We start from the raw sequence: 72,089 nt of genomic DNA, 5'->3' as shown, positions 1-72,089 counted from the left end.
TCTGTATGGTCTGGGAGATGACGGTTTGGTGATGGGAGGTGGGTCATGGCAGAGGGGGTGGTAGGAGGAGGTGTCTTTGTGTTGGCATCATGGCTTCAGCGGTGTAGAGATCAATGCACCAGACTACCACTGCAGCCCCTTTATCTGCTGGTTTGATGGTGAGGTCGGTATTGGAGCAGAGGAAGTGGAGGGCTGCACGTTGTGAGGGAGAGAGGTTGGAGTGGGGGAGGAGGTAGATAGGTTGAGGCGGTTAATGTCTTGGTGGAAGTTGGAAATGAATAAATCGAAGGCAGGGTGTCCAGGTGGATGGAGAGTATTGGAGGGTGGCAAAGGGGTCCTCAGAAAATAGGTGGGAGTCTTCGTTGTAAAAGTAAGCTCTGAGGCGGAGGTGGTGGAAGAAGTGTTCGATGTCACGACATGTATTAAATTAATTGATGTGTGGGCGGAGGGGGATAAAGGTGAGGCCTTTGCTGAGGACTGATCATTCGTCCTCAGTGAGGGGGAGGTCAGGGGGAATGGTTAAAACTCGGCAGCACTGGGAGCTGGGACCACGCGTAGGTGTAGAGCTGGGGAAGGCGACGGAGCCTGTAACTGGAGTGGGTGTGGTGTTGGGGGAAGGGGGATGGAGCCATGACCAGGGGTGGTGTTCCCCTCAGTGTTCTGAGGGCAGGGATGGTGACGGTGGGACCTGGGGGGGGGGGGTTTAGCAGAACGCAGATGAGTGGCGTTAGTGGGGGTAGCAAACACAGCAGTGGGGGGGGGGGCGTTGAGGTCACTGAGTGTGTGACATCAGCGATGATGTGAAGGGCGGAAGTGATGTCACTTGTGGTGTATGAGGAATTGTGAGGGGCGGAAATGGCATTTACTTTATTGTAACCAATAATTTCCTGTCACAAATCTGTTTGACAATGTCGTATTTTAATTAAACTCAGTCCCTTACAGTTTCTTTCTTTTGGTCTTCATTCACATCTCCATGGTGTTCCAATATTTCAACCTTTCTCTTTGGACTTGGGAATTTCCATTCACCTCAGACCTGTCCCCCTCCTCATCTGTGTCCATTTATAGCACACTGCATAATCCTGGTTCCAGAGGACCCTATCCCAATAATATAGCACAGTCCTCCCTGAGTACTGGTAGCAGTGCTCACTGGTCAGAACCACTTCTGATGATACCATTGTGTGATCCTGGTACATTCCTGAACTCTGCTGATATCACTCAGTCTCTCTCCATGTGATATCCCTCACTGTGTTGGTCTAATTGCTGCCTCTGTCAGTGTCTCTCACTCTTGCAGCTACTCCAGATCCTGAGCCAACAGCATTCTCCACTCCAGAGGTAAGCAACTGCACCGGCCATGGATGGAGATTGGGAATTTCCAGATCTCTGTGGGACTCAGTACCTTTCTCCATGTGTAACCTTCATTGCATTAGTCTAATTTCTCATTCTGTCTACTTCTCTGTCTCCTGTAGGTATTCCTGATGTCCCTGACTCAGCAGAATTCCCAATTTGTGTCTCGGTCGATCACCACATTGAAGACAGTTGGTTAGCCAGAGAGAGATGGGGAGTGAGATATGAAGCCTTCAGTAAATCCTGCAGCCGGTAATATCACTCACAGTAAACAGCACAGGGAGGAGTTAGTGGACTTTAATTCAGACCCTGAGGGCATGATGTAGGAATAATGCTGGGCAAGGAACATGAGAAAATTCTCAGGCTTCATTAGCATCATCTTGTCTGTAAATTCATCTGTTCCACAGAACCCTCCCTATGTCTGTCAGTTTCTCCATTGTCTGTTTCATCTATGCCACTTCCCCTATCTCTATCAGCCCCTACAATCCTGCCTATCCCTGTAAGCTCCTCCTTCAACTAAACTCTCCAAGTTTCTGCCTTTGCCTTTATTCCCGGGTTCTGTCACATCTCTCCTTAACTGAAGAAAAACAACTCCTCAGTTCCTTAAGCCATCCTGGTCAGTGTAGTCCTTTCCAGACCTGAAAAATCTCCCTGTCTTTGTGACTTTTTTGAACTCCTACTACCTTCATGTTCTCTGTAACCTTCCCGTCACGACAACAAAAATGCTCTGTACCTTAGTAACCTCCTCCAGCTGTTAGACTCCTTGTCTCTGGGCACAAAGAAGAGTTACCCTGCTTCTCTCATAAATTAGTTTCTGCATTTTTAATGATGACTGTGAACTCTTCCTGTCTCTAAAATGCACTCAGTCTCTGTAAACTCTGCTATCCCGAATGATGCAATTTCCCTCAGTAACTAAAAACCGTAATACCTTTATTCTCCTCCAGCCGTGACCACACAGTTTATTTCTATAACCTCTATGAGGGATAGAGTCATAGAGATGTACAGCACGGAAACAGACCCTTCGGTCAAACACGTCATCGCCAACCAGATATCCCAATCCAATCTTGTCCCACCTACCAGCACCAGGCCCACATTCCTCCAAACACTTCCCATTCATATACCCATCGAAATGTCTCTTAAATGTTGCAATTGTACCATCCTCCACCACATCCTCTGGCAGCTTGTTCTATACACATACCAACCTCTGCGTGGAAAAGTTGCCCCTTACGTCTCTTTTATATCTTTCCCCTCTCGCCCTAAACCTATGCCCTCGAGTTCTGGACTCCCTGACCCCAGTGAAAATACTTTGTCTATTTATCCTATCCTATCCATGCCCCTCATAATTTTGTAAATCTCTGAAGGTCACCCCTCAGCCTCCGAAGCTCCACGGAAAACCGCCCCAGCCTGTTAAGCCTCTCCCTGTAGCTCTAAACCTCCAATCCTGGCAACATCCTTGTAAATCTTGTCTGAACCCTTTCAAATTTCACAAGAATTCTTCTGATAGGAAGGAGACCGGAATTGCACAAAATATTCCAACAGTGGCCAAACCAATGTCCTGTACAGCCGCAACATGACCTCCCATCTCCTGTACTGAATACTCTGACCAATAAAGGAAAGCATACCAAATGCCGCCTTCACTATCCTATCTACCTGCGACTCGACTTTCAAGAAGCTATGAACTTGCACCCCAAGGTCTCTTTGGTCAGCAACACTCCCTAGGACCTTGCCATTACGTGTATAAGACCTGCTAAGACTTGCTTTCCCTAAATGCAGCACATCGCATTTATCTGAATTAAACTCCATCTGCCAGTTAGCCCATTGTGCCATCTGGTCCAGATCCTGTTATAACCCTCTTCGCTGTCCACTACACCTCCAATTTTGGTGTCATCTGTAAACTCACTGACTATACCTCTTAAGCTCGCATCCAAATCATTTATGTAAATGACAAAAAGTAGAGGGCCCAGCACTGATCCTTGTGGCACTGCACTGGTCACAGGCCTCCAGTCTGAAAAACAACCCTCCACCACCACTTTCAGTCTTTTACCTTTGAGCCAGTTCTGTATCCAAATGGCTAGTTCTCCCTGTATGCCATGAGTTCTAACCATGCTTATCAGCCTCCCATGGGGAACCATGTCGAATGCCTCACTGAAGTCCATATAGATCACATCTATCACCCTGCCCTCCTCAATATGCTTTGTTACTTCTTCAAAAAACTCAATCAAGTTTGTGAGATATGATTTCCCACGCACAAAGCCATGTCGACGATTCCGAATCAGTCCTTCCTTTTCAAATACATGTGCATCTTGTCCCTCAGGGTTCCCTCCAACAACTTGCCCACCACTGAGTTCAGGCTCACCGGTCTATAGTTCCCTAGCTTGTCTTTACCACTCTTCTTAAACAGTGGCACCACTTTTGCCAACCTCCAGTCTTCTGGCACCTCACCTGTGACTTTTCATGATACAAATATCTCAGCAAGAGGCCCAGCAATCATTTCTCTAGCTTCTCGGGTACACCTGATCAGTTCCTGGGGATTTATTCACCTTTAACCGTTTCAAGACATCCAGCTAGGGAAGAGATTGCAGTGTCCCTAACAGAGATATTTATAATATCAACAGACACAATGAGTTACCGGAAGACTGGAGGGTGGCTAATGCTTTTCCATCACTTAAGGTCTGCAGTGAGTAGCCAGGAAATCACAGCCCAGTGAGCCAGTGCTGGGTAAGTTGTTCGCGGAGATTCTGAGAGAAAGGAACTACATATATTTGGAAAGGCAAGAGCTGATTAGAGATAGTCAGCATGGCTTTATGAGTGGAAAACAGTGTTTCACAAACCGGATTGACTCTTCGAGGAGTTGGCCAAGCGATAGATGAATGCAGAGCAGTCAGCGTTGTCTACATGAACTTCAGCAAAGCAGTTAACAAGGTTCCAAGGAATGTAGAACATCTAGTCAAGAGGAAGCAGGAAGCTAACTAAAGTTTGAGGAACGAAGGATCAGAAGCAGGGCTCTAGAGAGTTACATGGGGCAGCACGGTGGCTCAGTGGTTAGCACTGCTGCCTCACAGCATTAGGGACACGATTTCAATTCCAGCCCCAGGCGACTGTCTGCGTGGAGTTTGCACATTCTCTCCATGTCTGCGTTGGTTGCCGACACGTGCGCCAGTATCCACCCACAGCCCAAAGATGTGCAGGTGAGGTGAATCAGCAATGCGTTGTTCAAGAAAGGGAATAGAGATAATCCTGGAAATCACAAACCTGTCAGTCTTCTCTCTGTGATGCGCAGATTATTGGAAAGGACTCTGAGAGTCAGGATTTATGATTCCTTGGAAAACCATAGTTTGATTAGAGAAAGTCATCATGGCCTTTGTAAGGGACAGGTCATGCCTCACAAATCTTATTGAATCCTTTGAGAATATGACAAAACACATTTATTGATCATTGAAAAAGTACAGAGCATGGGTTACAGGGAAACCTGCCTGTCTGGATACAGAATTCCTGGCCCATAGAAGACAGAGGGTGATGACAGATGGAAATCATTCAGCTGGAGCTCAGTGACCAGTGGGTTTTCTGCAGGGAGAGGTCAAAAAATCTCTGCTCCTTGTGATTTTATGAATGACTTGGATGTGTGAGTGGAAAAGTGGGTAAGTAAGTTTGCCAATGAAACGAAGGTTGGTGGAGTGGTGAATAGAGTGGATGTCTGCTGGAGGTTGCAATGGGACATTGACAGGATGTAGAGCTGGGCTGAGAAGTGGCAGATGAAGTCAAATCTGGAAAAGTGTGAAGTGATGCATTTTGGAAGGTGAGACTTGAATGAAGAAGAAGGGGTAAAGGCAGAATAGTGAATAGTGTGGAGGAACAGATGAATCTTGGATTTCATGACCAGAGATCTATCAAATTTGCCACCAAGCTGATAGTGTTGTTAAGAAAGAATATGTTGTATTGGCTTTCATTAGCTGGGGGTTTGAGTTTTAAATCCATGAGGTTATGCTGCAGCTCGAGACAGCCCTGTTTAGATCCCAATTAGAATATTGTGTTCAGTTTTGGTCCCTTCATTACAGGATGGATGTGGAAGCTTTAGAGAGGGTAAAGAGGAGATTTACCAGGATGCTACCTGGACAGGAGGGCATGTCTTATGAAGAAAGGTTGAGGGAGCTAAGGCTTTTCTCATTGGAGTGAAGAAGAGTGTGGTGTGATTTGGTAGAAGTGAACAAGATGGTGTGAGGCAAAGATAGAGTGAACAGTGAGAGACCTCTTTATCCTATGGCATACATGGTACAAGGGGGGCATAATTGTAAGGTGATTGGAGGATGGGTAAGGGGAGATTTCAGATGTAGGTTCTTTACACAGAGAGTGGTGGGTGGGTGGAACATGACATTTTAACAGACTCTTGCATAGGCACATGGATGATAGCAAAATGAAGGGTATGTAAGTTAGTTTGATCTTACAGTCGGATAAAAGATGGGCATGGCATCATGGCCGAAGGGTCTTGTGCTGTACTGTTCTGTGTTCTACGTTCTGTATGGTAAACTGGGTAATAAGCTTATATCAATGTAAAAGGATTCAGGAGGAGCTAGACCACTGGATACAAAATTGTGCTTGATGGTAGGACACAGAGGGTGATGGGAGACATGTTGCCTTTCTGACTGGAGACATGTGACCAGCGGTGTGGTGTGTCCCCTGCTGTTTGTCATTTGGATAAATGGTTTGGATGGGAATATTGGTTTTGTGGTAAGTAAGTTTTTTGAGTGACACTGAAATTGTTGGTAAAGTGGACAGTGAAGAAACTTATCTATGATACAACAGGACGAATAGTACACTGGGATAGTGGGCTGAAGAATAGCAGATGGAGTTTAATTCGATAAATGTGAGGTGTTCCATTTTGGTGAAACAAACCAGGGTGGGACCTGTACAGTTAATATTCGGGCCCTGTGTAGTGTTGTCAGTCAGAGACCCAGGGATGCAGGTAGACAGTTCTTTGGAAGTGGTGTCACAGGTAGACAGGTTGGTGAAGCAGACGTTTGGGATGGTTACCTTCTTTGGCAGAGCATTGAGAGTAGAAGTTGGGAGGTCATGTTGTGGCTGTACAGGACATTGATGAGGCCACCATAAAAGCATTATTGACCAGTAGGAAGTACTCATCTGGTTCACTTACGTCCTTTAGAGTAGAACATCTGACATTCTGCACGTGACACCAGACCAACAGCAATATGGCTGACTCTGTACTATACTCTGGGTAATTATCAGTGGGGCAAAGAATGTTGGTCAAATCAGTGACATCCTCATCCCATGAATGAATAAATAATAATACATATATCCCTCACTACCTCTGCAAACACCTCCAGCTGTAGCAATCTGTAAAAGCTTTGTAACACCGTTCAGACCCTGACCACTCTCTGTAACTCTCTCACCACCTCCAGCACCTTCAGCTCTCCTGGTTCCTTTTGTGACATAAAATCTTGACAATTATTCCCTCTTCCATCAGACCTCCTCCTGTGAGCAGACACTTTGAAATTCCTTTAAAACTTACTCCTAAAACATTCTCTCACTTAAGGATTTTAAGTACTTTTTGGTGGTCCTCTAAGCCCAATAATAAATAGTAGCCAGAATTTACATTCAGACTGACTCTACTTCATGATCTAAGACCAAATGCTTTCCCTGTGATGCCTTTCTTAGTGTTACCCATTTTGCCTGTGTTTCCGCAAGGTTGTGATCCATTGAATATTTATGTCCACCTTTTGTTCACCTTGTAATCATATCTCTCTGGTGTCTAAACCTCTTTTTTCTCAGTGTCACAAATCCATTTGCCTTATTGATTAGACTTCGTCCATTCAAAAAAAAAACATAATTTTCACTTTCCCACAATTTCCTGTCAGAAACCTATTCACTGATGTACAGTTTTAGTTAATCGCTGTTCCATCCTGTCCCTTTCTGATTGTCTTCAGCCACATCCCCATACTGTTCCGATGCTTCACCTTTTCTCTTGGGATTTGGAAAGCTCCTTTCACCTGGACCCTGTCCCTGCATCCTCTCTGTCAGTTTAAAGCCCTGTCAATAAACCTACTGACATGATTGGCCAGGACACTGGTCCCAGCACCGTTGCAGTGGGACCATCCTATTAGATTTTTTTATAAATCAGGTAGGGGATGTGGGTGTCTCTAGCTGACCAGCCTTTATTGCCTATCCCTAGCTGCCCATGAGCTGAGTAGCTTGCTTGGCCATTTCAGAGGACAATTGCGATGCAAACACTTTGCTGTGGGTATGTCATGCAGACCACGTGAGGATGACCAGATCTCGTTGTCGGAAGGGCAAGTGGGCGGCACGGTGGCTCAGTGATTAGCACTCCTGCATCACAGCACCAGGATCCCAAGTTCAATTCCAGCCCCGGGCGACTGTGTGGAGTTTGTACATTCTCCACGTGTGTACGTGAATTGCCTCCGGATGCTCTGGTTTCCTCCCATAGTCCCAAGACGCGCAGGTCAGGCGAATTGGCCATGCTAAATTGCCCATAATGTTAGGTGTATTAGGTCGAGGGTGATGGGTCTGAGTGGGTTACTCTTGGGCCGAAAGACCTGTTTCCACACTGTATGGAATCTAATCTAAGGGATTAGGATTTTTGTACATCAGCAATGGGTTCATATTTGTTTATGGATTGTTAATTGCTATTTTTAAAATTATTGATTTTAAATTCCACCATATCTTATGATGGGATTCAACATGCCTCGCCTGAACATTAGCTGAGGTTTTGGACAAATGCCCTAACAATGATGTTACCAGGCCATCACTTCACCTGCTCACTGGTTGCTCATCCCTGAGCACTGATACGTGAAGCTAAACCCATTCTTCCAACATGATTGTGTGATCCTGAAGTCTTCCAGCACTCTGGTGATATCACTCAGTCTCTCTCCATGTGGTATCCCTCCCTGTGTGGGTTCTAATTGCTGCCTCTGTCATCGTCTCTCACTCTTGCAGCTACTCCAGATCCTGAGCCAACAGAATTCTCCACTCCACAGAGACGCAACAGCACAGGCCAGGGATGGAGTTTGGGATTTTTCAGATATCTGTGGGGCTCATGTCCATTCTCCTTGTGTAACCCTCACTGCATCAGTTTAATTCTCTGTCTCCTGTAGGTACTCAGGAAGTTGCTGACTCAATCGACTTCCCAACTACTGTGTGTCTCATCCATCACCTCATTGAAGATGGTTGGTCAGCCAGAGAAACAAAGGGCAGGGAGATCTGGAGCCTTCAATAAATCCTGCAGTGAGGTAAGATTACTCACAGTGCACAGCGTAGGGAGCAATGAGAGGGCTCCAAACATCAGCTAACATTACTTGATATAGATCCAGTGCTGGATGGGGACACAAAATAGACACACGCCATGATCAATCACCACATCTGCTTTAATTTATGTTGCACTGAGACAGCATCGGGAGTTCAGAGTTATCAATCCAGGCCTGCGCTGTCTTAGTGAGCATCAGGATAGCAGAGGTTAAAGCAGGCCTCCGACGAGAGGTTGGGAACGCTACCTGGGATCTTTCTGTTCTGTGTTCTCCCTCTAATATTGTACTAAGACTCATTACTCTGCAACACTGTATCTATGGCATGGCTTGTTCACCAGTGTCTTCAGTCATTTTTAACTCATATAACAGTAATTGTCACTGTAACCTGCTCCATTCCCGATAGTCCCTCCACATATTTGAAACATACTGCATTGCAGACTACCATCCCAATCGCTGTGACTTGCTTCAGTGTCTACAACATGCTTTACTTCGGTACTATAATCCTCTTTAACTGGATACAGAGTGATGGAGCACGGAAAGAGAACCTGTGGTCCAACTTGTCGATGCTGCCCATGTTACCTAAACTGAACGGGTCTCATTTGCCTGCGTTTGGCCCTTATCTCTTCAAACCTTCTCCTTTCAATATACCTCCCCAAATGTCTTTTCCATGCTGTAATTGTTCTTGTTTCTCCCATGTGCCTGACGCCGTCTGTTCCGTCTATGCACCATCCTTTGTCGATAATGTTCCCCCTCAGCTCCCTCTTTAAATCCTTGCTCTCTCACCTCCCATTTATATCCTCAAGTTTTGGACTCACCTACCCTTAGCTATTAACCATTCTTAGGGTCACCCCGTGGCCTCCTCTGCCCAAGAGAAATATTTAGGACGATGTTACAAATATCTCCAACGTCTATAACAAAGTGCTGGCCAATGTCGGCAAATGTGCCAAATGTCGCTTTCCCCACCCTGTCCACCTGGTATGCCACTTCCGAGGAACAATGTAACTTGCACCTCCTGGTCTCTCTTTCTCTCTCTGTTCAACAACCCTGGCCAGAGCCCTTCCATTAACTGTGTTAGACCTCCCTGATTTGTCTGAACTGAATTAAACTCTATCTTTCATCCCTTGATCCACTGGCCCAGTTGGTCAAGATCCCATTTGATAACCGTATTTACTGCCCACTACACCGTTCATTTGATCATCAACAAACTTCCGCACAATCACTCCAATATTTTGAAACAAATCGTTTATGTAGCTGATGCACATCAGTGGACCCAGCCCTGATCCTTTCTTCAATAATGGAATCAAAACATATTCTTGTCATAGAGCCATACAGCATGGAAACTGACCCTTCAGTTGATAACTACCATAATCTAAAACTAAACTCTTCCCAGCTGCCTGTTGCTGGCCCATACCACTCCAACCTTTCCCTATTCACCTGTTTATCCAAATATCTTTTAAACGTTGTAATTGTACACACATCAACCCCTCTCTCAGGAAGTTCATTCCACACTCAAACCACCCTCTGTGTAGCAAATTGCTCCATATCTTTTTTTTTGAACATCTCTCTCCTCTAACCTTAAAAACGTGGCCCCTCCTCTTGAGACTCCCCCATCCTGAGGAAAAGGCAACTACCATTAAATTGATCTATATACCTCATTGTTTTTCATAAATCTTTATAGCATCATGTCTCAACCTCCAGGCTCCAGTGAAAAAAGACTCAGCCTATCCAGCCATTTTTCAGAACTCAAGCCTTCCATGCCCAGCAATATCCTGGTAAATCTCTTCTGAATGCCCTGCAACTCAATAATATCCTCCCTGTTAAATGGGCGACCAGAACTGGACAAAGCATTGCAGAACAGGCCTCACAAATGTCTGTGCAATCTCAACATGACGTCCCAAATCCTCCACCCAATGGACTGAGCAAGTCAGGCATGCAAAGCACTGTCTTATCCATCCTGTGATGCAAGCTTCAAGGATTATGTACCTGAACCCGGAGGTCCCTCTGCTCTAAAACACTAACCGAAGCCTTAACATTAATTGTATAAGCTCTACCCTTGTTTGTTTTACAAAATGCATTACCTCGTATTTATTCAAATTGAATTCCATCTCTAGTTTCTCAGCCCATTCACTCACTTCATCAAGATCCCTTTGTAATCTCAGAAAACATCCTTCACTGTCCATGATGCCACCCTCCAGCCTGCCAGCCCATCACACATGGTTGTCAGTAGTACACATACCTTTGCTAGGGGCTCCATAATTTTTTCCCTACATCACACAGTGACATGTGATACACCTAATCAAGTTCTGGGACTTGCCATAGCTTTGTGTTTTAAAACCTCCAGCACCACCTCTTCTATAAAATGCACTCTTTTCAAGTCATAGAGATATACAACATAGAAACAGACCCTTCGGTCCCCAACTCGTCCAGGCTTACCAGAAGATCTAAATAAATCCATTCCCTTTTCCAGCATTTGGCTCATATACGTCTACACCCTTGTTATTCAGATGCCCATCCAGATCCAATTACAACATTTAAAAGGTATCAGTCTCCATTATTTTCTCTCTCAGCTCATTCCATACACACATCACCGTGTGTGTGAAGAAGCTGTCCCTTCAGTCCCTCTGTAAACCATTCACCTCTAACCTTAAACTTATGCCCTCTAGTTTTGGACTCCCCAACGTCTGGGAAAAGACCTTGAATCTTTACCCTATCCATGCCGCTCATGTTCATATTAACATCTGTAAGGTCATCCCTTCGTCTCCGATTCTCCAGTGACAGTAACCCCAGCTTATTCAGCAACAACCCGGGCAATACCTTGTTCATCTTTTTTGAGCCCTTTCAAGTTTCGCAACATCCTTCCTGTAGCAGAGAGACTGGAATTGCAGAGTACTCCAATTGTGGTCTAATGTGTTACTCTTGTTCCCTGAGTTCACCAGTCTTTTTCCACAGTAAGTTCTGGAGTGAAAAATTTGTTTAGGATCTTAGTAAATATCCTGCAGTTCCACAAATCGTTGCCCTCATTGATCTTTAATGGACACTATTTTGTCCTGAGTTACTTATGCACTCTTAATATACTGATACAATCACTTTTGGATTCTCCTTTCCTTCTCTGCTGAGGCTATTTCATTTAACTTTTCTCCATTCAGTTTTCTACTCAAAGTGTATTCCTACAGCCCTGTATATCCTCAGGGATTCCCTTGATCCAGCTGGCTATGCCTGACATGTGCCCCCTTTCCTTGACCACACCCTCCATAGACAGCCAGTGTTTCCGAATGCTGTCAGCATTGACCTGCACACAAACAGGAAAATGCTGGCTCTGATCGACCAGTTTACCTCACTTTTAAAATAATCTCACTTGCCAAACTTCCCTTTCCCTGTAAATAATTTCCTTCCCCAAAAACATTTTGAAAGGTCCTGGCTAATACGATCAAGATTGGTCAGGCTCCATTTTATAAATTCCACTTGTGGACCAGGCCTGTCCTTTTCCAAAACTGTTTTCAAACTTCTAGAACGGTGGTCACTTTGGCAAAATGCTTTCCCACTCACATCTCAGTCCCTTTCCCTACCTTAATTCCCAAGTGGAGGTCAGGTTTTGCCCCTTTCTCTTTTCAGGCCATTTACATATTGATTGGGAATTTTCTGGAACACAATTACCAAATTCTTCCCTTGCAAACACTGAACACTGGCAGTCCCAGTCTAGGTTTGGAAAGTTCAAAAATCCTACCGTAACAGCCCTATTATTATGGTTGATATTTAAGATGTCCCGACATATTTGTTCCTTCGTCTGCCACAGATTATTCGGGGTCAGCATTCTGATCGTATCAAAGTGATGACCCATTCTTATTTCTCAGTTCCACTAACATAGCTTCACTGGGCGATCCCACAGGAATATCCTCTCTAAGTACTGCTGTGATGATTCATGCAATCAAAACCCACTACCACACGTCCACTCTTGCCTCCCCTTCCTGTAGTATCTCTACCTTGAAACAATGAACTGCCAGTCCTGCCCATCCCTCAGCTGTGTTTCTGTAATAACTATAATATCCCAGTCCCATGTTCTAATCCATGCCTTGAGTTCATCTTCCTTAGCTGTCTGGCCCCTTGCATTGAAATAAATGTAGTTTAATAACCAGTTTTCCCCCATTCCCTGCTATGTTCTTGCCTGCCTTGTCTGCTGAAATTGCTGTCTTTAACTCGTGTACCAGCCTCAATCTTCTTTGTGGACTGACGTTTATTTAAGGTCCAACACCCTGCCAGACTAGGTTATATCGTCTCAAGCAGCTCTAGCAATTCACCCCATCAGGATATAGGTCCCTTTCCCGCTCCCAGTTAAGGTGCCTTTCCCACCCTGTCAACCTGTGCTGACAACTTCAGGGATCTATGGACTTGTCCACGAAGGACCCTGTATTCCTCAGTACTCCGCAAGGACCTACCGTTTATTATGTCTGTTCTTCGCTTATCGTACCTCCCACAGAGTATTACCTCACTTCGATCAGAACTAAACTCTGCTTAGATTATCATCTGATCGACATCGGACTGCAGACAGAGACCATCCTCCTCACTGTGAACAACGCTCTCACCTTTCATGTCATCTGCAAACCGACTAATGATACCTTCTGCTTTCACATCCGAGTTATTAATGTTGAATGGTTCCTGCACAGATCTCTGTGGTACACCCGCTGGTGAAAGTATTCTATTCACCAATTTTGCATCCAATTTGCCAACTTGCCTTGGAACCCAGGTCTTTTGGACCAACTTTCCATGTTGGATCTTGTTTAAGGACTCAGTCAAGTCCATGTAAACCACATCATCTGCACTGCCTTCATCAATATACTTAAGCACCATTTCAAAAAAAAATTAACTGAATTCCTCGGACAGTATATCCCTCTGCCAAATCCATGATGACTAATCCGAGTTGATCCTTACCTTTGCAGATGTTGATTCATCCTCACAATTGTTTCCAATAATTTCACTCCCCCTGCTGTCAGACTTCTGCTCTGTAATTACCTTGCCTATCCCTGCTGCCCTTTTTGAACAAACGAAACAAATAGCGATCCTCCAGTTATTCAGCACTTCACCTGTGTCCAGCAAAGTATTAAATTTATCCACCAGGGCACCAGCAATCTCTGGGTAATTAGCATGGGGTCAAAGAATGCTGGTCCAGGCAGTGAGACCCACATCCCATGAATGAATAAATAAAAATACATATGTCCCTCCCTACCTCTGCAAACCACTCCAGCTGTAGCAATTCGTACTGGCTTTGTAACACAGATCAGGCCCTGACCACTCTCTGTAACACTCTCACCACCTCCAGCACCTTCACCTCTCCATGTTCGTATCGTGTCAATAAAGCTTGACCACGATTCCCGTTGCCATTGCCCTCCTCCTGCTAGCAGACCCATTGCAATCCCTTTAAAACTTACTCTAAAACTCTCTCTCGCTTCAGGATTTTAAGTACTTTGTGGTGATCTTCTCAGCCTCATAATCTAATATGATCCATTTTGTCCTGAGTGAGGGACCGGTGGTTATTTCTCGCTGAGTTTTGTCTGTTTCAGTGGAATGTCCTTTTGTTGAGTGTTTTACACTGTTCCTTCAAAAGTTTTCCACTGTTCATTTACAGGCACATGTTTCAAACTGTTTAGCCTGTTTATCTTGGTCTGTTCTCCTCTCCAACTCGTGTCTTTGGCTATTTTTGTTTCTAGTTGTAGCTTGTCCTTTCTGTGTTTCACTTTAAAACTTTATATTTCTTTAACCTGCACTTTATCACAATTTCCCAGAGGATCTCTCCAGGTGACATTACTTATTCACTAAGTTTTATCACACACCAGTCGCTCTGAGACAGTTATGTCCCTCGCCAGTTGCACAATGTGTTATTCTAAGAAACACTGAAAGAAAATACTCTGAACTCCTCTTCCAATATCACTGTTGTCAGTGTGATTGTCCCTGCCTTTGCGAATATTGACGTTTCACTAAATGTTCACCATACCTGTATTAAAATTTCCAATAACTTCCTATTTATTGCAGTGACGAGCCATTAAATTCTGTTCGGGGGTCTAAAACTGTTCTGCTGCTTGTGTCCTTGGCAAGTAGTAGCCAGAATTTACATTCAGATTGACTCTACTTCATGATCTGATGCCAAATGCTTTCTCTGTAATGCCTTTCTTACCCATTATTGTCAGTGTCGTCCATTTTCCCTGAATTTGCACAAGGTTGTGAACCATTGAATATTTATGTTCCACCTTTTGTTCGCCCTGTAACCACATCTCTCTGGTGTCTAAATCCGTTTTATCTCTGTGTCACAAATCCATCTACCTTGTGGCAGAGACTTTGTCCATTAATAAAAAACATAATTTACTCGTTCCCACAATTTCCTGTCACAAATGGATTTGCTGATCTACAGTTTTAGTTAAACTTTGTCTCATCCTGTTCCTTTCTGTTGTCTTCGGTCACATTCCCACGCTCCTCTGATGCTTCACGTTTTCTCTTTGGATTTGGAAAGCTCCTTTCACCTGAAGCCTGTCCCTGCATCCTCTCTGTCGGTTTAAAGCCCTGTCCATAAATATTCCAACGTGATTGGCCAGGACATTGTTCCAGTGGAACTCTGCTGGGACCAATCTGAATGGACTTTTAAAAAAATCAGGTATGGGATGTGGGTGTCTGTGGCTAACTAGCCTTTATTGCCCATCTCTTGCTGCCCTTGAGCTAAGCAGCTGGCTCGCCCATTTCACATGGTAATTGAGAGGCAAACACTTTGCTCTGGGTGTGTCGTGCAGACCACATGAGAGTGAACTGTTGTCTTTCTCTGAAGGTCAAGTGTTTGGATTTTTATCAATACTTATTTATGGATTGTTAATTCCAATTTTTAAAACATATATTCATTTAAAATTCCACATGGTTAGAAGTTAGAAAGAAGAAGGCGGGTGGTCACTTTGTTGGGAGTGTATTGTCGACTGTTGTAGACCCAACAGATACCAGAGGAGCAGCTGTGTAGAGTGATTGCAGATAAGTATATGAATAATAGAGGAGTGCAGGCTGGAGATTTTAATATTCCCTGTACTGACTGGACCACCTCGAGTATAAGAAGACCTGGACGGAGAGCAATTTTTCAAATGTGTCCAAGGAAGGTTCCTAAATCAATATGCAGAGGGCCCTACTCTTCTCAGGCGGGTGCAACATTGGACCTCCCCTCAGAAAACGAGGTCGGCCAAGTGACTGAACTGTCATTCAGTGAGCACTTTGGGTCCAGTGCCCACAACTGTCTTCGTTTTAACATAGTTATGGAAAAAGGTCAGCAGGTCCACACATTGAAGACGAATACTGGAACAGGGCCAGGTTTGGGGCCAGTAGGAAGGATCTGGCCAGCGTCAATGCTGTGAATTTAAAATTGCAGAATGCCCAGCTATAATCCAACTCGCTTTAGTAGCGCTGGTGATCACAGTAACAGATGAAAGGCTTAAACTAAATTTGTTTGATATTATATTCCATGACACTGCCATCCTGTTGCTATAAATTCTGTGCCTTAGGATTGTGCTCCACAATCACCTGATGACGAAGCAGTGTTCTGAAGCTAATGCTTTCAAATAAACCGGTTGGACTGGAACCGAGTGTCGGGTGATTTTTAACTTTGTACATCCCCACTCCGACACCGGCAGCTCCACATTATGATTCTAATCGATTGGGTGAGTCTGTTTGTAGGAAAGGGAACAACTGGCAAATGGGAGGCTTTTCAAAATGTGATGCCAAGAATCCAGGGTCAGTATGCCCCATTGGGGTAAAGGGAAAAGCTGGCATGGTTAGGGATCCTTGGCTGATGAGGGATAATAAGGCTCTGGTCTTAAAATGAAAACTGCATACATTATGTTTAAGATTTCCGGATCTACATATTCTTAAAGACACGATCAATCTGTGGAGACCCTACAATCCTCTCAGTCCCTGTAATACTCCCAATCTGCAGAAGTCATTCCAATGCCTGTGACTCTTTCAGTACAGTTCCTACAAGACCCACTATCTATGTGATATCTTTTCATTGCCAGCACCCACCCTGTCAATGTAAGATCCTCCATTGTCTCCATCCATCTACTCATTTCCACAATCTTCTCCAGCTCTTACATGTGTAAACATCACCGTCCCCTACAACCCATCCCACTCTGACGAAACTGGAGGAGGTTACAAATGCTCCCTAATCTGTGAAACTGTCTCCAACCAAAATTGCTGTCTTTATCACTTGGAAATTCTGTCTGATTCCACACCCCCTCTATCTAAATAACCTGCAGAACCTAAGCCTTCCTGTGTCTATAAACATCTTCAGTCACGACTACCCTCCATACGTCTATTTGTTTTTCCAGTCTGTACAACCCACTTTATCTCTGTACTCAGCTCCAGTCACCTGAAACATTCCTGTCTGTGTAAAACACTCCATCCTACCAACATTCTTATCCCTGTAAACTGCTCCATTCCTCCCAACCTCCCCATCTCCATGAACTCCTGTAGGCCTGACAGCTCTCCACATTTCTGTTACCTCCAGTGGCTCTATGCTCCTCCCTCCCTGTGAAAGCACCTCCAGTCCCCACAATTCTCGCAGTCTGATCATCTGCTCCAGATCAGATCATTGCTGTCTCTGTTACCTCATACAACTTTAGCAACGCCTCCTATTTGTGTCACTTCATTCAGATCGCATCCTCTCCCGCTTCCCGAAACCTCTTGCTGTCATCATAACTTTTGCTATTTAGAACATAGAAGAGCACATTCCAGTACAAGCCCTTCCGCCCTCAATATTGTGCTGGCCTTTTATCCTACTCTGAAGATGAAACGAACCTACATACCTTACATTTTACTATCATCGATGTGCCTATGCAAGTGTTGCTTTGATGTCTGTAATGTGTCTGAATCAACTACCATGGTTGGCAGTCCATTCCACGCACCCACCACAGTCTGTGTAAATAACGTACCAGTCCCTTCCATGCCGACAAGATATTCCAACCTAATCTCGTCCTACCTGCCAGCACCTGGCCCATATCCCTCTGATATCTAAGCTAAACCTTCCGCCAATTACCTTTAACTTATGTCCCCTTTCGCCATTGGAAGTAGTGTCTCGTTACCCACTCTATCTATGCCTCTCATTCCCTTGTAAACCTCTAACAAGTCACCATTCTTCCTCCTTCGCTGTGATCAGAAAAGCCCGAGCTTCCACAACCTTCCTTCGGTGGGCATGCCCTCCAGTCCAGGTAGCATCCTGCTAAATCTTCTCTGCACTGTCTTTAAAGCTTCCAAGTCCTTCCTATAATGAAGCGAACAGAACTGTTCACAATATTCGAAGTGTGGTATAGCTGGGGTTCTGTAGAGCTGCAGCAAAATCTCACATCTTTTAAATTCAATCCCCCTGCTAATGAAAGCCAACACACCATCCGCCTTCTTAACAGCCTGACATCTTGGGTGGTAACCTGAAGGACACAGGATCCCTTTGTTCCTGCACGCTGCTAAGAATCCTGCCTTTAACCACGTGAAGGTTTTCTGCAGAATCCTCCAATGTAAAACTATCCCTATCTTTGTAAGTTCCTGCAGTCCCTACAACACTCATAAACTGTGAAACCTCCTCAAGTCCATATATTCCTAATGTCTGCAAAATCCTCCCGTCCTGATGTCCCTCATCATGTCTGTAATCCCCACCATCCTCCAGTGCCCTTCTGGGGAACATTGCAGAGGAAGGAGGAGTTGGAGAATCTGGCCATGTTACGAGGTATGAAGGGCTGCAGTACCTGGAGGATGATACAAATGTCGGAAGGGACGTGGGACTTGCAGAAGGTTAGAGGTTCCGGGATTCATTGAACCTGCAGGATGGGACAGGGGATGGCTTGTGGAAACTGGAGGATATTATGATTTGAACCACAGGTAACGTTTGATTGGACCATTCAGCCGATCTTACAGTCATAGAGATGTACAGCATGTAAACAGACCCTTCACTCGAAACCAACCATGCCGACAGAATATTCCTACCCAATCTACTCCCACTTGCCTGTACCTGGCCTATCTCCCTCCAAACCCTTTCGATTCATATATCCATTTAAATGCTTCTTAAATGTTGCAATTGTGCCATCTGTAAGATTGGCTGAAAGATCCAATCAAGCATTACCTGTGGTTCAAATCATAACATCCTCCAGGTTCCAGAATCCATTCATGGTCCCATCCTGCAGATCAGATATCCCAACCCAATGTAGTCCCACCTGGTAGCACCAGGCCCATCTCCCTCTAAACCATTCCTATTCATATACCCATCCAGATGCCTTTTAACTGTTGCAGTTGTACTAGCCTCCACCACTTCATCTGGCAGATCATTCCATATATGCACTATCCTCTGCGTGAAAATGTTGCCCCTTTTTATCTTTTATATCTTTCTACTCTCAACCTAAACCTCACCCTATAATTCTGGACTCGCACACCCCAGGAGAAAGACTTTGTCTATTTATCCCATCCATACCCCTTTTGATTTTATAAACCTCTATGAGGTCACCCTCAACCTCCGACTCTTCAGGAAAAACAACCATCACCTGTTCAAACTCTCCCTATAGCTCATCCCTGGCAACGTTGTTGTAAATCGTTTCTGGACCCTTTCAAGTTTCACAAAATCCTTCCGATCGGAAGTAGAACAGAGTTGCATGCAGCATTCCAAAAGTGGCCTAACCACTGTCTTGTGCAGCCGCAACATGACCTCCCAACTTCTGTACTCAATACTCTGACCAATAAAGGAATGCATACCAAGCGCTTTCTTCGCTATCCTAACTATCTGTGACTCTACTGTCAAGGAACTCTGTATTTCATTTGAAAAATTGCATAGACGGGTAGAGTGGCCCGAGGTCTCTGGGTAATGCTAGTTCAGTCTAAGCCGGTAGGCAGACCCAGTGAAATATTTGCAGCACTGTCTGATGAATGGTTGAGAGATAATGCACATGTCAACCAGGCTATTTTAAGTGCTTATGGATTGCTTATGAAACAGAAGCCACTACAATTCCCTTTACTGTACCATCGCTATCTTTCAAAGCTCCTTCAGGTGTATATCCTCTGAATTTTTGAAACTTGCTGTCACCATTGCAACTCCCATTATTTCCTAACATTGTTGAGTCTCTAAAAGTTTCCCTATCAGGTTAATCTCCTCCACTGCATACAGCACTCCTAGCCTGTGTAATCTCTTCAATTCCTTCAGTTCCTATATACCTATGTATAGGTGTGACTGCTTTGTGGCCATTGTATCCTCATTTATATCTGCAAAAGGCTCTGCTCACTGTAGCACATCCTATGCTCATAAGTGAATCTGGTCTCTCACAAGACTCTCTATCACTCTCTCCTCCAGTGTCTACAAGCTTCCCTATACCTATCGTATCTTGCAGCATGCACACCACTCACTCTCTCTGACGCACCTTCCAGTGCATAAATTCATCATGTATCCGGTGTACAACTTCATCCCTGTCCGTGCAACATCCTCCAGTCCATATACTCCTCTCTATTGCTGCAGCATTCTCCAGCTTATATCATCTTCCATGTGCTTGCAACATTCTCCAGTCCATACTACCCACCCTTTCCCTGTAATATTCTCTAGTCCATACCATCCTCCCTATCACTGTAATATTCTCCAGATCCCACAACTGTTGTTAAATGTATGACATCCTGGAATCCTGTGAATGTTTCTATGCCCTGATCAACATAGTCCATGTAACGATCCACAACCCTTTATACATCCCTATCTCTGGAATCTAATCAAAGACGCTTTATCTCTCTAACTTCCTCCAAACAATAAAATGTTTTCTCATGCGAACATTCTGTAGCAACTGTAACTATGTTTAACCCTGCAACATTGTCACGCCTCCAAACATCTCTCCCACTCTGTGACCTCTAACCATCCCTCAAAGGCCCTCTCTCAGTGACACGCGCCATGCATTTGCAACAAGGCAGATGGAATGACAGCATTAACTGAAGAGAACAGATATGATCGAACTGTTATTATGGAGGGGTGGCTGCAGAATGACCATGACAACAATGTGATTATTGAGGGATTGTAGGAATTTAGGCAGGATCAGCAAAAAAACCAAACAAGTTCCCGTTTTTTTGTGAAGAAAGGACGCAGTCAGTGCATTAGTGAGACAGCCAATTTAATCTGGGAATCAAAATATAGAGTCATTTTTAATGGACAGCTTCGAAATAGCAAGGGGGATCTGGAAGATCAAATCACAATCCATGCTCGTTGTTAAGTTGGATGCAATATTTTCTTGTTGATAGTAGACAGAGGCATGTCTGTGGCCAATGCTGTTTCACAAGGATCAGTGCTGCGATTTCTGTGTGTAATTTATATCTGTGATTCAGATGAAAAAGGTCAGCAGTTTAAGTGGTAATTTTGCAGACGTCATTTGGAAAGGCATGTAATGATTAGGGATAGTTAGGGGAATTGTGGATAGGGAGGAAGAGTGTTCAAGGTTGCAGCAGTATGTAGATCAGCAGGAACGTTGGGCAGAGATGTGGCAAATTGAATTTCATCGGTACAGGTGTGAAGTGATGCATTTATGATGTCAAATGGAAGAGAGAAGTGCACTAATTTACTAGTTGGAAACAATAATAAACAGAGAGACATTGGAAGCAAATCCATAGCTCCCTAAAAATAACAACACAACAGGATGTGGTGGTAGAGGGGGGTATGATATGATAACCTTTATTGGGCATAGTGTTGAGTACAGACGTTTGCATGTCATGTTGTGACTGAATGAAACTTCATTTGGCCATGTTTTGAAGGTTGCATGTCGTTCTCATCGCCAGACTACAGGAAGGATGTGGAGGTTTTAGCGAGGTTGCAACAGAGTGTTGGCAGAATATTGCCTGAATGAGAATGTGTTTACTGTAAGGAGGTTGGACGCAGTTGGATTGTTTTGCGTGAGTATCGGAGACTGAGGGTTGACCTGGTACAGGTATATAGCATTAGGAGAGGCGTGAATAGTGTGGATAGTTGGAATCCTCCTTTCAATGTAGAAATATCAAATACTAGGGTGCATCGGTTTAAGGTGAGAGTGAGCAGTTTTAAGTGAGATGAAAAAGGCCAGTTGTCTTTACCAAGAGTGTAGAAGCTGGTCAGGAGGTGGGAGAGGTGTCAACAAGAGCAAAAATTTGAAGGGCATTGACACAGAAACATGAACAAGCAGAGAATAGGGGGATATTGCCCATGTGCAGGCAGATGAGATTAGTTTAAAATAGCATCATGGTCAGCATAGTCATGGTGGGCCGAAGGGCCTATTACTCTGCTGTACTGTGCGATTATCTAACTTAACGACATCTAACCTGTCAAAGCCCCTCCGAATCCTGGATGTTTCATTCAATTTCTCTCCCATTCTTCAAAACCCCAATAGGTTCAAGGGCAATCGACTCCACCTCTTCTCATTGGAAAATCCTGCCATCTCCAGGATCAGCCGAGTGAACCTTCCCTGGCCTGCCTCCAACACAAGAATGTCTTTCCTTAGAGCACGAATACTATTCATTATAATCTAAGTGTGGTCTGACTTCTACCTTGCATTGTTTTAGCAAGACCTCCCTATTTTTAGACTCCATTCCCTTTGTAATAAATGGCAACATTTGATTTGCCTTCTCTATGACCTGCTGATCCTGTAAGCTACCTGTTTCAGATTGATACACAAGGATTCCCAAAACCCTTTGTGCAGTCAGTCTGAAACCAAACGGTGTTAGCCTGACAGTAAGTCGGGAACGTGCTGGAATGTGTTATAAAGAATATGACAATAAATGATAACTAGATACTTAGAAACAATGGGAGATTTATAATTTTATAAAAGGGGAATATTTTTAAATCTGTTGGATTCTATATTTTGGTGTAACCTTAAATGGCAGAATAGATAAGTGTGGGGGAGGCTAGTTACGGCAGAGAAATATTTGAAATTTCAGAAGCATTTAGACAAGTTTCAACCGGGGCTAAAAATTAGCTCATGAGAGAATAGGGCCCCTGAAAGGTCAATGAGGCTGTCTGTGTGCACTCACTGCTGATGGGTGAGATACTGAACAAATTTTTGTGTTCGGATTTACTACGGAGAAAGACATGGAAGCTCGAGAACTTAGGAAAATACATCGGGATGTCTTGAAAAGAGTTCACATTGGAGAACAGGAGGTGCTGGATGTCTTAAAATGCAATAAGTTAGATAAAACCTTGGGACATGATCAGATGTATCCCAGCGCCTTGTGGGAAGCGAGGGAGAAAATTGCAGCGCCCTCCCAGAGATATTTGCATCATCAACAGCCACTACAGACCAGTGAGACTGATGCAGGGTGGTAAGTTGTTGGAGGAGATTCTGAGAGAAACTATAATCATGACTTTGGAAAGGTAAGGACAGATTAACGATCGTTAGCATGCCTTTGTACATGGGAAATCATGCCTCAAATGTGAGTGTGGAAATAGACAAGTGAGAGATCAAAGCAGAGCAGTACACGATGCCCACATGAGCTTTCTCAAGGCCTTTGACAATGTTCTGCATGGCAGACTGGATAGTAAGTTTAGATCAGACATAACCAAGGAGCGCTCACCAATTGGATACAAAACAGGATTGACTGTAGGAGACAGAGCATGTTCATAGAGGGTTGCTGCTCAAACTGCAGGCCTGTGACCAACGGTGTGCCATGGGGTTCGGTGCTGGGTCACTGTTGTGCATCATTTATACAAACAGTTTAGATGATAATACAGGAGTCATGGTTAGCAATTTTGTGAGTGAGAATGAAATTGGTGATAATGTGGACAGTGAAGAGGGATATCGAAGAGTACAATGGAATCAACACTACTGCTGGACTAGTGAGGTTAGGAATAACAGGTGGAGAAATGCAAGATGTTGTATTGTGGTAAAGCAGACCAGGCTGGACTTGTGCAGTTAATGTTCGGGCCCTGGGTACTGTTGTCAATCAGTGACCCAGGGATGCAGGTACACAGTTTTTTTAAAAGGTAGCGTCACAGGTAGACAGGCTGGTGAAGCAGGCGTTTGGGATGGTCACCCTTCATTGGGCAGAGCATTGAGAGTAGGCGTTGGGATGTCATGGTGTATCTGTACAGGATATTAGTGAGGCCACCGTATAAGCATTGTTGATTATCTGGTAAAAATCAACTTGTTCACGTCTGTCCAGTAGAGAGGGACATCTGGCATTCTTGCCTGGTCTGGCTCACATGTGACTCCAGTCCCATAGCAATATGGCTGACTCTGAGCTGCCTCTGGACAATTAGCAGTGGGGTAATGTATGCTGGTCCATACGGTGACATCCTCAGGCCATGAATGAATCAATGAAAATACAGATGTCCGTCCCTACCTCTGCAAACAGCTCTAGCTGCAGCAATTCGTTTTGGCTTTGTAACATTGTTCAGGCCTTTGTCCCTCTCTGTAACACTCTCACCACCTCCAGCACCTTCAATTCTCCCTGTTCTGATCATCTGATTAACCGCTGATGTTTCCTCTTCCTACTGCACTCCTCTTGCTCGGAGACTCTCTAGCGATCTCTTTAACAAATGTTTCCACATTTCTAAATGTTGGCTTCTTCAGAATTGATAGTTTTTTTCATCTCTTAACCAAATCCGTTAAGTCCTGGGCCTAGACCGTCTGAAGTGGGGAAGGAGCATTGGGAAGGTGTGGGAGACTTGCTGTGGGGAAAAAATAGGAATCCAGGAAAAAACAGAACAAGGAGTGTGCTGCCACGCCAACGTCCCACGCACCCCCTTCCCATGGTCACCTTCTGCCCCAAGTGTAACAGAATCTGTGAAAGGCAACAACGGTCTGTACAGCAAACTCAGGACCCGCACCGCCCAAGAGTGGGAGAGAGTCAGCCTTGTCTGTGACCCACTGCCAAAGAGATGATGAGATAGGAAGCTTGAATCTACTCATAATTATCCCAGTGCCTTTGTTACAAATTCAAATAATTCCGTTAATGCAGTGTCTAATAATGTGATATCACTTAGTATCTCTCCATGTGGTATCCCTTGCTGTGTCAGTCTATTTGCTGCCTCTGTCAACATTTCTCCCCCTTACAGATGGTTTGAGATCCCGAGTCAACAGAATTGTCCACTCCAGAGAGATGCAGCAGCACGGGCAAGGGATGGAGACTGGGATTTTCAAGATCTCTGCTGGACTCTGTGCCACTCTGCATGAGTTATCCTCATTGCATCAGTCTAATTTCCCATTCTGTCTAATACAGGTAATCAGGATGTTCCTAACTCATGTCTCATCCATTACCTCATTGAAGCTGGTTGGTCAGCCAGAGAGAGAGATGGAGAGGGAGATCTGGAGCCTTCAGTAATTCCTGCAGCCGGTAAGATCACTCACAGTAAACAGCACAGGGTTTGAGTTAGTAGACGTCTGTATTCACACCTGGAAGACAGGACATAGATACAGAGCTGGGCAGGGTACAGCAACATTCTAGACTTCATTTCCACCATCTTGTGAGGGTCCTGCTTTCACCTCTGCTGTACTGGTTCTCAATGCGACAGCACTGGGGAGCGCAGGCATCAATCCTGGCCAATGCTGTGTTCGTGATCTCTGTAATATCCTCCAGTCCCGATAATCCTACCTCTGTCTGGAATCTCCTCTAGTCCACACCATTCTCTCTGTCTCTCTCAGGTTCTCCAATCCCTAACACCCTAATTCCTAAACCTCTGCAGTAGATACTAAATTCATTCATCCTGGTAAACCCTGACAGTCCTGTCTATCCCTGTAAGATCCTCCCACCAATACCACCCTCCATGTCAATGTATTTGTCTTAAAACTCTCCATCGGTCCCTATCTATGTAATCTTCTCCAGCTCCTACCACCCTTCCTTGGCTGTGAAAAATTTGTAATCTCCTTATCCTTCTCCAATTCTTTGATCTTTATCTTTTTAAATTTCACCCTCATTCCCGACACCATACCACTCGCGACCACAGGAACCTCGTTCAGTTTGTGCAACCCTCCCCATCTGTGTAACTGTCTCCATCCCAGCAACTGTCTCCATTGCCTTCCGATCTTTGTAACCTTCAGAACCGAGAAGCCTTCTTATAACTGTAAACGTCTTCAGTCACTACAATCTTCGATATGTCTGTTAGTATTCACAATACACTTCTTCCGGACACACTCCCCGTCTGTGCCTCTCAGACTGCCTGCCTCTCGCTATCCCTGTCTCCAGAATCTAATCCAGCTCCCTTATCTCTGTAAATTCCTCCAATCCCCAAACCTCTTTGTCCCTCTGACATTCTTGACCATATGTAACTTTGTTTAACTCTAACATCCTCGAGTCCCTGTAAGCCTCCATATCTCTGTAACCTCTAGCCATCTGTTCAACCACCCACTACTGAGGAATGACTCCCTGTATTCGCCATAAGGCAGATGGAATGACAGTGAACAGATATGATGGAACTGTCATCCGGAGATTTAGCTGCAGAATGACCATCACTGGGAAGTGAACACTGAAGGGTTGTTGGGATAGAGTTATAGAGTCAGAGAGATATGCAGCATGGAAAACCTACCCTTCAGTCCAACCCATTCATGCTGAGCAAATATCCCAACCCAATCTTGTCCCAATAGGTAGACTAGGCAAAAAGCCAACAACTTGTGAAGGAAGGATGAGGTTAATGTATTAATGAGACAGTCATGTGGATCGGAATATCAAAAGTGGAGCTGAGAATAAGCAAACAGCAGCAACCGTTAGCAGGAATTCTTTTGTAAGCACCAGACATTGATCGGAATGTCAAAATAGTTACAGTCAGGAAACTGAATGTACTTATGGCAAGGGCAGTACAGTAACTGTGTGTGACAGTGGTCTCCATGCCGACTGATACAGCACTGAGTATCAGTGCTGTGATGGATAAAATCCTGGATTGCATGTGAGATGGTTTTCTATAACATCATATCATATTTGTAGATTAAATGCTGTGTACTAATAAAATCCAATAATCCCATTATAAAGGAGTTTTGTGAGCAGAGACCTATAATATTATGCAGGATATATTGAGTTTGTGCTCAGACCATGAGATGTAGGAGGGGAATGAGGCGATTTGGCCAATTGAGTCTGCTCTGTCCTTCAATCAGATCATGGCTGATCTGATACTGTTCAACTCTATTTTCCTGCCTTTTCCACAAAACCCTTGTTTCGCTAATTCGTTAACATCTGCAGGAAGTTACAGAACAGTTGGAGAGATGGACAGAAATGGCAAATTGAGTTTAATCTGGACAAGTGTGAGATGATGTCAAATTCAATAAGAATGTTAGCATACTGAGGGATATTGATATATAGAAGGATCTTGGTGCAAGTCAGTAACTCCCAGCAAAAGACAACATAAGGGTTTCAGATGGGAAAGAAAACAAATGGAGTACTAGCCTTCATCAGTCACAATGTTGGGTATAGTGGTTTGCATCTGATGCTGTGATTCTATAAAACTTTTGTTTGGCCACATTTGGAGTACTGTGTGCAGTTCTCATCTCCACACAATAGGAAGGATGGGGAGGCTTTGGAGAGGGTGCAAAAAGGGTTTATCAGCATGTTGCCTGTGTTAGGGTTTTTAAGGGTGTGTTAGGTGCAAGAGGAAATTAAACAAAGTTGGATTGTTTTGTGGGAGTATCAGAGGCTGACAGGTGACCAGGTACAGGAATATAACATTTCGAACAGGGATAAATAACGTAGATAGTCAGAATCTCTTTTCCAATGTGTACACTTCAAATACTGGAGCACATAGGTTTAATGTGAAAAAGAGGAAGTTTAAACGAGATGTGTGAAGCAAGTTTTTTTACGTGGAGTGGATGTTACTGACTGAGGTTGTAGAAGCAGAAATGTGAGTAAAGTTTTGAAGTGGTATTTAGACAGAAACATGAACAGGCAGAGAACAGAGGGATATGGACCATGTGCAGGCAGATGGTATGAGTTAGAATAGTATCCTGGACAGCATAGACGTGGTGGGCCGAAGGGCCTGTTCCTGTGCTCTACTGTTCTATTTACTAACTTCCCAGCATCTGCCCGATCAGAACCCCTCAGAATCTTGGATGTTTCAATCCATTTCTCTCTCATTATCTCAACTTCAATTGGTTCAACCTCCACGTCCTCCATCTCTTCTCATTAGAAAATCCCTGCATTCCCAGGATCAGCCGAGTGAACCTTCACTGGACTGCCTCCAATGTGACAATATCTTTCCTGCGGGCACTCACACTGTTCATAATATTCGAGGTGTGGTCTGACTTGTATCTTGCATAGTTTTAGCTAGACCTGCCTATATTCCATTCCCTCTGTAATAAATGTCAGCATTTGATTTGCCTTCTCTATTAGCTGCTGACCCTGTAAGCTACCTATTTCAGATTGATAAACAAGAACTCCTTCAACCCTTTCTGCAGTCAGTCTGAAACCAAATAGTGTTAGCCTGACAGTAAGTCAGGAGCTGGAATGTGTTAGAAAGGATATGTCAATATACAATAACTGGCCACTTAGAAAGCCAATTGATTAAAAGAGAATTTGTTTTTGAGCCTGTTGAATTTAATTTGTTGGTGTGAATATAAGTGGCAGAATTATAATGGTGTAGGAGGGTGTGGTGGTACGGGGGATATGGTGTATTTGAATTATAAGAAGCCTTTACGCAAGTTTTAATCAGGGCTAAAGAGTAACTTGGTAGAGAAAAGGGCCCCTTAAACATCAATAAGGTCACCCATGTGTGGAAGCAGAGGAGATGGGTGAGATATTAGACAAAATAGTCTTGTTAGTATTTACTGTGGTGAAAGACATGGAAGCTCGGGAACTTGGGGAAATAAATAGAGAAAGTGCTGAAATCTTAAAACAAATAAAGGTAGATCAATCCTCAGTAGTCATTGGGTCGATCCTAGAATATTAATGGAAGCAAGGAAGAGATGTGAATGTCTCTAACAGAGATATTTATATTATTAACAGACATAGTGAGGTATCGGAAGACTGGAGGGCGGCTAATGTTGTTCCATCACTTAATGGCTGCAGGGAAAAGCCAGGAAATTACAGCCCAGTGAGCCCAGTGATGGGGAAGTTGTTGGAGGAGATTCTGAGAGAAAAGAACTCCTTACATTTAGAAAGGCAATGGCTGATTCGAGATGGTCAGCATGGCTTTGTGAGTGGGACACAACGTTGCACAAACCGGATTGACCCTTCGAGGAGGTGGCCAAAGATAGATGAAGGCAGAGCAGTCAAAGTTGTCCACATGGACTTTAGCATCTAGTCAAGAGGAAGAAGGAAGCTTACTTAAGGTCGAGGAAGCAAGGATCAGACAGGGCTCCAGAGAGTTGCATTGGGTGGCATGGTATCTCTGTAGTTAGCATTGCGACCTCATAGCACCACGGACTCCATTTCGATTCCAGCCTCAGGCGACTGTCTGTGGGGAGTTTGCACATTCTTCCCATGTCTGTGTGGTTTTCCTCCAGGTGCTCTGGTTTCTCCCCACAGCCTAAAGATGTGCAGATTATGTGAGTCAGCCATGCTAAATTAACAATAGTGTTCACGATACGTAGGGGTGGCGCATGAGTCAAGACAAATGGAGAGTAATAGGGTGGGGAATGGGGCTGGGTTGGATACTGTTTGGAAGGTTGGTATGGAGGTGTTGGGCCAAATGGCCCATTTCCACACAGTAGGGATTCTCTGAAGGTACCAGGAAGGAACCGTGGAATAGACTTAGGGCAAATAGAAGAGGACGTGAAAAAGCATTGTTGGGAAGGATGAAGGAAAACCGTAAGGTATTCTCCACTTAATGGGAGCAACAAGAGCATGGCTAGAGTGAGGATAGGGCCGGTCAGGAATAGTGGAAGGAACTTGCGCCTGGAGTCACAGGAGGTAGGCGAGGTCCGTAATGAATACTATGCCTCAGTATTCACTGCTGAGGGGTCCTTGTCATTTGTTAGGACAGCGTGAAACAAGGCTGATGTACGTGAACAGGTGGATGTTAAGAAGGAGGATATGCTGAGAATTTTGTAATGGACGGATGCGTCCAAAGTTACTATACAAAGCGAGGGAATGGATTGCTGCGCACCTGGGTGATGACCTTTGTATCCTCACTGTCCACTGGAGTCTGACCAGATGATTGGAGGCAGGAAAATATTATTCCCTTGTTCAGGAAAGGGAATAGGGCTAATCCTGGGAATTGCACACCTGTCAGTCTTATGTCTGTGGTGTGCAGATTATTGGAGAGGACTCTGAGAGACAGAATTTATTATTCATTGGGAAATCATAGTTGATCAGAGATTGTCAGCATGGTTTCGTCAGGGGCAGGTCATGCCTTACAAGTCTTATTGAATCTTTTGAGATTGTGACGAAACACCTTTATGGCTCATTCAGAAAGTATGGAGGCATGGGATAAAGGGAAACCTGTCTGTCTGGATACAGGATTACTGGCCCACAGAAGACAGAGGGCGATGTTAGAAACCATTCATCCTGGAGCTCAGTGACCAGTGGTTTTCTGCAGGGAGTGGTTACAGGACCTCTGCTCTTTGGGATTTTATGAAAAAGTTGGATGTGTGAGTGGAAGAGTTGGTTCGTAAGTTTCCCAATGACACAAAGGTTGGTGGAGTTGTTGATAGTGTGGGGGGGGGGGGGTGCTGCTTTAGGTTGCAACGGGACATTGTCAAGACGCTGAGTAGTCGCAGATGGAGTTCAATCTGGAAAAGTGTGAATTCATTCATTTTAGAAGATTGAATTTGAATGCAGAATTCCTGGTTAATGGTAGGATCCTTGGCAATTTGGAGGAACACATCCATAGCTCCCTCAAAGTTGCTACCCAAGCTGATCGGCTTGGTAAGAAGGAATATATTGTGTGGGATTTCATTAGTTTGGGGATTGAGTTTTAAAGCCGTGAGGTTATGTTGCATCTCTTTCGAGCCCTGGTTGGACCCCAGTTGGAATATTGTGTTCAGTTCTGGTCCCTTCATTACAGGAAGCATGTGGAAGTTTTAGAGAGGGTAAAGAGGAGATTTACCAAGATGCTGCCTGTACTGGAGGGCATGTCTTATGAAGAAAGGTTGAGGGAGCTAAGGCTTTTCTCATTGGAGTGAAGAAGGATGAGGGGTGACTTGGCAGAGGTGAACAAAGTGATGAAAGTCATAGATAGAGTGAATAGAGAGAGATTGTTTTTACCCTGACATAAATAGCTATTACAAGGAGTTATAATTTTCCGGTGATTAGCAGATGATTAAGGGGAGATCTCAGAGGTAGGTTCGTTACATATAGAGTGGTGTATGTGGAATGCACTGCGGTGGCAGTAAAATTAGATGCATTAGCAGCATTTTATATACTTCTGGATAGGCACATGGATGATAATAAAATGAAGGGAATGGAAGTTAGAGTCATAGAGATGTACAGCATGGAAACAGACACTTCAGTCCAACCGTCTATGCCGACCAGATATCCCAACCCAATCTAGCCCCACCTGCCAGCACCCGGTCCATATCCCTCCAAACCCTTCATATTCATATACCCATCCAAATACCTCTTAAATGTTGCTATTGTACCAGCCTCCACCACTTCTTCTGGCAGCTCATTGCATAATCGTACCACCCTCTGTGTGAAAAAAGTTGCCCCTTAAGTCACTTTTATATCTTTCCCCTCTTATCCCAAACCGATGGACTTCCCAACCCCGGGGAAAATACTTTGTCTATTTACCCTTTCCATACCCTTCATAATTTTGTAAAGCTCTATAAGGTCACCTCTCAGCCTCCGACACTTCAATGAAAACGCCCCAGCCAGTTCAGCCTCTCCCTTTAGCTCAAATTCTCCAACCCTGGCAACATACTTGTAAATCTTTTCTGAACGCTTTCAAGTTTCTCAACATTTTTCCAATAGTAAGGAGACCAGAATTGCACGCAATATTACAACAGTGGCCTAACCAATGTGCTGTACAATCGCAACATGACCTCCCAACTCCTGTACTCAATATTCTGACCCATGAAGGAAAGCATACCAAACGCCTTCTTCACTATCCTATCTACCTGCGATTCCACTTTCAAGGTGCTATGAACCTGAACCCCAAGGTCTCTTGGTTCAGCAACACTCCCTAGGACCTTACCATTAAGCGTGTAAGTCCTGCTAAGATTTGCTTTCCCAAAATGCAGCACCTGGCATTTATCTGAATTAAACTCTATCTGCCACTTTTTTTTAATCTTGCAGTCGGATAAAAGATTGGCATATCATCATGGCTGAAGGGTCTTGTTCTGTACTGTTCTGTGTTCTACATGTATGGCAAACTGGGTAATAAGCTCAGATCAGTGTAAAAGGATATGGCATTCAGGAGGAGCTAGTCAACTGGACAGAAAATTGGGCTTGATGGTAGGAGACTGAGGGTGATGGGAAACATATTGTTTTTCTGACTGGAGGCATGTGACCAGCGGTGGAGTGGGTCCACTGTTGTTTGTCATTTGGATGGGAATATTGTTAAGTAAGTTAAGTAAGTTTTTTGGGTGACACTGAAATTAATGGTAAACTGGACAGTGATGAAGGTTATCTGTGATACAACAGGATGGACAGTACTGCTGGGATAGTGGGCTGAAGAATAGCAGATGGAGTTTAATTCGATAAATGTGAAGTGTGTCATTTTGGTGAAACAAACCAGGGTGGGATTTGTACAGTTAATGTTAGAGCCCTGGGTTGTGTTGTCAATCAGTGACCCAGGTACACAGTTCTTTAAAAGTGGTGTCACAGATAGACAGGCTGGTGAAGAAGGCGTTTGGGATGGTTTCCTTCACTGGGCAGAGCATTAACAGTAGAAGTTGGGACGTCATGTTGTAGCTGTACAAGACATTGGTCAGGTCACCATAAAAGCATTGTTGATCAGTGGGAAGAACTCATCTGGTTCACTGACCTCCTTTTGTCTAGAACATCCGACATTCTAACTTGGACTGGCTAACATGTGACTCCAGACCCACTACAACATGGCTGACTCTGAGCTGTCCTCTGTGTAATTAGCAGTGACACCCATATCCCATGAATGAATAAATAAAAATACATATGTCCCTCCGTACCTCTGCAAACCCCTCCAGCTGCAGCAATTCAGACTGGCTTTGTAACACCTTTCAGGTCCTGACCACTCTCTGTAACACTCTCACCACCTGCAGCACCTTCACCCCTCCCTGTTCCTTTTGTGACATTAAACCTTTACACTGATTCCTCTTCCCACTGCCCAACTCCTGCGAGCAGACCCTTTGCAATCCCTTTCACACTTACTCCGAGAACATTCTCTCACTTCAGAATTTTAAGTACTTTTTAGTGATCTTCTAAGCCTCATAATCTAATATGATCCATTTTGTCCTGAGTGAGGGGCGGGTGGGAATTTCTTGCTGAGAGTTTGCCTGTTTCAATGGAATGTTCTTTTGTTGAGTGATTTACACTTCCTTCAAACTGTTCATTTACAGGCACATATTTCAGTCTGTTTCGCCTCTTTGCCATGGTCAGTACTCATCTCAAACCCATGTAATTGGCTGTTTTTGTTTCTAGTTGTAGCTTATCCTTTCTGTGGTTCACTTTAAAACTTCAGATTTCTTTAAACTGCACTTTATCACAATTTCTCTGAGGATCTCTCCAGTTGGCATTACTCATTCACTAAGTTTGATCACACAACGGTCGCTCTGAGATAGTTATGTCCCTAGACAGTTGCACAATTTGTTATTTAAAAAAAACACCGAATTTCTTTTTCCTGAACTCCTCTTCCAATATCACTGTTGTCAGTGTGACTGTCCCAGATTATGCGAATATTGAAGGTTCCCAAAATTATCACTATGTGTTTGTTAAAAAATTCCAATGAGTTCCTGTTTAATGCAGTGATGAGCAATGGAATGCAGTTCGGTGGCCTAAAACTGTTGTGCTGCTTGTGTCCTTTGCAAGTAGTAGCCAGAATTTACATTCAGACTGAATCTACTTCATGATCTGAGGTCAAATGATTTCTCTGTAATGCCTTTGTTATCCATTATTGTTAGCGTTACCCATTTTGCCTGAGGTTGCACAAGGTGGTGAACCATTGATTATTTATGCCCACCTTTTGTTCACCCTGTACGCATGTCTCTCTGGTGTTGAATCTCTTTTATTTCTGTGTCACAAATCAATCTACCTTGTTGAAGAGACATTATCCATTCCAAAAAAACATAATTTACTCTTTCCTACAATTTCCTGTCACAGACCTTTTCCCTGATGTACATTCCCTGATGTTGTTAAACTCAGTCCCATCCTGTTCCTTTCTACTTGTCTTCAGTCACATTCCCATGCTGCTCCCATACTTCACCTTTTCTCTTTGCATTTGGAACGCTCGTTTCACCTGAACCCTGTCCCAGCATCCTCTGTATCAGTTTAAAGCCCTGTCCCATAAACCTACCGACATGATTGGCCAGGACACTGGTTCCGGTAGGACCATCCTAATGAACTACTTATTAAATCGGGTATAGGATGTGGGTGCCTCTGGCTGACCAGCCTTTCTTGGCCAGCCCTAGCTGCCTTCGAGCTAAGTAACTTGCTCGGCCATTTCAGAGGGTAATTGAGAGGCAAACACTTTGCTGTGTGTATGACGTGTAGACCACGTGATGATGAGCAGATGTCCTTATCTAAAGGACAAGTATTTGGTTTTTTGTATATCAGCAATGGTTTCACATTTATTTATGGATTGTTAATTACTATTTTTAAAATTATTTATTTCAAATTCCACCATTTCTGATGGTGGGATTCAAACCCTCTTCCCCTGAACATTAGCTGAGGTTTTGGATACATGCTCTAGCACTAATACCAGTCGGCCATCACTTCGCCTGCTCACTGGTTGCTCATCCCTGAGCACTGATACCAAAGCATCATGAAGCTAAACCCATTCATCCAACATGACTGTGTGATCCTGAAGTCTTGCAGCGCTCTGGTGATATCACTCAGTCTCTCTCCATGTTGTATCCCTGACTGTGTGTGTCTAATTGCTGCCTCTGTCAGCGCCTCCTGCTCTTCCAGTTACTCCAGATGCTGAGCCAACAGAATTCTCCACTCCAGAGAGATGCAACAGCACAACCCAGGGATGGAGTGGGATTTTACAGGTACTTGTGAGTCCCATCTCCATTCTCCACGTGTAACGCTCACTGCATCAGTCTAATTTTCTATTCTGTCTATTTCTCTGTGTCCTGTAGGTATTTAGGAAGTTCCTGACTCAATAGAACTCCCAATTGCTGGGGGTCTCGTCCAACACCTCATTGAAGATGATTGGTCAGCCAGAGAGACAAAGGGCAGGGAGATGTGGAGTCTTCAATAAATCCTGCAGTGAGGTAAAATCACTCAGAGTGCACAGAGCTGGGAGCAATGAGAGGGCTCCATATATCTGCTGGAGGGGGAGCACAGTACAGTACAGACATACCCCAGACTCAATCACCACCTCTACTTTAATTTACGTTGCACTGAGACAGCATGGGGAGTTCATAGTTATCAATCCAGGCCGCCTGTCTTAGTGAGGATCAGGACAACAGTGGGGAGAGCAGACCTCCGACGAGAGATTGGGAATGCTGCCTGGGATCCTTCTGCTCTGTGTTCTCCCTCCATCACTGTGCTAAGACTCACTACTCTGTAACTCTGTGCCTATGGCATGGCTTGTGCACCAGTGTCTTCAGTCATTTTTAACTCCTATAATAGTTCTTGTCCCTGTAACTACCTCCCTTTCCGATAATCCTCCACATATTTGAAATGTACTGCATTCCAGACTACCTTCCTTATCGCTGTAAATTGCTTTAGTGTCTACAACATGCTTTATTGCGGTACTGTAATCCTCTTTAACTGGATACAGAGTGATACAGCACGGAAACAAAACCTGTGGTACAACTCATCAATGCTCTCCATGTTTCCTACAATGAATGAGTCTCATTTGCCTGCGTTCAGCTCTTAGCTCTTCAAACCTTCTCCTCTCCATGTACCTGCCCAAATGTGTTTTCCATGTTGTCATTGTTCTTGTTTCTCCCATGTTCCCCTGGCAGTCCGTTCTACCTTTGCACTATCCTCCGTGGATAATGTTGACCCTCAGCTCCCTCTTTAAATCTTTGCTCTCTCACGTCCCGTTTGTACTGTCGAGTTTTGGACTCCCTTACCTTTGGCTATTCACCATTCTTAGGCCCAATCCTTGTGGCACTCCACTGGTCACAGATCTCCAGTCTGATAAACAACCTCCACCATCACCCTCTGTCTTCTACCTTTGAGCCAGTTCTGTATCCAAATAGCTAGTTTTCCCTGTATTCCATGAGATCGAATCTTGCTAATCAGTCTCCCATGGGGAACCTTGTCGAACGCCTTACTGAAGTGCATATAGATCACATCTACCGCTCAGCCCTCTTCAATCCTCTTTGATACTTCTTCAAAAAACTCGATCAAGTTTTTGAGACATGATCTCCCACGCACAAATCTCTATCTCTAATCAGTCCTTGCTTTTCCAAATACATGTACATCCTATCCCTCAGGATTACCTCCAACAACTTGCCCACCACCGACGTCAGGCTCACTGCTCTATAATTCCCTGGCTTGTCCTTACCACTGTTCTTAAACAGTGGCACCACGTCAGCCGACCTCCAGTCTTCCGGCACCTCACCTGTGACTATCGATGATACAAATATCTCAACAAAAGGCCCAGTAATCACTTCTCCAGCTTCCCACAGAGTTCGAGGGTACACCTGATCAGGTCCTGGGAATCTATCTACTTCTATGCATTTCAAGACATCCAGCACTTGCTCCTCTGTAATATGGACATTTTGTAAGGTGTCACCATCTATTTCCCTACATTCTATATATTCCATATCCTTTTCCACAGAAAATCTGATGCAAAAATATTTGTTTAGTATCTCTGTCCTTTAAACGTTGTCATTGTAACCACGTCAACCCTTCCTCAGAAAGTTCATTCCACAATGAAAACACCCTCTGTGTAACAATTTGCCCCCATGTCTTGTTTTTTGAACATCTCTGTCTTCTAACTTTAAAAATGTGGTCCCTCCTCTGGAGACTCCCCCATCCTGCGGAAAAGGCAACTACCATTAAATCGATCTATACCTCATTTTTAAAAAGAATATTTTATAACATCACATCTCAAACTCCAGGGCTCCAGTGAAAAAAAGATTCAGCCTATCCATCCATTTTTCAGAACTCAAGCCTTCTATATCCAACAATGTCCTGATAAATCTCTGCTGAACACCCTGCAGCTTAATAATATCCTTCCTATAACTGGGCGACCAGAACTCGACATTGTAGTGCAGAAGAGGCCTCATAAATGTCTGCACAATCTCAACATGACGTCCCAAATCCTCCACTCAATGGACTGAGCAATAGTCAGGCATGACAAGCAGTGCCTTATCCATCCTGTGATGCAAGCTTCAAGAATTATGTACCTGAACCCAGAGGTCCCTCTGCTCTAAAACACTAACCGAGGCCCAAACATTAATTGTATAAGCTCTACCCTTGTTTGTTTTACCAAGTGCACTACCTCGCATTTATTCAGATTGAATACCATCGACAATTTTTCAGCCCATTCACCCATTTCATCAAGAACCCTTTGTAATCTCAAAAGACCTTCTTCACTGCCCACTATGCCACCCTCCAGCCTTTCCAGCACATCACACATGGCTGTTAATGGTACAAATATCTTTGCTCACGGCTCCACAATTTCTTCCCTCGCATCACACAATGTCCTGTGATACACTTAATCAGGTCCTGGGTCTTTCCATTCCTTTGTGTTGTAAAATATCCAGCACCACCTCTCCTATAATATGCCCTCTTTTAAAGTCATAGAGATGGGCAGCATGGAAACAGACCCTTTGGTCCAACTCATCTATGCTGACCAGAAGATCTAAACAAATCCATCCCATTTACCAGCATTTGGCCCATGTACCTCTAAACCCTTATTATTCATATACCCATCCAGATACCTTTTAAATGTTGTCATAGTATCAGTATCTGCTACTTTCTCTCTCAGCTGATTCCATACATACATTACCATGTGCATAAAAAAGCTGTCCCTTCAGTGCCGTTTAAACCTTTCCCCTTCAACCTTAAACCTATGCTCTCTAGGTTTGGACTCTCGAACCCCTGGGAAAAGACCTTGACTGTTTACCCAATCCATGCCCCTCATGTTTATATAAACCTCTGTCAGGTCACCCCTCAGTCTCTGATGCTCCAGGGAAAATAACCCCAGCTTATTCAGCAACAACCCTGGCAACATCTTGTTAATCTTTTCTGAACACTTTCAACTTTCACAACATCCTTCCTATAGCGGGGATATTGGAATTTCAGATAACTCCAAATGTGGTCTAACATATTACTCTTGTTCCCTGAGTTCCCCAGTCTTTGTCCACAATAGGTTCTGGAGTAAAAAGTGTGTTTAAGGTCTTAGCCATATCCTGCGGTTCCACACACCAATGGTCTCATTGATCTTTAAGGGACACTATTTTGGCTCGAGTTACTCTTTTACTCCTAATATATTTATACAATCACTTTTGGATTCTCCTTATCATTCTCTGCAGAGGCTATTTCATATACACTTTCTGCATTCCTGATTTCTACCCAACGTGTATTCCTAAAGTCCCTGTGATCCTCAGGGATTCCCTTGATCCAGCTGGCGATACCTGACATGTGCCCCCTTTTCCTTGACCCGATCCTCAATAGACAGCCAATGTTTCCTAATGTTGTCAGCATTGGCCTGCACACAAACAGGAACATGCTGGTGGTGATCGCTCAATTTATCTCACTTTTAAAATATTCTTACTTGCCAGACTTCCCTTTCCCTCCAAATAGACTCCCCAATCACCTTTTGAGAGTTCCTGGCTAATATTACCAAGATTAGTCCGGCCCCATTTTATAACTTGAACCTGTGGATCAGCCCTGTCCTTTTCCATCGCTATTTTCAAACTAATAGACTTGAGTCACTTTGGCAAAATCCTTTCCCACTCACACCTCAGTCCCTTTTCCTACCTTGTTTCCCAAGGGGAGGTCAGGTTTTGCCCCTTTCTCTTTTCAGGCCATTTACATATTGATTGGGAGTTTTCTGGAACACAATTACCAAATTCCTCCCTTACAAACACTGAACACTGGCAGTCCCAGTCTAGGTTTGGAAAGTTTAAAAACCGGAACCATAACACACCTATTATTATGATTGATATTTGAGATCTCCTGATATGTTTGTTCCTCAGTCTGCCACTGACTATTCGGGGTCAGTAGGACAATCGTGTCAGAGTGATGACCTATTCTTATTTCTCAGTTCCACTAACATAGCTTCACTGGGTGATCCCACAGGAATATCCTCTCTAGGTACTGATGTAATGATTCATGCAATGAAAACCCACCACCACGCGTCCGCTCTTGCCTCCCCTTCGATGCTTCCTGTAGCATCTCCACCTTGAAACAATGAACTGCCAGTCCTGTCCCTCCATCAGCTTTGTTTCTGTAATAACTATACTATCCCAGTCCCATGTTCCAATCCATGCCTGAGTTCATCTTCCTTAGCTGTCAGATCCCTTGCATTGAAATAAATGCAGTTTAATCATCAGTTCCCCCTCCCCCATTTCTTGCTATGTTCTTGCCTGCCTTGTCTGCTGAAATTGCTGTCTTTAACTTGTGCACCAACCTCAATCTTCTTTCTGGCCTTATGACTGTTTAAGGTGCAACACCCTGCCAGACTGGGTTATATCCTCTCAAGCAGCTCTAACAATTCGCCCCATCAGGATGTGGGTCCCCCTCCTGCTCCCAGTTCAGGTGCCTTCCCCACCCTGTCAACCTGTGCTGACACCTTCAGACATCCAGGGACTTGCCCACCAAGGTCCCAGTGTTACTCAGTTCTCCAGGAGGACCTACCCTTCATGATGTATATCCTTTGCTTATGAGACTTCCCACAGTGCATTACCTCACAGTGATCAGAAGTAACCTCCATCTGCCATTACTCAGAGTGTGTACTACTCTGATTATGACTAACTCCATCCAGTCTCCCCAACCGTCCCTACCTCTAATTGTCGAGAGAATGCACAACCCTCCCTATTGCATTAACCTCCTCCAGTCCCTCTCATGGACACCATCTATGTAAGCTTCTCCAGTTCCTGACTATATTTTCCTCATGTTGCAATAAAGCCTTGTGAACTTTGTGACCTAGTCCAATCTCTGCAGTGCTCTGCATAATCTGCCTCACTGTGCCCGGAACCTGGCTTCAATTCCAGCCTTGACCAACTGTCTGTGTGGACTTTGCATGTTCTTCCCCCGACTGTGTGAGTTTCTTCCGGGTGCTCTGTTTTCCTGCCATAGTCCAACATTTGCACGATACGTGATTGGCCATCATAAATTGACTGTAGTATTCAGGCAAGTGTGTTTTAAGTGATTTCACCATGAGGAATGCAGGGTTTCTTGGACAGGGAGAGGGATGGGTCTGGTTAGAATGTTCTTTAGAGGGGTTGGTGTGGACTTGTTGGGCCGAATGGCCTTTTTCCACACTGTGGAGATTCTATTCAGGTTACTGCCCAGTCCTGTCAACTATCCCTTACTCTTGCAACTTGCTTCATCCCCAATACTCTCCTTATATGTGTCATCTTCAACAATCTCTAAAACACTCCATGGCAATGTTAACTTCTCCAGTCCTTACCACGATCGATATGACTGTCACCTCTTCCTGCTTTTATAACAATCGCTATAACTGTTGCCATTCGTTACATCACTCCCAATCACTGTTGCATCCTGAAACCCCCAAAAACATTGATATCTCTGTAAACCCATCTGGACTCTCTATACTTCCTTTTGACAGTCCCATTCTGAGACTTTCTCTATATCAAAAAAGCCATTAAGCGTAGGAAACCCGTATTATTGTAACTTCCCTCCAGCCTTACAGCACTGACGATCTGTAGACGCTCTGTTCAAACCGACAGCCATCTCTGTGTCTGTAATCTGCTCCACTCCCCAGAATTCATTCTCTCTGAGCTCTTCTGTAGTCCATTAAACACTCCCTAGCACTGTCTGTATCAGTGTAACCTTCTCCAAAAACACAACCTTCCTTATCTGTGTAAATCCCTACACCGGTCCCTATCCCTCTCAGTTCCATCGAATAATACAACCCTCCATGTTTGTGTATTCACCTTCAGGGGCCCCTACTCACCTCCCTATCTGTGTAACCTTCTCCATGCATTTTGCTTCAGTCTCTTCAACTGTTCCTGTCAGTGTAATATCTTCTGGACCTGAAAACTCTCCCTAGCTTTAACTTTCTCAGGCCACACAACCGTCACTTTCTGTGACCTACCCCTGTTGGAGAACCCTTCCTCTGTGAATTGCTCCAAATCTTCAACTCTCCATAAGTTCCTGCAGTCTTACAGCCCTCCCTGTCGACATAACCTCTTCCAGTCCCTAAACCGCCATCAGTCTGTGGACACCTTAACACCATCCCTATCTGTGTTATTGTCTCAGGCCTCTGCAACACTCCCGATCTGTAGATCCCACTCCAAAGCCTCTCTCGGTCCTGTTCCTTCAAGACTCATTAACTATGTAACATCCTCCCGTCACTATCACCCACCCTGTCAATTTAAGCTCCTCCTGTATCTTCATGCACCTACTCATCTTTATAACCTTCTCCAGCTCTTCCCCCCATCTGTGTAAACATCACTCTCCACTCGAACGCTCCCTACTGCAGGAACTTCCTTCTGTTTGTGCTATGCTCCCTTATCTGTGAAATTGTCTCCAACCAAACTCGCTTCCCCAATCTCTCAAAAACGCATCCAGATTTCACACCCTCCATGTCTAAATAACCCCGAGAACCAAAGCCTTCCTATATCTATAAACATCTTCAGTCACTATGACCCTCCATACCTCTGTTTGTTCCTTCAGATGATACAAACCTCTTTATCTTTGTAATCAGTTCAGCTCCCTAACACTCCCCGTCTGTGTAATCCAGCCCTGTCCAACAAGCATCTTTATCCCTGTAAACTTCTCTATCCCTCCCAACATTCCCAACTCCATGAACCCGTCAGCCCTACAGCTCTTCACATTTTGTAACCTCCTGTGGCTCTGTGGTCCTCCCTCCCCGTGAAACCACCTCCAGTCCCCACGTCCCTCCCAATCTAGGTCCTCTGCTCCAGATCAGACCATTGCTGTCCCTGTAAACACCTCCACTCCTGACAACTCTTCCCATTTGTGTAACCTCTTTCAGATCCCATACTCTTCAGCTTCCTGCATCCTCTTCCTGCCACTGCAACCAAAATCGCATGTTTATGTTTACATCCACCAGTGCTTAAACCTCCCCAAATTAGTAACCTCTTGCAGCCTTAGCAAAACACCTAAACTATGAAACCTCTCATTTCCCTACAATCCTACCTCCCTCTTCAAATGCCTTCATCACTATTAAACCTCACAATTACTGAAGCCCCCTTTTGGCATTGCAACCCTTCTAATGTCCTCGTGTCCTGATATCCCTCCCTATCTCCGTAACCCCCACCAACCTCCGGTGCCCTTCTGGGGAATATGGCAGAGGAGAGAAGATTTGTAAAGTCTGGACCATATTACGGCGGCAGAATCCTGGGAATTACAGATTTGGTCTAATGTCTGTGGTGTGCAGATTATTGACGAGGACTCGAAAGGCAGGATTTATGACTACTTGGAAAACCATAGTTGAATTAGAGACAGTCAGCATGGGTTTGTGAGGGGTAGGTTATGCCTCCCCAACCTTATTGAATTATTTGAGGATATGACAGAATACTTAATGACTCATTCAGAAAAGAAGGATAATTGGGATACAGGGAAATCTATCTGTCTGGATACAGGGTTAGCTGGCCCAGAGAAGACAGCGTATGGCAGCAGATGGACAGTATTGAGCCTGGATCTCAGTGACCAGTGGGGTTCTGTAATAATCGACTCTGGTACTCTGCTCTTTGTGATTTTTGTAAATGACTTGGATGTGGATGTTAGAGAGTGGGTTACTAATTTTGGCAATCACACGAAGGTCAGTGGAGTGGTGGGGAATGTGGAGGGCTGTTGTCGGCTGCAATGGAATATTGACAGGACGCAGAGCTGGGATGAAAGTGGCAGATGGAGTTCAATCTAGAATAAGTGTGAAGTGATTCATTCTGGAAGGTTGAACTTGATTACAGAATGCAGTGTTAAAAGGCAGAATACTTGGCTCCGGAGGAACAGAGAGATCATGGGGTCCATGCCCACAGATCCCTCAAAGTTGCCCCGTACGTTGGTAGCTTTGTTAAAAAGGCTTACGTTGTGTTGGCTTTTCTTGATTTTAAGGGCCGTAAAGTTTTACTGCTTCTTTATAGTGACTCGGTGAGACCACACTTGGAATATTGTGTTCAATTCTGGTCCCATTTTTACAGGAAGGATGTGCAAGTTTTAGAGAGCATACACAGGAGATTTACCAGGATGCTGCCTGGAATGGAGGACATTTCTTATGAAGAAAGGTAGAGGGAGCTAATTTTTTTCTCATTGGAGTGAAGAAAGGGTTGGGGTGACTTGGTAGAGGTGAACAAGGTGGTGAGAGGCACACAGAGAGTGAATAGTGAGAGACTTTTTCTCCTATGGCATAAATGGCTATTATAAGGTGGCATAATTTTAAGGTGATTGGAGGATGGATAAGAGGATAGAGAATGGTAGGTAGTTGGATGGACTCCCACTGGTGGTAGTAACATTAGATACATTCGGGACATTTAATATCCTCTTGGATAGACACATGGATAATAGTAAAATGAAGGGTATGTAGGTTAGTTTGATCTTACAATCGGATAAGAAGTTGGCATAGCATCATGGCTGAAGGGTCTTGGGCTGAACTGTTCTGTATTCTATGTTCTGTCTGGTAAACTGGGTAATAAACTTTGATCAGTGTAAAAAGGATATGTCATTCTAGAGGAGCTCGTGAACTGGATACAAAATTGGCTTGATGGTAGGAGACAGAGGGTGATGGGAGACATGTTTTTCTGTATGGAAGCATGTTACCAGTGGTGTAGTTGGACCCCTGTTGTTTGTCGTTTGGATAAATGGTTTGGATGGGAATATTGGCTTCCTGGTAAGTCAGCTTCTTGGGTGACACTGACATTGTTAGTAAATTGGTTAGTGGAGAAGATTATATGATACAACAAGATTAACAGTACTGTTGGGATAGTGAGCTGAAGAATAGCTGAGGGAGTTTAATTAGATAAGTGTGAAGTATTCCATTTTGGTGAAACAAACCATGGTGGGACTTGTACAGTTAATGTTCAGGCCCTGGGTAGTGTTGTCAGTCCGTGACCCAGGGACGCTGGTACACCGTTATTTGAGTGTGGTGTCACAGATAGACAGGCTGGTGAAGCAGGCGTTTGGGATGGTTACCTTCATTGGGAAGGTTGGGAACTCATTGGGAACTCTTAAGAGTAAGAGTTGGGATGTCATGTTGTATCTGTAAAAGACATTGATGAGACCACCATAAAAAAAAACATTATTGATCAGTAGGAAGAAATCATCTAGTTCACTTACTTCCTTGAAGGAAGGACATTAAATATTCTAACCTGGTCTTGCTAACATTGGACTCCAGACCCACAGCAACATGGCTGACTCTGAGCTACCCTCTGGGTAATTAGCAGTGTGGTCAAAGAATGTTTGTCCAGCCAGTGACACCCACATCCCATGAATGAATAAATAAAAATACATATGTCTCTCCCTACTTCTGCAAACCCCTCCAGCTGCAATGATCCGTACTGGTTTTGTAACACCGTTCAGACCCTGACCACTCCCTGTAACACTCTCACCACCTCCAGCACCTTCACCTCTCCCTGTTCCTATCGTGTCAATAAACCCTGACCATGGTTCCCCTTCCAACAGCCCTCCTCCTGCTTGCAAACCATTTAACATTTACTCCTAAAACACTCTCTCACTGCAGGATTTTAAGTACTTCGTGGTGATCTTCTCAGCCTCATAATCTAGTATGATCCCTTATGTCCTGAGTGCGGGACCAGTGGGGATTTCTTGCTGAGGTTTTTACTGTTTAAGTGGAATGTCCTTCTCTGTTTTACACTGTTCCTTCAAATATATTCTGCTGCCCATATACAGACACATGTTTCAGTCTGTTTAGCCTGTTTACCTTGGTCAGTTCTCCTCACACAAACATGTAATTGGCTATATTTGTTTCTCCTTGTAGCTTGTCCTCTGTGATTCACTTTAAAACTTTATATTTATTTAAACTGCACTTTATCACAATTTCCCGAAGGATCTCTGCATGTGACATTACTCATTCACTAAGTTCATCACATGGTCGCTCTGCGATCGTTATGTCCCTAGCCAGTTGCACAATGTGTTTTTCAAAGAAAAACTGAAAAAAAATTAACCGAAACTCCTCTTCCAATATCAATGTTGACCATGTGTTTTTCCAGATTATACAAATATTGAATTTTTCCGAAATTATCACAATGCCTTTGTTAAAAAATTCCAATGAGTTCCTGTGTAATGCAGTGATGAGCAATGGAATACTGTTCGGTGGCTAAAACTGTTCTGCTGCTAGTGTCCTTTCAAGTAGTAGCCAGAATTTACATTCAGACTAACTACTTCATGATCTGCTGCCAAATGCTTCCTCTGTAATGCCTTTGGTATCCATTATTGTTAGCGTAACCCATTTTGCCCGAGTTTCTCCAAATTTGTGAACTATTGAATATTCCTGTTTACCTTTTGTTCGTCCTGTCACCACGTAACTCTGGTGTTTAAATCTCTTTCACCTCTGTGTCACAAATCCATCCACCTTATTGAAGAGACTTTGTCCATTCCAAAAAATACGTAATTTATTCTTTCCCACAATTTCCTTTCACAAGTCGATTCGCTGATGTATAGTTTTAGTTAAACTCTGTCCCAACCTGTTTCTTTCTGCTTGTTTACTGCCACATTTCCCATGCTGTTCTGATGCGTCACCTTTTCTCTTTGGATTTGGAAAGCTCCTTTCACCTGAACCCTGTCCCTGCGTCCTTTCTGTCAGTTTAAAGTCCTGTCCATAAACCTACTGACATGATTGGCCAGGTCACTGGCCCCAGCAGTTTCAGTGGGACCATCGGAATGGATTTTTTTAAAAAGTCAAGTATGGGATATGGATGTCCTCTGGCTAACCAGCCTTTCTTGCCCAGCCGTAGCTGCCGTTCAGCTGAGTAACTTGCTCGGCCATTTCAGAGGGTAATTGAGAGGCAAACGTTTGGTGTGGGGATGTCATGCAGGCCACGTGAGGATGGGCAGATGTCCTTGTTGAAAGGCGAAGTATTTGGATGTATTGTACATCAGTGATGGTATTTATAGATTGTCAATTACTATTTTTAAAATAATTTATTTCAGATTTCACCATTTCAGATGGTGGGGTTCAAACCTTCCTCCCCCGAAAATTAGCTGAGGTTTTGGATACATGCTCTAGCAATAACACCACTAGGCCTTCACCTCGCCCGCTCACTGGCTATTCAACCCTGAACACTGAAACCAGTGCATCATAGAGCTAAACCCGTTTTTACCTCATGATTGTTTGATCCTGATGCCTTCCTGCACTCTGGTGATAGCACTCAGTTTCTCTCCATGTAGTATTCCTCATTGTGGGGGTCCAATTTCTGCTTCTGTCAGTGTCTCTCACTCTTACAGCTACTCCAGATCCTAAGCCAACAGAATTGTCCACTCCAGAGAGACACAACAGCACAGGCAAGGAATGGAGACTGGGATTTTCCAGATCTCTGTGGGACTCACTGCCATTCTCTATGTGTAATCCTCACAACATCAGTCTAATTTCCCATCCTGCCTATTTCTCTATCTCCTGCAGGTAATCAGGAAAAATAGACTTCCCAACTACTGGGTATCTCGTCCATCACCACATTGAAGATGGTCGGTCAGCCAGAGAGACGAAGGGCAGGGAGATCTGGAACCTTCAATAAATCCTGCAGTGAAGTAAAATCACTCACAGTGAACAGAGCAGAGAGCATTGAGAGGGATCCAAACATCGGCTAACAAGACATGACTTAGATACAGTGCTGGAGGGGGAGCACAGTACAGACACACCCCAGGACAATCACCACCCCGACTATAAGTTTTGTTGAACTGAGACAGCATCAGGAGTGTCACAGATATCTATCCAGGCTTGTGATGTCTTAGAGAACATCAGTATAACAGAGGGGAAAGCAGGCTTCCCATGAGTGTGTGGGAATGCTGCCTGTGATCTTTCTGTTCTGTGTTCTCTCTCCAACCCTGTACATATACCATGTCTCGTGGACCAGTGTCTTCAATAATTTTTAACTCCTATAACAGTTCCTGTTCCTGTAACCTCCTCCCTTCCTGATAGTCCCTCCACAGATTTGAAACATACTGCATTCCAGACTACCATATCCATCGCTGTAACTTGCTTCAGTGCCTACAACATGCCTTATCTCAGTAGTCTCCTCCTCCAAAAACTGGAGAAAGAGCCATGCTGTTCATAAACGGTTCCTTCGATCCAACTAGTCCATGCTGACCACAGTTCCTGAACGAGTCGCATTTGCCTGCGTTTAGTCCCTATCCCGTCAAACCTTTTCCTCTCCATTTTCCTGCCCAAATGTCTTTTCCATGATGGAATTGTACTTTTCTCTACCACTTCAACAGCAGCTCATTCAATATGTGCACCATTCTCTGTGTAGAAATGTTCTCCTCTGGTCGTTTTCAAATATTTCCCCTCCCACCTCATATTTATGTCTTATAGTAATGGATTCGCCTACCCTGGGGTAGAGACCTTCACTATTCACCCTACGTATACCCCTCCTGTTTTTATAAACCTTTATACGGTCACCCCTCAGCCAGCTACACCCAATGGAAATATGAAGGATAATGATACAAATATCTCTGCCACGTTCCCCACTGCGACTTTGCCTCAATGCTCTGGGATACACTTGTTCAGGACCGAGGGCTTTCTCTACCGTTGTGTTCTAAGACCTCCAGCACCACCTCTTCTGGAATGGGGACTCTTTTCAAGACATCACTGTTTCTTTCTTTTGTTTCCTAATCTTTGTCCACAGTACTTTCTGACATGAAATAATCATTTCAGGTCGCGTCCATATCCTGTGGTTCCAGGCATAGATTGCCTCATTGATCTTTGAGGGGCCTTATTGTCTCTCTAGTAGCTTTTTTTGTACTTGTATGCTGTAGAATGTTTTTGGAAATTTCCTTAACCTTATCTTCCAAATCCATCTAATTTCACCCCTGTTGCTTTCCAGCTTATCCAGCCTCTCTGTTTCTGTCAAACCCTGCAGCACCAGTAACATCTTCGTCATTCTTCGCTCCATTTGCCGTTTCAGAATATACTTCCTAAAGCAGGAGGATCAGAATTCTATAAAGTACTCTAACTGGAAACCCAGCAATGTCTGATACAGCTGTATCATGATGGACCAACTCATGTACTCAATGCTCTGACTCATGAGGGCGAGTGTGCCTAATCTGTTTTCCTCTTCCTGTCCACCTGTGACGCCACTTCCAAGGAACAATGTAAATGCAGCCCTTGGTCTCTCTCCTTTCGACAACACTGTCCAGAACTGTGCTATTAATTGTATTAGTCGTCCCTGGTTTGTCTTAACAAAATCAAATACCTGAATTCAGCTCCATCTTTTATTTCTTAACCCACTGGCTCAATTGATTAAGATCACCTTTGATAATTGTATTCACTGCCCACTATAACTCTTATTTTACTATCCACAAACTTATTAATAATAATTCATATATTCTTGTTTATGTCAATAATACACATGCGTGACTCCAGCACCAATGCTTATGGCACATCGCTGGTCAGAGCCCCCCACTCTGCACAACAACCTCTCCCACCATCCTCTGTCTCATACTGTCAAGCCCATTTTGTATCTGTTTGTCTCGTTAGCTCTGATCCCATGTGATCTAACCAGTGCACCACGCTAAACCCTGTCTAAGGCCTTGCTGAAGTCAGGATAGACAACGTCCACTGCTCTGCCTTCATCCATCTCCTTGGTCACCTCTTCAACAAACTCTATCATGTTTGAGAGACATGACTTTGTATGCACAAAGCTATGCTGACTATCCCTAATCAATCGTTGCCCTTCCAAATGCATGTAAGTCCTGTCCCATGGAAGTGCTTCCAACAACATTGGCACTACTGACATCAAGCTAATTGGTGTTTATGTCCCCAGCTTTCGGTCGCAGCCTTTCCTAAATACTGACACAACATTAGGCAACCTCCAGGCTCGGAGCTCACCACCCGTGGCTGTCAGTGATAGAACAATCGTTGTAAGTTTCTTCCCTAACTTACCCCAATATCCTGGGATATACTTGATTAGCTCCCAGGGAGTTGTCTAATTTTAATGTGTTTGAAAACCTTCAGCACCTCCTGTTCTCCAATGTGTACTCTTTTGAAAACATCACTGTTTATGTCCCTGCTTTTCCAGTGTGTTTTCCACAGTAAGTTCTATCGTGAAGTGTTTGTTTCGGATCACACACATTTCTTGTGGGTTTACACACTGATGGCTTCACTAATCTTTAAGGGGTCACATTCTGTCCCGAGTTATTCTTCTGTTGTTAATATACTAATAAATCTCTCTGGATTTTCCTGAACCTTCTCTGCCAAAGCTCTGTCAGTTCCCCTTTACGCCCTCATGGTTTCCATCTTTAGAGTCATACTGCACCCACAATATTCTTCAAGGGATTGACTTCATCCAGCTGGCTGTATACGACATGTGTCCCCTTTTGTCTTGATCAGAACCTCAATATCCCCAGTCATCCAGTGTTTCCCACTTGTGTCAGCATTGTTCTTCACACTAACAGGAATATGCTGGCCCTGAAATCTTAAGTTATCTCTGTTTTGAAAGAATCCCACTTGCCTAACGTTCCTTTACTTGCAAACAGCCTCCACGAATCAACTTTAGGACAGTCTTGCCTAATACCTTCTGGACTGGTGCAAGGCCAGTTTTGATCTTTAACTTGTGGACCAGGCCTGTCCTTTTCCATCGCTATTTTCAAACTAATAGAATTGTGGTGACTTTGCAAAAGTGCTCCCCCACAAACACTTCAGCCCCTTTCACTATCTTGTTTCCCAAGGGGAGGTCAGGTTTTATCCCTTTCTCCAGTCGGGCCAGTTACATACTGATTGAGAGAGTTTTCTTGAACACACTGAACAAATCCCTCCCATCCAAGCGGTGAACACTCTAGCAGTCCCAGTCTAGATTTAGAAAGTTAACATCCCCGGCCATTACATCCCTATCCTTCTTACAGATATCTGAGATCACCGGCATATTTGCTGCTCAATTTCCCGCTGACTCCTGCGGGCCTGTAGTACAGTCATATCAAACTGATTATTCATTCTTATTTCTCAGTTCCACTAACATAGCTTCACTGGGCGATCCTCAGGAATATCCTCTCTCAGTGCTGCAGTGATGTTTTCACTGATCCACTCCCACTACTCTCTTGTCTCCCCTTCTATCCTTCCTGTTGAATCTCTCCTCTGGAACAATGATCTGCGAGTCCTGTCCGTCCCTCAGCTGTGTTGCTGTAATTCCTGTGATTTCTCAGTAACATGTTCCCATCTATGCCGTGCGTTCATCTACCTTACCTGTCAGGCATTTTACATCAAAATAAATGCAGCTTAATTCATACGTTTTCCCTCATTGCCTGCTGTGAACTTACCTGGTTATCAATTGAAATTGCTCTGCTGAAATTCCCTCCCAGCCTAAACCTTCAGATTGCAGCCTGAGACCATCCCCCTCACTGTGGACAACGCCCTCACCTTTCCCGTCTTTTGCAAACCTATTAATGAAAACTTCTGCTTTCACATCTGAGTGATTAATGTCCCTCATATGTTCCTCCCCATCTCTGTGATGTTTTTCAGTTACTGAATTTCTCATTCTTTATCTCCAGAGCTTCCAATCCCCCTGATCGATGTAAGGATATTGATCCCTTGCAGCATGTTTAACACCAGTAACAGCCTCCAACGTCTCCATGCATCCTGTCCCTGGAACCTCCTCAAATACTACAGCTCACTGTCTTTATAATATCGTCCATAATCTGCAATCTTGTTGATTTCCATAACCTCCTCCAGAACAGCACTCCACCTCTCTGTGTAAGTGATGGGAATGCTGCAAACCTGCCTTCACAGTCCTCACGAGCTCTCTGAGCTCCTACAGACCTACAACCCTCAGTATCTCTGGCTCCTCCAATCCCTACACTTGTCCCTGGCTGTGTGAACTGATCCAGACCTTTCAACCCTCTCTATCTCCCTCTCTCCTGCAGCTCCAACTTTTGTCCATGTTGGTGTAGCTCCCAGCACCAACAATCCTCCCGGGCTCTATAAACTCCTCCAGCTCCAACTACCACCCCAACTGTCTAATATCCAGTGCCTACAATCCTCCCTTTCTCCTAAAACTTCTGTAGCTCCAACTACCACCAATATCTGTGTAATCTCCAGTCCCAAGAACCCTCCCAGTCTCTGTATCTCCTGAAGCTCCAACGACCACCCTTAAGTGAGTAATCTCTAGTCCCTATATTCCTCCCTATCGTGTCACTCCTTCAGGACTGATAACCCTATAAGTCTCCTTGACATCTTTCAGCCTGACAACCTATCTGATTTCTAACCACCAACAGTGATCTCAAACCACCCGAACTCTGTAACATCTTCCAGTCTCTACAACCCATCTTTTCTCTGTTAGCTTCTCTGGTATTTGTATTCCCCTTTATCTCCGGTTACAGATCCTTGCTCAGGGGAACAATGTCTCAGTACCGAATCTGAAAAAACCACAAGAATCTTCGGTGTATCAATAAATTTGCCTCATTTTCTAAATTTTAACGACTGCAAGTTCAACCTTCTCCACCTCTTCTCATCAATATCCCTCCATTTTGAAGACCAGCCTGGTGAACCTTCTCTGGGCTGCCCATAACGCAAGGGCATTTTCACTCCAGATAGGGGACCAAACGTGTTCACAGTTTTCTCAGTGGGCAGACTGGAGTCCTCTATTGTTGTTACAAGCCTTCCCTATTTTTATTTTCCATTCCCTTTGAAATCAATGCCAGCATTCCATTTGTCTTCTCTATGTCCTGCTGGCCCTGTATGCCACCTTTCTGTGATTTATACACGATGATTCTCAAGTTACTCTGTGATATAGCTTTCTGCAGTTGATCTGAAACCAAGAGTGACAGAAATAATCAGAAATGTGCTGGAATGTATGGTAAACAATATGCCAGAAATGATAACTGCATAGTTGGAAACCTACGGAAAAAGGGCAGTCCATCAGACCATCATGTTATAGGAGCAGAATTAGGCCATTCGGTCCATCGGGTCTATTCCACTATTTGCTTATGGCTGAATTGATTCTCAACCCCAATCTCTCACTTACTCCGGGTAACACTTGAACTCCTTATTCATCAAGAACCTAGCTATCTCTGAGTTAGATACACTGAATCACTTAGCATCCACAGCCCCATAATGCAGTGAGTTCCACAGATCCATCATCCTCTGGCTGAATAAATTCCTCCACATCTCTATTCAGAAGGGCCGTCCCTTCACTCTGAAGCTGTGCACTTGGCCCCAGTTTCTCTTGCTCGTGGAAACATCTTGCCCCTGTCCACTCCATCCAGGCCCCTCAGTATTCTGCATGTTTGAACAAGGTTCTACGCCGCCGCCGCCTAAACATCATCAAGTGCCGAATCGGAGAATTCACCTGCTCCTCATAAGGCACAAAATTCATCGCTGGGATCTTTCTTGGAAACCCATTTCTCATACCCTTTCACATTCTTTGTTCAGACTCTTAATGTATAATGTGTAGAGTGTAATCCCAAAACTGACCCTTGCGGTGCTCCCCACATCATCAGTTCCCATCGTGAAAAAGACCCCTTTCTTCACACTCTCTGCCTTGTGTCAATCAGTCAAATCCTCTATCCATGCTCAGCATGTTGTTCTGAAACGGAAATTTCATTTCACGCCCACTGCTGGATTTATTTTTCTGTCTGGCTGTAAACAACAGAGTTTCACCATTACCTTTCCATCTGTAATTCCCTGGAGAAGGTGGTGGTGAGCTGCCTTCCTGACCCATTGCAGTCCTTTGGGCGTAGGGACAGACACAGTACTGGGAGAATAGAGCGTGTCTTGGAGGGCACCTTGGAAATGTTGAAATTCCCATGCACCTGGAGTTCCTGCCCTTCCAGGGAATAGTGTTTCCGGGTTTGTGAAGTACTGTTGAAAGGGCCTGCCTGAGTGACCACAATGCTACTTGTAGATCCTTTATTCCTTCATTCATTCATGAACATGAGCTTTGTTGGCTGAGCCAGCATTTACTAGTGATTTGGGGTTGTCCCTGAGAAAGTGGTAGTGAGCTGCCTTCCTGAGCCACTGCACCAGCCGTTGGAACTGTTGTTATCTGTGTCCCATCCAGCAGGCGCTACTCCAATTGTCTGCAACTGCATACAGACAATGCACCTCTCCCTTTCATATCCTACATATTCCGCGCCATATAAATCTGACAGTTCCTCACAATATCTCACCTCCTCCATTCCCATCTGTGCTGGAGATCACTGAAATTCATTTATTCTTGTTTAAACTTCTGATCACATAAAATCCCTCCCTTTTAAAATGTGTAACCCCTTCAGCTTCTCTAACACTCCATATAACTGTAATCAATGATAGCACAGGTTCCCTTCCTAAATCTCTGTAATTACAATGGTTGTGTGTGCCAAAATGATAACTTTTCATCCTCCTTATCCATCTCAGGACTTCCAGCCCCTATAATCCCAATATGTGGAATGCTCCCATTCTCTGCACCACCTCATGTCCTGAGGGTCATTGAACACCACCAGTGCTCCAAAAGTTTATATTCCCCCCAGTTACTGCAAATCTTCTAACTCTGAAACATCCAACAATCTCGACTACCATACAAAACTTTCTGGCTCTCAATTTGTATTTGATGAAGTCTCCACATCTCTGTAAGCAGCACAGAAAAAGCTCTTTTGACTCTACAAAGCTCCGTCATGAACAAGCCACTACCTCTCTATTTCCTTCGCCTTCTTCAGTGTCTGCAACTCTTACTGCAACTCTTCCAGTAACCTGCTTTCAACACTGAAGGTCTGCCTAGCTCCCCAGATAACCTGTTCCATCCCATACAGCTCGCTCAGTCACTGTAACACCCTCTGCTAAGTCTAATCCTCCTCTTTCGCACTGTCGTCCAGGCACAACAACGGTTCTGTAAGACAGCAGTGCGGAATGGGATGTTATAAATATTAGCTGAGGCTTGAGGCCTACCATTACCTGGGAATCACAAAGGGAGGGAACCTGAGAGAGAGCAGCACAGATCGAGAGAATATTAATCAGTAGCAAAGATCGAGGCCGACGAGGACTTGGAATTGAAGAAGCAGCAGAGCAGGAGGCTCAAAATCAGCACCGAATCACAGAGGGAGTGACCATGTGACGGAGCAACTTGGAGCAGGAGCTTGAGGCTAACATAACTGGGAGTTACAGAGACAGCAAAGTGGGAGGATATAAATCACCACTGAGGATCGAGGCCTAATCGTGCCTGGGAGTCACAGAGAGAAGTGACCATGTGAGGGAGGAGAGTGGAGTGGGAGCTGCAGGATTACACGTCTCTGGGAGTCACAGAGATGGTGACCCTGTGAGGGAGCAGAGTGAAGTGGGAGCTGGAAGATTACACGTACCTGGGAGGCACAGAGACGGTGACCATGAGACGGAGCAGAGTGGAGTGGGAGCTAGAGGATTACACGAACCTGGGAGTCACAGATATAACTTTCTGCTGCTGGGACCTGCCTGCACTGAGTTTTGAAGAAGTACAAGAGCCGTCACAGAAAAGGCTGTAAATTCATTGGCAGATAATACATCGTTATTAGTGCTTGTCAGTAAATTGATAGAAGTTAGCAAATTTATTTTTTCAACTTCTGAAATAAGGGTTGAATTCAGAAATAAGAGGGAGATGTGAAATTCTTAGCCAATATATATTACCCTCAGTACGCCACAGTTGAATAAGCGAGTTAACCCTATTGTTTCATTCGCTGATGTTAACTTAATTCTAAGTAATTAACTAAGTTGCATTTTAAGACATGACAAGACATGTCTTATGAAAATATGTTCTGTTACGTTGGGAATTCATAGCTTTTGCTCGTGTCCTTGAGGAACACTGGATCTTGGAGCTCAGATAGTGACTAGAGACACTGTGGGACATCTGTGATGCTGAGATTTAGGTGGATAGCACACACAGAGAGCAGAGCACCCTGCAGACATGACAGCTGAGAAGAAGGAAGGGAATAGGGGACATGACAATCGAAGAGAAACATTCAAGGAATGGAATAATATCCTGATATCTCCCTCACAATTCAGTTTCCTGGTTTGGAAGTTGATGAAGGTGCAGGCTGCTCAGGGGAGGGCAGTCGGAGCCATGTCTGCGGCACCACAAGCAGCCTGACTGTGCAGGAGGGGAGGGAAAAGGAAGAAGGAGCAACAGGCACAGAGTCACAAAATTGCAGAAGCTGTCAGTGTTTCTGTAATTCCTGGATAGTGGGGTTAAGAATATCGCGGTGTCTGCAGGACATCCATCTGGCGGACAATGAGCAGTCAAAGGTCATTTCCATGTTGGTAGGAATGACCTGGATAGGAAGGGTGAAGTGGTCTGGGAATCAGAATTTAGGGAGCTAGGTGCATGGTTAGCAAGTGGGACCTCAAATGTAGCAATCCCTTGGTTACTGCCACTGCCGTGTCCAAGTGAGAATAGAACTCGGAGTTTTAGGTAGATGAGAGTGTGACTGGAACGATGGTGCAGCAGGAAGGGCTTCGGTTTCCTGGGACATTGGGACTGGTTCTGGGGAAGGCAGCAACTGTACAAGCTGGATGGGCTAACGTGACAGAACCAGGGCTAAATGTCTTATGGGGTGTGTGGGACGGATTGAAAATAACATGGCGTGTGCTTAGGATCCAAAAAGGAATAGTAGAGGAGACGACCAAGATTGTCAAAATAATGGGAGATACAGTTGGCACTAATTTACAACAACAAGTTTAACAGTCGAATTTGGAGTAAGAAAGAAAGCTTTAATCTGAGGTAGTCTGCACGGACATGAATAATCGGAGTTTGGGGAGTTACAGAAGCAGGTTGGTGTGTGGAAATCTGATGGACTAATCACCGAGAGCTGGCTCACGAATGGCAGGAATTGGTGTTAATATTGCTGGGTATAAAGATTCCAAAATAATAGAAGGGAAGGGAAAGGATGAAAGGTTGAAGTATTGGTTTAGATTAGCGTTAATTAAGGAGTCCAAGAGAAAGAGGATTCGTCAAAGGATATAATGAATTTGGCTGGAGCTACAGAACAAAAAGTGTACAATTACACTGTGAGGTACAGTCTGTCAGCAAGCAACCATTGGAAAGGTTGGAAAGAATAAATATGCAGGGTAATTTGAGAGCAATGACAATACTACAGATTAGTTACACTGAGAAACTGAATTTATCCAGATATTGACTCAGTTACTGATTATGCAGGTTAATGAGGGGCCAACGCCCCTGGATTACATGAAGGAGAGCTCACTTCAGGAGTATGTGTCCAGCCCAAGAGAACATATACAATTGGACCTCGTCCTTGGGAACGAGGTGGGGCAAGTGGATCCAATGTCAATCGGGGAACGTTTTGGGGCGCAGCGATCATTTTATTGTAAAGTTCAGGATGATGGTACAGAGTGATATGTAATAATTGAGAATGAGAAACATTAGTTGACTGAGAGCAACCTTCAATGGAGCAAGAATGATGTTGGGAACTTTTCAATAAGGCTAGTGAAATTGTAGCTTTAAATAGAGTGACCCAGTTCAGATTGAGCTGGGATTCTGAGATGGGGTTGCAGAGTGATCACAACTGAGAACTGGATAATCAAAGGTTTTCCTCATTTATGTAGGAAGGACAAAAAGGCCAACACAGTGAAGTAGCATTGTGTATAAAGGATGGGATCAGTATTATCGTGATGCTAATCAATATCGACACTGCTCCTCCCTGCCCTCATCCCTCATCCCTACGTAATGACCCTATCAGATTTTGGTAACTTTTGAAAACTTCAGAAAATAGCACAGTCTAGAGGAGATCACTCTGTCCACTGTCTGCATTGGTCAAGATGTGACATTGTTTTTTAAATCCCTAGTTCTCCTTCCCCGATAGTGGAGGACTTCATGTGCACATCCAGGCACATTATTAAAATGGTTTGAGAGTTTCTGCCTCTACTCCGCTTCTATGTGTGACACCCAGAATCCGACCATACTCTGGGTGAAATAACAACTTTCCTCAACACTTCGCAAATATTTCAACAAATTAAATTAAATATTCGCCGCTCGTAACTGAGCTGTTCAACAGGAACAAGGTGTTCTCTCCCTTTCTACCCAGGCTCCGGACAGTATGTGCATCCCAATCAAATCTTCTCTCAGCATCCGCCGTTCCAAGTTTTCCTCATAACTGCACATCCACTGTCATATTGTGAAGAATCTCCTCTGTACTCTCTCCAGTCCAATTCCATCCTTCCATGTGATGGGTTGACCAGAACTGTACACAGTCCCCAAGCTGTGACTGAGCTCATTATTTATACAGTTCCTGCGTAAGCTTCCGGCTCTAAAGTTCCGTATTTTGTCTGATAGAGGAAATAATGCCATTTGCTATATTAACAAGATTATTAATGTTTCCAGCTTCCTTCTGCCCACACTGACTATACTCTCATTTATTGCGCATTCTTCTCTATTGTTGATGCTCCCATGCACTTCTCTGGGTTGTTTGTTCCATTCACCTGGACCCCACAGTTACTGTTTTTAAACAGCCTGCCATGGGATCTCTCGTCAAATCCAAGTAAGTCACATGCAGTTACAGGTTAGTGCCTCAAAGCGACACAGTCAGATTAATTCGACACGATCTTCCTTGAACAAATCCAGACCTACTGTCCTGGAGTCCATGGGACTTCCACAGTGACTGTTTATCCACTGTCTCAGAATTCCAGCCGCGACCTATTCAGTCAGTCCCTTGCTCCACATTAAACAAAGCTGCGGTGTTAGCCATTCTCCTATCCTCCGGCATCATCCCTGCATCCAGTGAGGATTGGATAATGTGGGTAACTATAAGGCCGGGGATTTTCCCCAGCTCCATTTAACAGTCTGGAACATTGTATTATCCCTTTTTTTAAGGATTTGTATCTCCTGTACAATTCTCCGCTCCAAGTTTGTTGCTCCCAATATTTCACACTGCGTCCCTATTTTAGTTCAGACAGATAGAGGCCTAAGCCATCTAATGATTTGGTCAAGTCTCATTTTAATCGAGTTTCATGGAGGGTTTCTCTCCACAAGGTGAAGTGCATTTTCTCATGATACCATCTCCAATCTGCCCCATTAACTACCTTCCCTGCCCACGTGGTCTTCCTCTCATCTGACACTAAGCGGATGATTTTTTCCCTTCGTCATAACAACTGCCCACTGCCTGGATATCCCAGAATGCACCGGCCTCCATGTTACAGGGGCCATCTTTAAAACGTCATTGTACTCTTGGATTGTCAATCCGAAACTGGCCTGGACATGGCAGAGGGGGTCAAACTGGGGCTTCACTTTGAGACCAAGCCGCTGAGATTCTGGTGGGTCGCATGGTGCACGAAAGGGACATTATCTTCCTCCAGGTCTGGCAGGGGAGGCCATGACACTACACCCTGCCAGCTTGGTTGGTGGTTGATCCCTGTGTCAGTGAGATGCCAGCCTTCTTGGTGAATACCAAGCAGTGGCGGAAGGAGGTCTGTGACCTTCTCCACGCCACAAAGGTAAGTACCACCATCTGCATTTTATGATCTCGACCTCACTATCTCTCTGTTACTGCATACACCCCCCCACAAAGGCTCCTGTTCTCCCACTGTCACTGAATGCCGCACCTTCTCTCGATCTGTACCAGCTGTTACAAACAATTCCACCTCCCTTAATACCGCTTGGTAATTGTCACATTTCGGAAGGAACCACCCCACACGAGAGCAGAAAGAGCCAAGAGGGATGGGGCGCTCCCCAACATTCAGCTCCTCACCCCATCACAGGGGAAGGATCCTGACCCTAACAACCATGAGAGGCTGACTGACCGTATCCAAGCTGTCAGACTGGGATCTGAGACTCACTGTGCTGGACACTTTGACTGACTGTGGAAAATGATATGAAGCTTCCTGGTTTGTGTCTGTGCTAAACACCAAGACAATACAGCAGGTGGGTGAGTCTGATAGCTCTGGCTAAGGGGAAACCCTGCTGAGGGCAGGGCAAGGCAAGGCAATAATTCTGTGAGTATTCAAGTCAGTTCAAAGTGACTGTGTACAAACACCGAATGAGCAGCCCAGAGGAACAGTCCATGAGCTGGGTGTTTGTCCCTGAGCAGAGTGTCCTTGCAGCAGCATTGACTATGTAGAAACACGGATTGAGCAGCCAAAAGGGAAAGGCCATGAGCTGGGTGTGTGTCCATGAGCACAGTGTCCTTTCAGCAGCATTGAGTGTGTACAAACACGGATTGAGCAGCCCTGAGTGAAAGTCCATGAGGTGGGTGTGTGTCCCTGAGCAGTGTCCTTGCAGCAGCATTGCAATGAGAGTTGTCAGTGCAACCCTGATCGGCATCATTGAAATACAGAAGCGTACTGTCATTGTGTCGGATATGTGCTGGGATGGAAGGTGAGGCTAGCATGTGACAGATGCCAGCATTGGTGTGTGTGCAGTATATTCAGCTTCTGTCTATGCAGTGTCCCCCGAGATGTTGGTGTCCAAGGTAGAAGGCCATCGGAGCGAGGGGCGAGATGAAGTCACCAGTTACCAGCTCGGACTTTCACTTCCAATTCTCCATGTTGAGTTTCCCTGCTGTGGGTGGGAGGGTATGAAGCTGCAAGTTGTTGAGAAATCCACTGAATGTGTCTGTTGATCATCAGTCATCCGTCAGTCAACATCTTGCCACTCCTGCACTCAAATCATGTTTTAAAGAACAGTCCAGTGCAGTAACAGGCCCTTCATCCCAGCAAGCCCGCACTGACACATGATGCCAGTCTAAAGTTCAAATAATTTTTTTTCTGCAATACCTTATATGTCATTCTATTCCCTGCTTACTAATACTTGTGCCAAGATGCCTCTTAAAACTTACTATATTGGCGTTTTCCGCTCTATCAGTGCATTCCAGGCACTTTCACATTCTGTCTGGAACAGCAAAATAACCTTACCTATCACATCTCCTGAACTTCCTCCCTTTTACCTAAAACCTAACTGTCCTTCTATCTATGCCTCTGATAATTTTGTAAATGTCTATCAGGTAGACCCATAGCCAATGATGCCCAGCTACACACAAACCATGTTTGTTCAGTATCTCCTTCTGGCTAATAGCCTCCAGGTAAAACTTTTCCATACCATCTCCAACACTTCCACAACGTTCTGCTGGTGTGGCAACAAGTACTGTACACAACATTCGAAATGTGCCTGAACTAAGATTCTCTACAGCTGCAATATGACCTGCTAATTTTCATACTGCATGCTCCGATGAACGTCTGCAAGTTTGCCATCAGTCTTCTTGATCACCCTATCCACCCGTGTTGCAACTTTTAGGGAACTGAAGAGCTGTACACCTAGATCCCTTCGGATGTTGATGCGGCCAGTAATTTTTCCATCAACTTTATACTGCTCTCCTGCATTAGACCTTCTAAAACGCATCACGTCACAACTGCCCAGATAAAGTTACATCTGTGTTTTCTCTGTTCAAGTCTGCAGCTGACCTAAATCCTGCTGTATTCTCTGACAATCATCCTCATAATTTGCAACTCCACCAATATATTTACAGATCTCCAGTCACAAAAACACTGTTCCACCACTACTCTGTCTTCTATGATCAGGCAGTTCTCTATCCATCTTACTAACTGACCGCTGATCCCATTTCACTTCACCTTCTGTATGAGCCTGCCATAAGGAAACATATCAAAGGCCTTGCTAAGGTCCAAACGGCTGACATCGAGCCCCATGTCCTTTTATTTATTTTTTAATAGATATTTTTTATTAGAAATTTAACATTTTTACAAGTTTACAAAAATAAACAAAACTCTCATATACAAACATTGATATACAATTAAATCAAATATACAATAGCCAAAATTTAATAAAAGAAAAAAAACCGAAAAAGAAAAAAAAAACAAAACTTAACTTTCTACGAATCTAACCGACAACTAACCAGAGTGTATATTTAAGTATTTTACATGCTCAGAATATGTTAACATCAAATGTAGTAAAACCCGTATTCGTGCGGGATTCCTTCCTAAGGGGTTCCGGACCAGCCAGGTTTGTGATCTCAATTAAATAAAAGCCCTTGTTAGGATAGCCGAAATATCTATATTTATGTAATTCAAGAAGGGCTGCCATATTTTATAAAATAATTTGGTCTTTCGGTGCACCATATTTGTAAGGAAGTCAAGGGGAATACATTCCATAATTAATCTGTACCAATTTGAAAGTCCGGGGGGGGGGGGGGGGGCCCTCAGCCACCCAGTTCACCAAACTATTTTTCCTTGCACAGAAAGAGAGAATATAAAATAGTTTCTTCCCGTACATGTCCAGGGAGGGAAAGTTTGAAAAGCCCAAAAGGAGAGATACAGGGTCCACTTTAATTTCCATTCCTAAAATTTCTGTCAGGGTACTTGATACTTTAGTCCAATATCTACGGATCTTATGATAGGTCCATATGCAATGTACAAGAGTGCACACCTCTATTTTGCATTTGGGACACATTGGAGATGCTCCTGCCTTACATTTTGCCAACTGAACCGGTGCTATATGGGCCCGATGAAGTATCTTCAGCTGGATAGCCTGGGTTCTGTTACAGACAGTAATTCTTCTAGCATTTTCCCAAATATCTTTCCACGTTTCTATAGAGATTTCTAGTCCCAAATCCTGATCCTATGTTTTAAGCAGATTGTCCGTATCTCCCGATACTTCATTATGTAGTAGATAATGAATAGTGCTGACAGAAGATGCCCCCACTGGTCGTAGAACATTACATTCTCTATCTGATTTATATAGACTATCTAATAACGTAGTTTTCTTCTGTATATAATCTCGAATTTGGAAGTATCGAAAGAGATCTCCATTAGGTAATCCGAATTTCTGACGCAGCTGTTCAAAAGACATCAGGACCCCATCTTTAAATAGGTCCCCTAGACATGAGATACCCCTGGATCTCCAGAGTTTAAAAGTGGCATCTGTAAACCCCGGTTGGAATCCCAATGCTCCTACTATCGGTGCATAGGGGGATGTTTTATGTGAATTACCCTCATTTTGCCGCATTATATTCCAAGCCTTAATTGTGTTTAGTATTATAGGGTTTTTACAGTGATCTGTAATGATTTTCCTCTTGTCTGAAAATAAGAGGTTAATAAGTGGGTATTTTACTTGAGAAGCCTCGATGTCCAACCAAATTGATTGTGGATCAGACAAGACCCAATCATCTATGTAATTTAATAGGGAACTGAACTGATAGTTCCTAAAATCTGGGAAGTCCAGCCCTCCCCTTGTCTGTAGAAGCTGTAGCTTCTTCAGCTTAATGAGGGGCCGTCTATTATTCTAGATAAAGGGCCCCAGCCAGCCATATAATTTACGTAGAGCCATCCTCAGCAGCATCACCGGAAGCATTCTCATAGGATATAGGAGACGGGGCAGAACATTCATTTTAATTAGGGCTATTCTACCCAACCAGGAAATTGGAAGGTCTCCCCATCGCTGGAGGTCCTGCCTTATCCTTTCCAGTATATGCACAAAATTAGCCTTATACAACTGACCAAATACTAAATATAAGAGTAATAAAAATACCTAAATATAAGAAGCCCTCCAGGGACCAACGAAAGGGAAAAAGGGATCTGTCCACTAAGTGGGGTGTCATAGCAAGGCCACCATTGGCATAGCCTCCGATTTTGAAAAAATACTTTTATAACCTGAGAATGCACTAAATGTATTAATACCTTGTATTAGGCGAGGTACAGACATCAGAGGGTTACTGAGGAATAAAAGAACATCATCTGCATAAAGGGTACTTTTATGTTTACCTGTACCAATCCTCGGGGCCGTTATATTAGGATCAGCTCGTATAGCTTCTGCTAGTGGTTCAATTATTAGCGTAAATAACAATGGCGAGAGAGGACATCCCTGACGGCAGCCCCTGCCCACACTGAAGCTATCCGAACCTAATCCATTGGTAACCACAACTGCTTTGGGATCACTCTACAATGTTGAGACCCATTTGGTAAACACCTGTCCAACGCCAAACCTTTCCAATGTGTAAAACAAATATGACCAATATGACCATTCAACCCTATCAAATTCCTTTTCCGCGTCTAATGAAACTACTACTCCTGGTATCTTTCCCTGATGACAGGCTTGAATCATATTCAAAACTCTTCTAATATTATTGGATGATCTACGGCCCTTAATAAACCCCGTCTGATCCTCCTTTATAATATGTGGCAGTACCCTTTCTAGTCTCAGTGCTAACGTTTTAGAAAGGATTTAAAAATCTACATTTAGCAAAGATGTTGGTCTATATGACGTACAATCTTCTGGATCCTCTCCTTTTTTAAGGATAAGAGAGATATTTGCCTCTTTCAGCGAAGGCGGGAGACAGCCCTGACTATATGCATAGCTATACATGTCCATAAGTGGACCAGCCAATATTTCTGTAAATTCTTTATAGAATTCAGCTTGAAAACCATCTGGGCCCGGTGCCTTACCGCTCTGAAGTTGCCTAATTGCATCAAGTATTTCTTGGACTGTAAGAGGAGCATTTAGAACCGATACCTGTTCCGGAGTTAGGCCCGGAAAGGTCAATTTTTAAAAGAATGACTGCATCCTCCTAGTCCTATATTCAGAATTCTGTGATTTATGTAACTCAGAATAAAATTCTCTAAAGATCACATTAATCTTTTTATGATCATGAGTCAAAATACCCGTACTTTCCTTGATAGACGTAATAGACTGAGGAGCCTTCTTTTTCTTTCCAAGAAATGCTAAGTATCTACCTGGTTTGTCGCCATATTCATATAACCTTTGTTTTGCAAATAATATTTCCCTCTTAGCCGATTGAGTAAGTGTAGCGTTTAGAGCTGTCCTAAGAGCCGTAATCCTTTGCAATTTAATAATAGAAGGTCTATCAGCGTATGCTGTTTCAGCTGCTTTTAAGTGAGCTTCGAGCAGACGCTGTTGTTCTCCCTTCAATTTTTTTCTGGGTCGCTGAATAGGAGATGATCAAACCTCGCGTGTAATGGTCTCCCACATCATTGATGGGTTGCTAGCCGTAGCTGAATTAATTTCTAAAAATGTTTTAAATTCGTGAGAGAAGTATTTTACAAATTTACTGTCTTTCATTAGGAAGGGGTCCATACGCCAATGCTGAGGGGATGTCCCATTGTTCCTCGCGTTAGTTTCCATATATACAGCAGCGTGGTCGGAAATTGCTATACCACGTATTTTACAGGATGATATGGAATTTTAAAAAATCGAGGGGGCAAAAAACATATCAATTCTGGTATGGAATTTATGTGGATTGGAATAAAAAGAAAAATCTATGTCCTGTGGATGAAGACATCTCCATACATCTACTAATCCTAATTCTTTGTTCAGATCCACCAATTGTCTAGAACTGGGAGATACTCCTACAGTATTCTTGGGCATCCTATCTATTTCCGGATCCATAATACAATTAAAGTCTCCCTCTATAATTGTATGACGGGCACCAAAAGCCATCAATTTTGGAAAAGCTTCCGTTATAAATTTAAAGGGCTGTGCCGGGGGGCAGTACAAATTTAAAATCCCACATTCCTCTCCATTTATGAGGGCTTTGATCAAAATATATCGTCCAGATTCGCCTTTTATGTTATTTAGGATTTTGAACGGGAAATTCTTCCGAACAAGAATAACAACTTCCCTGCTTTTTGAGCTAAAAGAAGAAAAAAAGGCCTGATCAAATCCACCCTGTCATAATTTCAAGTGTTCTTTATCCGACAGGTGTGTGTCCTGTCGGAGAGCTATATCGACTCTCTCTTTCTTAAGATTTGATAATATTTTCTTCCTTTTGACTGGCGAATTACTCCCCTTGACATTCCAGATGCACCACTTAACCGACTGATAAACCATAATCATCTGGGCAAATCCGAGACCCCTCGGGAGGGGAAACCCTATCTAGAACATCCCGAGCATAGAGCATATAAAATTTCAAAAAATAAAGGCTCTCTATTACACTCACAGCAGTGTAATAAAAAAGTATTTCTAAATTTTAAAAAAATATAAAACGTACCTAAGTGGAGCTTTTCCCCCTTGTTCCCAGGGGTGTCACTTCCTCTCCAAAAGTCCATCATATCCTCTCCCAACCAGTGCCCCACCCTTGACCCACGCACTCCTCAATAAAATGAGGAGAATTCAGATATAATACAAAGCTAGAGTTAACAGTGAACACCCTACCCCCACCCACACCAACACCTGGATATATTTGGTAATGTTAATACCATATATAAATATATAACTATAAAACTACTACCTCAACAAATAATAATTAAACATAATAATACAACATAACAAGGGAGAAACAACCCCGCTCCTAAAGGCAGAGGTAAAATATAATAAGTTAACCACCTCCCCCCTCCAACATTAACCAAACATACCCACATATATACATAAAATAATAAAATAAAACAACCCCGGGGGGGGGGGAGAAAATCAAATCCCTCTCCTCACCCCCCATGATAATATTAAACAGTAATGTAACAAAAAAGAAGAAAAAAAGGGGGGATATAGACCAAAGTGGGGGGAAAGGCAAACCAACATCCATTATCTCTTACTGTTTATCTCAGAGAGTCCAAGAATTCCTTAGCCTTTTCTGGTGATCCGATGTTATATACGGATGCTTCATGGTTAAAGCGTAGCGTCGCTGGGTAGCGTAAGGAGTACTGAATATTTAAGTTCTTTAAACGCTTCTTCTCCTCATCGAATGTCTTCCTCTTTCGGACCAGAGCTGGGGAAAAGTCCTGGAATAACATGATTTTGGATCCTTTATAGATCATAGCTTGGGGGTCCTTTCCAAGATTTCTAGAAGCTTCAATGAGTATCTGCATCTCCCTATATCTCTGCAACCGGAACTGGACTGGGCGTGGGCGCTGGTTCGAGCCGGGCCCGCGTATTGCGACCAGGTAGGCCCATTCCACCCTTACCTGGCCTGATCCATCTTCCAGACTTAAAAGCTGTGGGAACCACTGCTCCAGGAATGCTGTAAGCTGGTCTTCCTCTTCCCGTTCGGGAAGGCCCAGCAAACGAATATTTTTTCGATGACCTTGATTATCGAGGTCGTCAATGTAATTCTCTAAGGTCCGGACTCGCTATTCGAGAGTCCGGACGCGATCTACGGCCGATTGCGCTGTAGTTTCGGAGGTCGCGGCCTTTATCTCCGCCCCTCCGACTCGGCGCTCGATGTCCTGGATGTCTCGGTCGTGCTTCTGCAGCGCGGCCGAGAATGAGTCCCATCAATTTCGGGACTCCTCGATAAAGGCGTCGATCTTCGCGTCCAGTTTGCAGATCATCTCCACAAGGCTTGTTACTGTCGGTAAGTCCCCCGGGGCGGCTGTGGACGCCTCTGCTGCAGCTGAAGAGGGAGAGTCTGGGGGAGGGGGTCCTGCTTGCTGAGAGTTGCGGGCTCCCTTCCCTTCGGTCATTTTTACTAAATAATAGACTATTTAAATGTACTACTAAGCAACTAGTTAAATTTAACAGCTATTATGAATGATTTGGTGAGTGTGGTGGGGGTGGGTGACCCACTTTGCCCAAGTCTTGGGAAGAGCACTATAGACTCAGATTTGCTGGTTTGCCGCCATCATGCATCCCCCGATCCCCATGTCCTTATCAATCAATTTTGTCACTTCCTCAAAATAATCCATCAAGTATGTGAGACAGGGTATTCCCCACACAACTGTGTTGCCTGTTGCTAGTAAGTCCATACTAGAGTACTGTTGGAGCTGCACTCATGCAGACAAGTGATTATTCCATCATATTCCTGACTTGAACCTTGGAGGTTACATTAGATTCCCTACAGTGTGGAAACACGTCCTTCAGTCCAACCAATCCACACCAATCCTCAGAAGATCAACCCAACCAGATCCATTCGCCTGCCCTACATTTAACCCTGACTAATGCACCTAACACTGTGGGCAATTCAGCATGGCCAATTCACCTGACTTGCTCATCTTTGGACTGTGGGAGAAAACCGTAGCACCCGGACGAAATGCACACAGACACTGGGTGAATGTGCAAACTCCACACAGACACCCAAGGCCGCAATTGAACCTAGGGCCTTGGTGCTGTGAGGCAGCAGTGTTAAGCACTGAGCTCTTGATGGTTACTGAACAGGGGAGGTATGTCGGGCCATAATGGTTACTGTACAGTGGGAGGTATGTCGGGCCATGTGTGTTACTGTACAGTGGGAGGTATGTTGGGCCATGTGTGTTACTGTACAGTGGGAGGTATGTTGGGCCGGGACGGTGACTATACAGCGGGAGGTATGTCGGGCCGGGATGGTGACTGTACAGTGGGAGGTATGTCGGGCCGTGATGGTTACTGTACAGTGGAAGGTGTGTTGGGCCATGATGGTTACTGTACAGTGGGAGGTATGTCGGGCCGTGGTGATTACTGTGTAGTGGGAGGTATGTCGAGCTGTTTCAGTTACTGTACAGTGAGAGGTATGTTGGGCTGTGATGGTGACTGTACAGTTGTGGGTATATCGGTCCAGGAAGTTGCGGACTGTATGAGTTGTACAGAATATGATTGTGCTGCTGCCGATGAGCCATTGTACCTCATGGATGCATCGTCATTGGTTGCTTAATCTGTTTAAAGTCTGTACCACTCAGTACATGTCATGGTGTAAAGGGTCTTCAAAATGTGAAGTTAGCCCTTGTTCCCCTTAAGGACTGTGCAGTGAACATTGTTACCGATATATGAAATGTAGGGATGTATCTCCAGCAGGCAGATCGGTGATGATGTGGTCAATTATAGGTTTCCCTTTTATTGGTTCGCCATAACCTGCCGCAGAGCAGTCTAGCCGCCACAGGATCCAATATCAATGCTGAGCACTATGATTATATTAGATTTCCTACAGTGTGGAAACAGACTCTTCGGCGCCACCAATCCACGCCAACCCTCTCCAAAGAGCAACCCACTGCCATGGCCAATTCACCTGACCTGCATTTCTTTGGACTGTGGGAGGAAACCCTTGCAGACACGGGGAGAATGTGGAAACTCCACACAGGCAGTGGGCCAAGGCTGGAATCAAACCTGGGTCCCAGGTGTTATGAGGCAGCAGTGCTAACCATTGAGCCACCATGCCGCCCTATATTGACTAATAGTCAGGAAGCTGTCCCCCTCTGCCTGGCTGTGTCCTGTCAGTGGGACAGAACATACCACAGAGGATGGTGTTGTTGCCTGGGATATGTCCTGTTCACATAATCTTGCTTTCCAGACAATATCTGATTGTTGCTTGATTTGTCTGTGGGAAATATGCAACAGGCCACTTTTGCATTTTGCATGGCAAAGAGTTAATATCAGTTTATTTCTGACATATTTTAAAGTAAACCAAACATCATTGTTTTTCAGTTGAAAGCAATTGAAGTGAACAATAATTGAAATACCAGAGCGCACACCTAACTATTAATCAATTCAGTGACTGTAGTAAACAGCCAATTCATGTTCAGTTCAGTGAACACACCATCTTGCAGGCAGTAAAGCTGTTGAAAATGACATTGAGAAAAAACTTACATTCATACACAGTTTTACTGGCTCTCACCACGATCTCCAAAATACTGGCCATCTCCAAAATCTGTTCAGAGAGCTTCCGAACTTGAGCTGGACATTTACTCACACAATCTCTCACAATAGACTGGTGAGAGACATACCTGAACAACAGGGAGATGTGTGTGGGGCAGACTGGTCAATGGACTAGACAATGGCACTAGTCCAGTTGCAGTTCAACATTTGTCACAATGACCTGCAAACAACCATGTCTTGCAAGTATACCCCTTCTGGTGTGCCACCTAAACTCTGTAATTCTGTACCTTGGACCCGATCCTGAATGAAGGTGTTATAAAGGTGATGGGTTCCTGCAGCACATGGCATCATACATTGAATCCCTCATAAACAATATCCAGCGTATGTTATTTCCACAATGTCAGTATCCAAACAGAATTGTGCAGCTCCATTAATGGCTGGCATCAGCCCAGCCCTACATCCTTGCATGTGCCTTGAGCTGGAAATCTCTGTTTAAATGTTTGCAGCATTGTTCTAACCATTAACAGCAAAGTCTTCCTACTGAAAGGTCCGACATCCTTTCGTAATACTAACTTTTAGATCGTCCTATAAACACAAAATCCCTCCTTTATTCAGTTCATTTTTATAACAATATGATGAAAACAGTGCACAACTCACAGGTTGGAACATTAAAATGATGGGTCTCAGTTCCACACCCAAGTACCAGTTATTATTAAGTGCAAGTACTTTGAAAAAAGAACATAGAACAGTACAGGACAGATCAGGCCCTTCAGCCCACGATGTTGTGCCGACCATTGATCCTCATGTATGCACCCTAAAATTTCTGAGACTATATGCATGTCCAGTAGTCTCTTAACTGTCCCCAATGACCTTGCTTCCACAACTACTGCTGGCAACGCATTCCATGCTCTCACAACTCTCTGTGTAAAGAACCCGCCTCTGACATCCCCACTATACTTTCCTCCAACCAGTTTAAAACTATGACACCTCGTGTTAGTCATTTCTGCCCTGGGAAATAGTCTCTGGTTTTCGACTCTGTCTATGCCTGTCATTATCTTGTATACCTCAATTAGCTCTCCTCTCCTCCTCGTTTCCTCCAATGAAAGAAGTCCGAGATCAGTCAATTTCTCCTCATAAGATAAGCCCTCCAGTCCAGGCAGCATCTTGGTAAACCTCCTCTGAACCGTCTCCAAAGCATCCACATCTTTCCTATACTAGGGCGACCAGAACGCGACGCAGTATTCCAAGTGTGGTCTTACCAATGTTTTATAGAACTGCAATAATATCTCACAACTCTGAAACTCAATCTCCCTGTTAATGAAAACAAAAACACCATATGCTTTCTTAACAACCCTGTCCACTTGGGTGGCCATTTTAAGGGATCCATATACCTGCCTACCAAGATCCCACTGTTCCTCCACACTGCCAAGAATCCTATCCTTAATCCTGTACTCAGCTTTCAAATTTGACCTTCCAAAATGAATCACTTCGCATTTATCCAGGCTGACCTCCATCTTCCATCTCTGCATCCTGTCTATGTCCTGCTGCAGCCTAGAACAGCCCTCTATACTGTGAACGACAACTCCAACCTTTGTGTCGCCTACAAACTTGCTGAACCATCCTTCAAGCCCCTCATCCAAGATATTAATATAAATTACAAACAGTGGAGACCCAAGGACAGAGACCTGTGGAACACCACTCACCACTGACTTCCAGACAGCATATTTTCCATCTACTACCACTCGCTGTCTTCTGTAGGCCAGCTAATTCTGTATCCAGACAGCTATGTTCCCCTGAATCCCATTCCTCCTGAACGTCTGAATGAGCCTACCATGGGGAACCTTATCAAATGCCTTGCTGATGTCCATATACACCACATCCACAACTTGACCCTCATCCTGACCTGCCCCTCACAAAGCCGTGGAGACTGCATTTAATCAAGCCATACATTTCCAGATGGTCATAAATCCTATCCCTCAGAATCCTTTCTAACACCTTGCAGACGGAAGACGTGAGACTTACTGGACTGTAATTGCACGGAATTCCCTATTTTCTTTCTTGAAGAGAGGAATTACATTTGCCTCTCTCCCGTTCTCAGTGACAACTCCAGTGGAGACCAAGGATGCAAAGATCTTAACAAGTGATGAAGCAATCACATTTCTCATTTTCGAAAGCAGCCGAGGACAAATCTGATCCAGGCCTGGCGACTTGTCAATCTAAATGTTGCTCTTCGGAGGGTCTGTGTGGATTTGTTGGTCCGAAGGGCCTGTTTCCACACTGTAAGCTAAAATGTGCTTTATTAGCAGTGCGTCTGTTATCATTTTGATTCAAGCCTCGACCCTCAAAGCTTCATTTGAAGACCCTTCCAAGATATTGACCATCCTTTCAGCAATAACTGACTTGTTAATTAAAAAAGCAACATCACATCCTCTTTAACACCCTGCCCTGTCCTGCCTATAGTTCCAGTGCAACAGCGTATTGATTTGTTAGCCCTGACCTACCTCAAATGCTCCTCTGTGATGGTAAAAATGTCACACCACCACATGTCAACTCATTCCCTTATCGCATCTGTCAGCCTGTCTGAAAATACTCCCAGCATTAACGTAATATAATACCTGGAATACCCTGTACCTCGGAGTTCTTCAGTCATTTCCTGTTTGTTATCAAGCTGCTGAAACCATGAACCACAACTCTAACTCTGGAACTGAATGAGTATCAGTGGAATTGCAATTTCTTTTCAAAAAATGTATTCATCGAGTGCAACTTTCCATAACTGAGCAGTCAGCTCCACATACAATGAGTTTCTGATGGTTATTTGCCCATTAACTGTGCAGATGGGAAAGCCCTCAGTCATGGAGAACGTGAGGACTGCAGTTGATGGAGATCAGAAAAAAAAGCGTGGTGCTAGAAAAGTACAGCAGATCAGGCAGCATCCAAGGGGTAGGAGAGTCGATATTTCGTCCATAATCTCTTCATCAGGAAGGTATTGGTGCATTCCTTTATTTTTTTCATTCCATTATTCACAGAATGCTGTGAACTGTACTTACTGAGGGAGGCAGCACTGTATATTGCACTGAAATGGAAAGCAGTCAACCAGTTGGTTGGACAGGGTGTACAAATGTTGAAGGGATGTATACCCTGATTGAATGAATTGCAAAGATAAGGATAGGTAAATCCCCTGGGCCAGATGGGGTTACCCTAGGTTACTCCAGGAAGTGACGGGAGAGATTGGCGTGCCTTTGGCGATTATCTTTGTGTCCGTACTGTCCACTGGAGCAGTGCCAGCCAGATGTTTGGAGGGTGACAAATGTTTGGGAAAGGCAAGAGGGATAACTCTGGGAATGACCGAACAGTCAGTCTTCAATCAGTGGTGGGCAAATTATTGCAGACGTTTCTGAGAGACAGTATTTACAATAACTTAGAAAACGCTAGTTTGATTACAGATACTCAGCATGCTTTTGTGATGAGCAGGTCATCCGTCAGAAATCTTATTGAATTCGTTGAAGGTGTAAAAAACACATTGGTGAAGGTAGACTAGTAGATGTGGTCAACAAGAAGGTTAGCAAGGTGTTCAAGATTGTAGGCTCATTCAGAAGGTACGGAAGCATGGGGCGCAGAGAAACTTGGCTATCTGGACACGGGCGTGGCTGGCCCACAGAAGACAGAGGGTGGTAGCAGATGGAAAGTATACAGCATGGAGTTCAGTGACCAGTGGTGCTCCACAGGG

Source organism: Chiloscyllium punctatum, chromosome 38 (genome assembly GCF_047496795.1).
Source record: "Chiloscyllium punctatum isolate Juve2018m chromosome 38, sChiPun1.3, whole genome shotgun sequence".
NCBI classification, from domain to species: domain Eukaryota; kingdom Metazoa; phylum Chordata; class Chondrichthyes; order Orectolobiformes; family Hemiscylliidae; genus Chiloscyllium; species Chiloscyllium punctatum.
Note: the sequence above shows the minus strand (reverse complement) of the source record.